This window comes from Giraffa tippelskirchi, chromosome 5 (genome assembly GCF_054371585.1).
Source record: "Giraffa tippelskirchi isolate mGirTip1 chromosome 5, T2T-mGirTip1v1.2.pri, whole genome shotgun sequence".
Lineage (NCBI taxonomy): Eukaryota > Metazoa > Chordata > Mammalia > Artiodactyla > Giraffidae > Giraffa > Giraffa tippelskirchi.
The window spans coordinates 8862866-8915723 of record NC_137279.1 but is presented as its reverse complement, the minus strand read 5'-3'; the positions used below and the strand labels follow the sequence as shown (position 1 = coordinate 8915723).

At 46.6% G+C, this 52858-nt stretch overlaps 1 protein-coding gene and 1 long non-coding RNA gene across 3 annotated transcripts; both read left to right on the top strand.

Moving 5' to 3' along the window:
• The first annotated feature begins 7540 nt into the window (after positions 1-7540).
• Positions 7541-11396, top strand: LOC145506066 (uncharacterized). The gene is made up of 3 exons (XR_014053524.1): positions 7541-7826; positions 8528-8558; positions 9768-11396. It is a non-coding gene; the product is annotated as an uncharacterized LOC145506066 (long non-coding RNA).
• A 5899-nt stretch (positions 11397-17295) lies between these two features.
• NEK2 (NIMA related kinase 2) lies at positions 17296-31280 on the top strand. Of its 2 annotated transcripts, none has more exons than XM_081489716.1 (8): positions 17296-17508; positions 18965-19182; positions 19464-19704; positions 23551-23633; positions 24360-24486; positions 25506-25725; positions 27204-27329; positions 30374-31280. In XM_081489716.1, the coding sequence occupies exons 1-8, from the start codon at positions 17413-17415 to the stop codon at positions 30598-30600; spliced, it is 1338 nt and encodes a 445-aa protein (XP_081345842.1). In that variant the 5' UTR covers positions 17296-17412; the 3' UTR covers positions 30601-31280. The 2 variants fall into 2 exon arrangements, with proteins under 2 accessions (XP_081345842.1, XP_081345843.1); XM_081489717.1 differs by lacking the exon at positions 30374-31280 and adding an exon at positions 27647-27687.
• Positions 31281-52858: the final 21578 nt, after the last annotated feature.

The window sequence follows — 52858 nt, the reverse complement described above, 5'->3', positions numbered from 1 at the left end:
CAGTGGCTAAAACTCCTTGCCTCCATGCAGGGGCATGGGTTTGATCCCTGATCGGGGAACTAGGATCCAAGACACCCATCAGTATGGCCAAAATTTTTTTTAAAAAGAAAAAGAAAGTAAAACCACGGGAAGACTTGCTGAGGAGGTGGGCTGAGGTGCTTGTCCCCGGGACAGTGGGCTTCAGACCACACTGGCAGAGCAGCTGCACCTGCTTCCTGAAGCTGGCAGATGGGTTGAGGGGCTGAGGGTGGGCCAGAATGTAGGCCCCATCCCCCAGGTGCTGCTGGGACCAGACCCAGCTCTCCTCCGGGAGGAGGCCTTCCTGAACCCAGCCCACTACCTTCCCAGCAAGAGCAAAAGTGACCAGAGGAACAAGAAGGCTCATGCTTACCTTGCAGACTTCCCTTTCTGGTGCTTCCAGTCCCAGATGCAAATTTCAACACTGCCACCTCTCTGCCGCCTCTTTTGTGTGGCACAGGAAGGACGGGAGGTTACTTTCGGGCGTGGATCCACCTGGGCCAGGCTGAGCTGCTGCAGTGCTGCCCCATGCTGCTGTTTCAGGGCCTTTCCTCCTGCCTTGCATTTTAGATTTCACATATCAGGGATATCATATATCTGTCTTTCTCTTTCTAACTTACTTCACTTAGTATGACAATCTCTAGTTGCATCTGTATAGCTGCAAATGGCATTGTTTCATCCTTTTTTATGGCTGAGTAGTATTCCATTGTATATATGTGCCACATCTTCTTTATCCATTCCTCTGTTGATGGACATTTAGGTTGTTTCCATGTTTTGGCTGTTGTGAATAGTGCTGCTATGAACATCAGGATGCATGTATTGCATTGAATTATAGTTTTGTCCAGGTATCTGTCCAGGAGTGGGATTGCTAGATCACATGGTAGTTTGATTTTTAGTTTTCTGAAGAACTTCCATACTGTTTTCCAGAGTGGCTACACCAGCTTATATTCCCACCAACAGTATAGGAGAGTTCCCTTTTCTCCTCACCCTCTCTAGCATCTATTTCAATAAACTAGATTTTCAGGCTTTGATCCATAGCTCCCAATGAAGACAGTAGCTAATAACTACATAAAACATTTTATTGGAAGACAACTTTCAATCTGAGGTTCAGTTCAGTTCAGTCACTCAGTCGTGTCCGACTCTTTGCGACCCCATGAATCACAGCACGCCAGGCCTCCCTGTCCATCACCAACTCCCGGAGTTTACTCAAACTCATGTCCATTGAGTCGGTGATGCCATCCAACCATCTCATCCTCTGCCATCCCCTTCTCCTCCTGCCCTCAATCTTTCCCAGCATTAGGGTCTTTTCAAAAGAGTCAGCTCTTCGCATGAGGTAGCCAGAGTATTGGAGTTTCAGCTTCAACATCAGTCCTTCCAATGAACACCCAGGACTGATGTCCTTTACGATGGACTGGTTGGATCTCCTTGCAGTCCAAGGGACTCTCAAGAGTCTTCTCCAACACCACAGTTCAAAAGCATCAATTCTTCACCTCTCAGCTTTCTTTACAGTCCCACTCTCACATCCATACATGATCACTGGAAAAACCATAGCCTTGACTAGACGGACCTTTGTTGACAAAGTAATGTCTCTGCTTTTTAATTTAATGACTGTAGGTGGTGCAGTGGTAAAGAATCCGCCTGCCATTGCAGGAGACACAAGAGGTATGGGTTAGATCCCTGGGTCGGGAATATCCCCTGGAGGAGGAAATGGCAACCTGCTCCAGTATTCTTACCTGGAAAATTCCATGGACAGAGAAGTCTGGTGGGCTACAGTCCATGCAGTCGCAAAGAGTCAGACACAACTGACAGACTGAGCACAGACACACACGCGCGCACACATATACAGGTAGAATTTAGCTGGTTTTGGATGTGTCAGAATGGGAGTTTGGCAAAATCACACATGCCACGTGTGTCTACCTGCCTGTGACCCTCAGCTAACCTTAGTCTGCCCTGCATGCTTCCCTCCACTCGACCCTCCTGGCCTCCTCATCCACACCCACATCTGTGGCTTCCATTACCATTTACCTGGGATGACCCCATATCTCTATCTCCTTCCCGGATTGTCTATCTGCCTTGTTTTGGAATCTCCAGTGGGAGGCCACAGACACTTCAGATCTCCAGGTCTGGGTCAGCCTGAGCTCCTCCCAGAGCTTCTCCTCTTTGTCTACAGGAATGTCTGTCACTCCTGGGTTGCACACCCTGGAGCCTGCATGTCTGCCTCAGCTTCTCCCACCTATGTCTCACCCATCTTGAGTCACCACATCCCAGTTGTTCTACTTTCTAACTGGGACTAGATGGTGTCCTCTTCGCCCCAATGCCTTGGCTAAGGCACCTTCAGGTGCCCAGGATCCCACAAGACGCTCTTGTCTGTGCCCTGTCTCTAGGCATAACAGCTACCTTTCTTCTTGACTCTGATGTGATTTTTGTAAATACACATGGCTATGCTCCTACCATCCCCTGCCAAGAGCCTATCAGTGGCTTCCTGTCACTGTCAGGCTAAAGCACATCCACCTTAGCAAAGATTTAACAACTTTTGACACCTGATTCAGCCTCTTGCTTCCCAGTAGCATCTTCATACACACCCAGAACTATCCCTTGTTCTCCATGTCTGACACTGGCCTCCATCCCAGCTCTTATCTCTCTGGCCAACTTCTACTTGACCTTTAAAACCCAACTCAAGGGTCACCTCCTGGGAAGCCTTTGGTGATATCCAAGGTGAGGTAGGTGATGCTCTAACACGGACCCTGAGCATATGGACTTACCTCTATCAAAGCACTCAACACACTATATGGCCATGATCAATTTTTTTTTTTCTTTTCTCAACGCAACCAGGCTCTAAGTCCTAGAGAACAGAACTGTGTCTTAGTCATCACGGGATCCCCAGCAGTTAGAACACAGCTCGGCACATCCGAAAGAGATGGCTTTGGTTGGTCAGTTACTCAGATTATACGATATAGAACCAGCACTTGATCCACAGTGAAGAGTGGTGATCACACACTCACCTCATCACTGAGATGGCCTGATGTGGTGGCACTAGCATGGGCTTTGAGATCAGCCAGGCTTGGGTCCAAATCTTGGCTTCAACATTCTGTGACTCTGGGCAAGTCTTTACCTCTCTGAGCTTCAGTTGCCTAATGTGTAAAAATGAGAATAAATGAGAGGGCCAGGTGTGGGGTGTGGGGTTTAGAATATATGTTAATGGTGCTCCACCAGTTTTAGTTAAAACCCTGTGCTGATTACACTTCGGAATTTTTGACAAAACAAAAAAAATCCTACACAATAACAACAACAAAAGACTTTAATGCTTGGCGCTTTAAGAGCCGAAGGATGACACAAGTGGCCCATTTCTAGTTAAACAGGGAAAACACCAAACATTACACAGTTCAGTGGACCTGGTACATTTGATGCAGTTTAAGCTCACACAAAAATTGCTTTTTATAAAACTAAGATAAAACAAAATGAGGATAATAATACTTCCTCACTGAGTTGTGGGGAGGGTTGAAAGAGATCCAAGTGCAAAGCAGGGACATAAAGGGCACTGGTGAGGATGTTGGTGGGCCATGAGGTGGCCTGTGTCTCCAGCTCTCCCGAACGTGCTCCTCAGAACTTACTTCATGAGAGTGTGTCTGCAGGAATGTGTCCTGCACATGTACTCTCTGGCCCATTTGGTGGACAGGGACCCACATCCATAAAAGTGCCATGGACTCATGGGAAAATCATGGACTCATGGGAAAATCATGGAATCATACAGAGCCGTGGACTCATGGGAAAATCATGGAATCATGGGAAAATCATGGACTCATACAAAGCTATGAAATCATGGCTTCATGAAGCTGGAGCAGAAGTCACAGACCCACATCATGGAGCCTTTAACGTCTTGTAGAGAGGACTGAGGCCCAGAGAGGAGAAGAGATGGCCAAGGCCATGCCACTCACAACCATCTGGACAAGTCAGGACCAGGAGGCAGGCTCCCCAATTGCCCGCCTCTGGCCCTTCTCATCCTCCCCCAGCTCCTGTGTCTGCATCCCCTCCCTATGCCTGGAGAATGGCTCTTCGGGTGCAGCCCTCTGCTTTGGCATCTGGTCTAAAGTCCCAGCCCTGTGAAGTTCACCTCCAAACAGGGATGCTGTGTCTGCATAGGTTTCCTGAGAAACATTCATGGCACAGAAGGAAAATGCCTGACAGCCAGGGACAGATTCTTCTCCAAGTCAAATCTGGGTGGGTAGGAGGAAAACTGGAAGTGAAGGGATAGGACGGCTCAGAGCAAACCACCCCCAGACCTGGTCAAGCACCTTCTGGAACATGTCTGTCCCTGAGAAGTGGCTGTTTGCTCTTCTTGTTTCTGAAATGGAGTTGATGTTTCTATATTTGCATGCTGTGCGGTCTCTAAGCCTCCCAACGGTTTTGAGTTCCCCTGGACTCCCCCTGGAGTCCCCTCTCTCTTGACCCACTCCCTGCCCCTCCTCCCAAAAGCCTGTGCCAGCCCAGCTAGGTGAGGGCTGATGCTCCTCCCACTTCAGAGCCCGGAGGGAAGGGCACCCCCCTCTGGTGGACAGAAGGGCCGCAGGCTCTCCTAGTGGTCCTGGTTCCTGGATGCCCCTCAGAACCACCCAGGGGACTTCCCCAAGTCACTGAAGCCTGGTCCTCACCAGAGACCCCGATGCAGGATGGCTGAATTGTGACCCTGACACTTTTTTCCCCTTTTTTAATAATTCAATCAATCACGATTCGAGTTATCTTTTATTTTACCATGCTACAGCTTGTGGGATCTTAGTTCTCTGTTGTTGTTGTTGTTCAGTCGCTAAGTCGTGTCCAACTCTTTGCAACCCCGTGGACTGTAGCACACCATGCTCCCCTGTCCTTCACTATCTCCTGGAGTTTGCTCAAACTCATGTCCATTGAGTCAGTGATGCCATCCAACCATCTCATCCTTTGTCATCCTCTTCTCCTCCCACCTTCAATCTTTCCCGGCATCAGGAAACTCATCTTTTCCAGTGAGTCGGCTCTTCATATCAGGTGGCCAAAGTATTGGAGCTTCAGCTTCAACATCAGTCCTTAGTTCCCCAACCAGGAATCAAACCCAAGCCCTAGGCAGTGAGAGCACAGAGTCCCAACCACTTGGACTCTCCAGGGTATTTTTACTTTTACCCCCTGGCACTTTTTACTTAAAAAAAAAAACAAGCCACGCAGGGCTTCTGACCTGCACCCAAGTTGAGAGCTGCAGGGTGTGGAGATCAGATATGCCAATTACTGTTAAGGTGCCAACATTCGACGTTTTGAAATACGTGAGTTAGAGGAGGTTTGAGGCTCGTCCTCTAAGTCTTCTCTGGCTCACACTCTCAAGGAGAAAAGGCTGATGGGGCAGCTTTGAGGGGTGAGCCTTCCCTGACAGCCTGCCGCTGACACCCACTCACATCCAGGATGCTCTGAACTTGGTCTAGTGCTTTATTGCCTCTCCAAACCTCGGGCTCACTGCCAATCTGAGACATCCAAGGAAGTGTGTCTTGAAAGCAGACATTGTCTATGCTGTCTTTCTCAGCGGAAAAAGGCTGGAAGTCAGCAGTCCCAAGCGGCCATTCTCGGCTTTTAGCCCCAGGGATCCCCTGGGGACTGTGTTCCAGAGCAGGCTCTGGTTCTGGGGGTCTGGGGTGCAGCCTGAGAGTTTGCAATTCTAACGAGCTCCCATGGGAGGCCATTGCTGCTGTCCAAGGACCACACTCAGGTTTACACCACTTACAAACAACACAGCTCTCGCTATGAATGGGTCTGGGTGCTTGCAAAGAGGACACACCACAGCCATGGCAACCAACCATCTTGGTTTGCTTGGGACTGAGGGAATCCCCAGGACCTGGGACTCTCAGTGCTAAAACCTAACACGGTCCAGGGAAGCCAGGATGCTTGGTCACCCACCTATAAGACCATGTCCCGGGACAGTTAGTTTAGTGAAGACCTGAAATAGACATGGCAGGGGTGGTGGTCAAGAACACTTATGAAGTAACAAACAAGATGTTATAAGTCGTTTTCCTGTAGAAAAGGGACTTCTTTTTTGTATTATGTGAACCCCAATTTTTATTCTCTGAAAATTTTGTTTGTGAAAGAATGTGCCAAGTCAGAAAATAAAACATTGTTTTACATGGGTCTCAATCTGAAATCCATAAATGCTGGTAAGTCAATTTTTAAATTTTTAAAATGTGTTTCCTAGTTAAATCCAAGACACGTCGACTCCATAGGAAAGCACTGGGGGGAGATGGATTAAACTCATGGTTCCCAAGAAGTGGGGTTGATCAGGGAAGGCTGAGCTCTGAGTTGTGATGGGACATGAAGAGGTTGGAGAGTGACCGGGTGAGGGGAAGGGTTCTCACTCCTACACAAGCCAGCTCTGGTGGATGTTGATTTTGCCTGATGCCATTCTGTCTCATTTGTCAGGAGCCACAAGACCATTAAAAATCATGTCCAAGCACGCTCTGATGTATTTGTATTGAAGGCCTCCATCTAATTCTTAATAGTCGCTTTCTTCCCCTGATGCCTACAGCAGGTGGCCTGCACAGAAGTTGCCCTGGCCTCCCAGCCCAGATGGCTTCCAGAGAATGTCACACAGTGCAGAGGTCTGAGGGCTGTAGCCCTGGCATGAGGGCCCTGAGGGGCTCCTGGAGACACAGGGCCTCACCAAAACTTGACAGACCTGGGAAAGCCTGGAGGCTGCTCTGGGAAGGCTCTCACACGAAGGCTACACACAGTGCTTTCAGCAACGCAGCCATACTCTGGCCTCTGGGTCCTGATTCCTAGAACTCAGAGTGTGTGGGTTTGGGATACACTGTACTCTGGGCTGGGGCACAGAAACGCTTCTTATAAAAAATATATTAAAATAAGTGCAGCTTTATTTCTTCAGCAGTGGTTAGGATATGAGCTTTGGAGTTGGGCAGGAATAAGGGCAAGGTCAGTTCTGGAGGTTTCTAGCGTTGTGACCTTGGCAAATTACTTAACCCCTGGACCCCTGGTTTCCTCATCTGTAAACAGGGAGTATTTTAGTATCTGGTCTTTGGGTTGTGGCGCCTGGTGCCTCGGTTGGCACACAGTCAGTACCCCAGAAGAGAAGCTACATTGTGGTCACTGATATTGTCACAGTTTCACAGAACCCTGGGGAAGGAGCCGGGCAGGACCCCTACTGGGCCTCCTTTAAGGAACCACTCGTCATTGGCACATCGTAACTGAAAGCTCCAAGATGCTGCCAAGTGGCTTGAAAAGATGTGTTAGAAATCCATGTCTGCATCAAAATTCTCAGTTCACAGAGCTTAGAGATCAGGCTGACTTATATTTTCAAATAAATGGTTTATTTCTGAAGAGTCCTTAACTTACAGAAAAGTTGTAAAGCTGCTACAGAGACTTCTCACACACCCCACACCCCGTGTCCCCACTGCTAACATCTTGGTGTGGCATGGCTGACACAAAGAACGGGGCCACACTGTGACCTCACAGACCAAAGTCCACTCTGGATTCTGATTTCCGTGGGTTTTTTTTTTCTAACCTAATGTCCCTTTTCTGTTCCAAGATGGCATCTAGGATGCCACATGACACCCAGTTGTCCTGGCCAGGGCTCCTTGAGGTTCTTCAGACCGGTGGTTTCTTAGACTCGGCTTGTTGCTGATGCCCTGACAGATCTGCATACTGTGGAGCTACCTTTCACAAAGGAGGAAATGCGGGCCTAGGAGACGGCAGAGCTGCTTGAGGGAATATAGAACTCTCTTCTCCACGGTCTTCTTGTCTGGGTGAGGTGTACAGCAAACCCTTCCGTCACCGCAAGCATGGAGGTCAGTTTCTGCCGGGCACTGGGACAGCCCAGGCTCTGTATTAACATGCCACTCCGGGGAGTCAGTGGGTCTTGCTGGACGCCCTCGACTCCTCAAGCCTCCTGGGTCCCCACGCCCTTCCCTGCCTGGCTGCTGTTCCTGTCAGCCCCCACAGCCGAGGCCGGGGCCCCTGCAGGCGCCTGCCAGGCCTCTCACATCACGGGGACGGGGGGAGGAGAGAGGAACCCACCTTCAGCCTGGGTCCCTGGGCAAACGGGCGGTGCTGAGCAGCCTCGAGCTGCGCCCCCACCCCGGGGCCCTCCTTGTCTCTCACGGAGCCCCGCACCAGCTCCCTGCTGCGCAGGGCTTGCTGTGGCCCAGCTGTTCGATTTTTGTTTGGCTTCCGTTTTCCTGTGGTGAGACTGCAGCCTTTTCATTTATAGAAACAACCCTCATCCCCACCTGCATCCTTGCCTGGGGAAATGCCTACCCGTGGCGTACAGCCATCCAGGGTGATGAGTCCGCTCGCCATGCCAGGCTCGTGGCAAACCCCGACTTGTCCCCCTGCAGGCGCTAGTTCCAACCAGAGTCCTTGCAGGAGTCATCTGTTATCTAGGTGGTCCAGGGTGCAGGGGTTGGGATGGGGGAGCTTCCTCAGAGATTCACGAGCCAGACCTCTAAGCATCTCTAGGGTGGTCACATTTCTGCTTTCTCTTTTTCAGATGAGAACCAGTATAGTGCTTGAGACTTTAAGTAAGTAAGTAAGTGTTAGTTGCTCAGTCATGTCTGACTCTTTGCAAGTCCTTGGACTGTAGCCCGCCAGGCTCCTCTGTCCATAAAGTTCTCCAGGCAAGAATACTGGAGTGGGTTGCCATTACCTTCTCCAGGAGATGTTCCTGACCCAGAGATCGAACCTGCATCTCTTAACACTTCCTGCATTGGCAGGTGGGTTCTTTACCACCAGCACCACCTGGGAAGCTCATAAATATATATACATACATACATATATATATATACATACATACATAGGTACATGTCTATACATATATATGTATACATAAATATACATACATACATACATATATATATGTATATATATATAAAATTTCTCATAAAACCCAACAGAAGAACAATTCTGAAAGAGTATGCATGAATATGCAAGAGTCTGAAGTTCACCACAGGCCATGTGATAGATCTCCCCAGGGGAGCTTCCAGATGTTTCCTGAACATGAAGAGGGGAAGAGTGAGGTCTCACATCATGTCTCAGACCTGAGTGAGGCCAGTTCTGGAACTGGAGGTTTGTGGGGGAGGGAATAAAGTCTGAAGGGCCAAGGCCTCTCCTCTCCTCAAATCCCCTCCTCTCTGCTACTTGAAGGTAGCCAAGGATGGGAAGAGAAGGGAACGGGAGAGAGAGACGAGGTAAGAGCAGCCAGAGGCGGCTGGCAGGCACCTGGGGGCCATTCGCACCTGCTCCTCCATGGGGAAGTGGATTTAAAACCACCCAGAAAACAGCCATGTCTCGGCCTTGCTGCCCTGGCCTTGTCTTGAGAGCTATGAACTCAAATGCCCTTTAATGCAGGCTTGAGAACCCACCCAAGGCAGGATGACATGTGTGGGCAGGCAGAACAGAAGCCAGGGGAATGGGCTGGGCCAGTGCGGGGAGGTGTCTGCCCTCAGCCACGGCGGCCGGGCTGGAGGGTGTGTAAAGTGCCAGTCAGGGAGCCTTGGCAGTGAGCAGAAAGTCTAGGTATTGTGCTGTCCTCCAGGGCTCCACCCAGTGAGAGAATTGTACGAAAGACCCTAAGAGCCATCATGGATGGCTTGGCCATCTGCCGCAGGGCAGACACTTCCTACATGATTTCATCCACCGCTCAGTGAAGCCCCAGGAGGTCGGCAGGACAAGCCTGAGGGTGGACTGGTCCAGAGGTGCTGATGCCTCATTTGTCATGCGGTGATTTACAGCCCTCTAGTGGCAGCAGCCGAGAGGAGCTACCCCACGTCCAAGGAGTGGCTACGCAAGCACAGGAGGGCCAAGAGGAGCTACTCCACGTTCAAGGTTAGGAGGGGCAGCTGTGAGGAGATACCCCTTGTCCAAGGTAAGGAGCAGCAGCTGCTCTTTGCTGGAGCAGCCGTGAAGAGATACCCCACATCCAAGGTAAGAGAAACCCAAGTAAGACAGTAGGTGTTGCGAGAGGGCATCAGAGGGCAGACACACTGAAACTATAATTACAGAAAACTAGCCAATCTGATCACAGGGACCACAGCCTTGTCTCTCAATGAAACTAAGCCATGCCATGTGGGGCCACCCAGGATGGATGGGTCATGGTGGAGAGGTCTGACAGAATGTGGTCCACTGGAGAAGGGCATGGCAAACCACTTCAGTATTCCTGCCTTGAGAACCCCATGAACAGTATGAAAAGGCGAAAAGATAGGACACTGAAAGATGAACTCCCCAGGTCGGTAGGTGCCCAATACGCTACTAGAGATCAGTGGAGAAATAACTCCAGAAAGAATGATGGGATGGAGCCAAAGCAAAAACAATACCCAGCTGTGGATGTGACTGGTGATAGAAGCAAGGTCCAATGCTGTAAAGAGCAGTATTGCATAGGAACCTGGAGTGTTAGGTCCATGTATCAAGGCAAATTGGAAGTGGCCAAACAGGAGATGGCAAGAGTGAACATCGACATTCTAGGAATCAGTGAACTAAGATGGACTGGAATGGGTGAATTTAACTCAGATGACCATTATATTTACTACTATGGGAAGGAATCCCTTAGAAGAAATGGAGTAGCCATCATAGTCAACAAAAGAGTCCGAAATGCAGTATTTGGATGCAATCTCAAAAATGACAGAATGATCTCTGTTCGTTTCCAAGGCAAACCATTCAATATCATGGTAATCCAAGTCTATGCCCCGACCAGTAATGCTGAAGAAGCTGAAGTTGAATGGTTCTATGAAGACCTACAAGATCTTTTAGAACTAACACCCAAAAAAGATGTCCTTTTCATTATAGGGGACTGGAATGCAAAAGTAGGAAGTCAAGAAACACCTGGAGTAACAGGCAAATTTGGCCTTGGAGTACAGAATGAAGCAGGACAAAGGCTAATAGAGTTTTGCCAAGAGAACGCACTGGTCATAGCAAACACCCTCTTCCAACAACACAAAAGAAGACTCTACACGTGGACATCACCAGATGGTCAACAGTGAAATCAGATTGATTATATTCTTTGCAGCCAAAGATGGAGAAGCTCTATACAGTCAGCAAAAACAAGACTGGGAGCGGACTGTGGCTCAGATCATGAATTCCTTATTGCCAAATTCAGACTTAAACTGAAGAAAGTAGGGAAAACCACTAGATCATTCAGGTATGACCTAAATCAAATCCCTTATGATTATACAGTGGAAGTGACAAATAGATTTAAGGGACTAGATCTGATAGACAGAGTGCCTGATGAACTATGGACAGAGGTTCGTGACATTGTACAGGAGACAGGGATTAAGACGATCCCCATGGAAAAGAAATGCAAAAAAGCAAAATGGCTGTCTGAGGAGGCCTTACAAATAGCTGGGAAAAAAGAAGAGAAGCGAAAAGCAAAGGAGAAAAGGAAAGATATTCCCATCTGAATGCAGAATTCCAAAGAATAGCAAGGAGAGATAAGAAAGCCTTCCTCAGTGATCAATGCAAAGAAATAGAGGAAAACAATAGAATGGGAAAGACTAGAGATCTCTTCAAGAAAATTAGAGATACCAAGGGAACACTTCATGCAAAGATGGGCACAATAAAGGACAGAAATGGTATGGACCTAACAGAAGCAGAAGATATTAAGAAGAGGTGGCAAAAATACACAGAAGAACTATACAAAAAAGATCTTCACGACCCAGATAATCACGATGGTGTGACCACTCACCTAGAGCCAGACATCCTGGAATGTGAAGTCAAGTGGGCTGTAGAAAGCATCACTACAAACAAAGCTAGTGGAGGTGATGGAATTCCAGTTGAGCTATTTCAAATCCTGAAAGATGATGCTGTGAAAGTGCTGCACTCAATATGCCAGCAAATTTGGAAAACTCAGCAGTGGTCACAGGACTGGAAAATGTCAGTTTTCATTCCAGTCCCAAAGAAAGGAAATGCCAAAGAATGCTGAAACTACCGCACAGGCTTCAGCAATACATGAAGTTCCAGATGTTCAAGCTGGTTTTAGAAAAGGCAGAGGAACCAAAGATCAAATTGCCAACATCTTCTGGATTATCGAAAAAGCAAGAGAGTTCCAGAAAAACATCTATTTCTGCTTTATTGACTATGCCAAAGCCTTTGACTGTGTGGATCACAACAAACTGTGGAAAATTCTTAAAGAGATGGGAATACCAGACCATCTGACGGGTCTCTTGAGAAACCTGTATGCAGGTCAGGAAGCAACAGTTAGAACTGGACGTGGAACAATAGACTGGTTCCAAATAGGAAAAGGAGTCCGTCAAGGTTGTATATTGTCACCCTGCTTATTTAACTTATATGCAGAGTACATCATGAGAAACGCGGGACTGGAAGAAGCACAAGCTGGAATCAAGATTGCTGGGAGAAATAGCAATAACCTCAGATATGCAGATGACACCACCCTTATGGCAGAAAGCGAAGAAGAACTAAAGAGCCTCTTGATGAAAGTGAAAGAGGAGAGTGAAAAAGTTGGCTTCAAGCTCAACATTCAGAAAACTAAGATCATGGCATCCGGTCCCATCACTTCACGGGAAATAGATGGGGAAACAGTGGAAACAGTGTCAGACTTTATTTTTTTGGGCTCCAAAATCACTGCAGATGGTGATTGCAGCCATGAAATTAAAAGATGCTTACTCCTTGGAAGGAAAGTTATGACCAACCTAGACAGCATATTAAAAAGCAGAGACATTAGTTTGCCAACAAAGGTCCGTCTAGTCAAGGCTATGGTTTTTCCAGTAGTCATGTATGGATGTGAGAGTTGGACTGTAAAGAAAGCTGAGCACCAAAGAATTGATGCTTTTGAACTGTGGTGTTGGAGAAGACTCTTGAGAGTCCCTTGGACTGCAAGGAGATCCAACCAGTCCATCCTAAAGGAGATGAGTCCTGGGTGTTCATTGGAAGGACTGATGTTGAAGCTGAAACTCCAACACTTTGGCCACCTCATGCGAAGAGTTGACTCATTGGAAAAGATCCTGATGCTGGGAAGGATTGGAGGCAGGAGTAGAAGGGGACAACAGAGGATGAGATGGCTGGATGGCATCACCGACTCTATGGACATGTGTTTGAGTAAACTCTGGGAGTTGGTGATGGACAGGGAGGCCTGGCGTGCTGCGATTCATGGGGTCGCAAAGAGTCGGACACGACTAAGCGACTGAACTGAATTGAACTGAGTGGGCCCTTATGTAACTTACAAAGGGAAGCCAAGAACAGTGGAGTATGATGGTTAATTTGTTTGTCCTTTCGCTAGTATTTTCTTTCAATGTAAAATGTCAATTCAGTGCTTACTACCGCACAGGCATATTTTGGGTGCTGGAGATACTGCAGTAAACAAAACAAACAACAACACAATCATATACATTAGTTACTTAAGACGAAGAAGACAGTAAGTAGAACAAATGTGGAGCAAAGCTCAAGAATTTGATTCTGGACACATTAGTCTTCCCAGTAGCTTCTTTTGGAAATTAGCTGGTGTCTCTGGAAACACCTGTAGGACACTTGTGAGCAGAACACACATAGTGTTAATAATCTTTATTTGAGATTTCACCAAATTTAAATTAAAACTAACAACCATGAGCATATTTAGCAAGAAAATTGTGAAGACAGTGAATCAGACAGACCCTGGGCGTAGGAGTCTGGTTATAGACAAGTTCAAGCCTTGACCCCACCCTCATGGAGCTGGTCGTCTCTTAGTTCTTTCAACATAATTTGCTCGGTTTATATGTTAGTTCCTTGTTTTCTTAATTTTTTTTGTTTTATTTATTTTAGGCTGAGTTGTGTAGAATGTGGGATTAGTTCCCCAACCAGGGATCAAACTTGTGCCCCCTGCATTGGGAGCATGGAATCTTAACCACTGGACTGCCAGGGAAGCCTCTGTTTTCTTAATTCTTAGCAGAATTTGGAATGGTTGAATTTCTCTGTCTACTTTGGTGTATCTAATTTCTCCACCTCCAGGATTGCATGTCAGTCCCACTCCCAGGGCACCTTTAGCACCTGGAGGGGCCTGATTTATATTTGTTGAAGGATAATTAGGTCAGATAATCATCAGATTAGGTAAGATAGATGTAAATGAGAAGCCTGTAATTCAGACTATTATATGACATATTCTAAATGAGTAAACAACAGTTAGTCGTTCTTTTAGGAGATCTCTGTGGGTTGAAGGCAGCCAGGGAAGTTTTAAGGGAAGAAACGGCTTGAGCTGAGTCTGAAAGAATGGATAGGATATGAAGGGAGGCGGGGGGAAGCGACAGAGGAAGAGGCATTTCCTTGAAAGTGTTCCTGATTGCCCTTTACATGCTCTTCAGCCACCAATGTCTCTTTCTACTCAGTATCTAGTGGTCTCTGCCCAAATGTTCTGCCTCTTACTCCCACCCAATGATATGGGTTAACCCTAGCTAGTTATTAGGGCTTGTCATGCCATACCTATATCACTCTTTATCATCTTTGTCTCTTTTTTAATGAACACCCAGCATATTAATGCCTATCATTATATCTGGCACATAGAAACATTAACATTTGTTAATATCAATAAACATTTGTTGAATGAACATATGTGCCTCAGAACCACTCTCCACACTCTTGGGATAGTTTTTCCCCCAGTATTTAGTTTCTGCCACAGGGCTGGAGGCTATTGAAACAAATTCTTACATGATTATTAATAAACTGCTTTCTTATATTGTCATTTAATAAAGATTTATTGCATGCTTCTTTTATTACAGGACTTATGCTATCTACAAGGAGCTTGGAGTTGAGCTACTGTGTGATCCATCTAAACAAATAATGAGAAATAAGAAGTTAAGGTGGATTTATGTACAAAGTGGTCTAAGAACACTATAAATGGAGGACTTGCTTGTTTCAGGATGCGAGGAAAAGAGTAAAGGGTACAGGAGAGAAAGGAGAGAAAACTGGTATTGAGTCTTGAAAGACAACTTGTGCCCCCTAGACAGACATCACCATGGGTAGGGGGGTGGATAAGGGAATGGGATGGACAGTATTCCAGACAAATGGAGAAGCAGGTGAAAAGGAGGTGGTAGGAGGGAACTGAGAAAATGTGCTGGGTTTGGGGAATTGGGGCAAAGCAGGAGGGCTTAACAATGGCCAGAGAGAAGGTACAGGAGTGAATGTGAGGCAGGCCAGCAAAAGAATTCCACGGATGCCAATCTTTGCTAGTGTTCATGCTCAGTCACTTCAGTCACGTCCAACTCTTTGCCACCCTATGGATTGTAGCCCGCCGGGCTCCTCTGTCCATGGGATTTTCCAGGCAAGAATACCGAAGTGGGTTGCCATGCCCTCCTCCAGCTGACCTTCCCAACCCAGGGATCAAACCTGTGTCTCCTGTATTGCAGGCAGATTCTTTACAGCTGAGCCAAGGAAGCCCATCAAATCTTTAAGAGTTACTAAAATTAAAAGGTATAAAGCCAATTAACTCAGCCACTTGTGGCGCCTTACATAATTTTTGTAATGGAATGGTTCCATTCCCTTGAGGTAAGACAATGCTCTTGAATATTACTTTAAAAAAATCTCCTGGCTGGCAATTCTGATTATGTAATATTCAGCGCATGTAATGAATTCCTCATTTTTAACATAAAGAGGATTATAATCCTTATTAATAGAAAATCAGTTTCCTTTTAATCCCATGCTGAACAGATATTTAAAGAAAATTGACCTATTTGTGCATTGCCAAATTATTAGCCTTCTTGTACAAATTCCTCCATCCACCCGGGATAGAGGGCTCCAGGTGCGCTCTCCCAGGTAAAAGTGGGACAATTTCAGCTGGCAGGGTGAGCTGAAAATGTTGGTTTCTGTGCACACTCAGCAGAGGCTGCATTCAATAAAGTGTTTCAATTAATGCTGCGTCTGGGCCCTCAGATAACCTATTCAGTAGTCTTTTCTAACAACAACGACAGCAACAAATTTTAACAGCCTTAAAGGTAAACCTGTCTCTGTCTTATGTTGTTGTTTAGTCACTAAGTTGTATCCAACTCCTTTGTGACCCCATGGACTATAGTCCACCAGGCTCCTCTGTCCATGAGATTTCCCAGGCAAGAATATTGGAGTGGGTCGCCAGTTCCTTCTCCGGGGGATCTTCTCCACCCAGGGACCAAACCTGCAGTCTCCTGCACTGGCAGGCATATTCTTTTACCACTGAGCTACCAGGTAAGCCCATCTCTGTCTTATAGAACCACCATATTCTTCTGGGTATTTCAAAACATCAAGGACTTCCATATTCCATTTTCCACCTTGAGATTTTACACACATCCTCTGCATGTCCAGTACTCTTGCCTGGAAAATCCCACGGACAGAGGAGCCTTGTGGGCTGCAGTCCATGGGGTCGCTAAGGGTCGGACACGACTGAGCGACTTCACTTTCACTTTTCACTTTCATGCATTGGAGAAGGAAATGGCAACCCACTCCAGGGTTCTTGCCTGGAGAATCCCAGGGATGGGGGAGCCTGGTGGGCTACCGTCTGTGGGGTCGCACAGAGTCAGACACGACTGAAGCGACTTAGCAACAGCAGCAGCTGCATGTTAAATAGGCCTAAGTTTGGTGTTCAAAAACATAGTCTCTCTATGATGGCTGCATCCTAAAAGTCATGTGAAAACTTTAAATCATTACTACGAATCTCCACTGTTTTAGCACTGAGTCTTCTCTTCCTCGCTTTCGGACCGAAAGCAAATACTATGGCCTTTCTACGCTTCTGTTTCTTCACGGGAAATAACACTAATTCCTGCATTACAAACCAGACAATACATGTAAAGTGCTTGGCACAATACCGCAGCACTGTCGGCCTCACTCCCGCACGCTTTAGAGAAGGCCAGTACTTTTCATCTCCGCACTCAGCTTTCGCCCAGGTTTTCGTATATGACCCCGCCCGGGTTCCGGGGGCGGGAACCTGAGAGCAGAGGGCGCGTACAGGAGAGTCGGGTAGTGTGAGAGGTCAGAGTGCAAAGGTCGGAAGGCAGTCGGTTGAGGCTGTGCGCCAAAAACTGTCTGAAGAAAGATCTCTGGACTTCGGTTGCCTCGGCAACCTCAGCCGGAGGAGGCACAAGGTGGCGGGGACGGCCCCTCTGCTGCCGCTGTCCGTCCCCAGCCCTCCCTTGGGCTTTAGCTCCGCCCCTTTCTCCCTAGAGATTGGGAGCGGAAGTCGACACCGACGCCGACGCGGTTGCCTAGCGACACCTTTTTCCCAAGATGCCCAGCGTGTTGTGTTCTTGTTAACCAATTAGAGAGGCGAAGCGGCCTTACCGCGGGCCAATAGGCTGCGAGGCCGAGGCCCGCGACGGTTAAACCGGGGCCGCAGATCAGGGCGGCCGGGCGCCGGGGCTCGAGGTCTGCGGATCGGTGGCTGCAGCTCCGAGGAGACGGTACGGCCTGCAGGCGTCCTGCGCGGGCCCCGCCATGCCGACTCGGGTGGAGGACTACGAGGTGCTGTACACCATTGGCACGGGCTCCTACGGCCGCTGCCAGAAGATCCGCAGGAAGAGCGACGGCAAGGTGAGCGCGGGCCCGGTCCCTGCCTCCGCCCCCCGGCCGCCCAGAGGAAGCAGGGAGCCTGGCGGTGTGCATCTGAAGCGCAGGGTGCTCAGAAGAGCCAGCCCTCCCCCAGATCTGTGTCTGTCCTGGGTCTCTCAAGGGATGGGAAGCCGCATCCTTTTTTTTTTTTTTTCAATTTTGTGAATCTGTCCCTTAATTCTTTGTTGTTGTTCAGTCGCTCAGTCGTGTCCGACTCTTTACAACCCCATGGACTGCAGCACGCCAGGCTTCCCTGTCTTTTACCAGCTCCCGGAATTTGCCCAAGTTCATGTCCATTGAGTCGGTGATGCCATCCAACCATCTCGTCCTCTGTCGTCCCCTTCTCCTCCTGCCTTCAGTCTTTCCCAGCATCAGGGTCTTTTCCAATGAGTCAGCTCTTCTCATCAGGTAGCCAAAGTAAAACAAATAAAATGTGCCAAGCAGAATGTGTGTGTGTGTGTGTGTGTGTGTGTGTATTTTTTCTTCTCCTGTCTTTTTTCCATTCTTTTCCATTTTCTTTCTTTATCCTGCTTTGACCTGCCATGGGCCTTCTGTTGGTGACTGGTAGCTGACTCCTGAGCTGTTTTTAGAGAAATGTAATTCTCTCTGTCATAACCATCAGAACCTAGAATTTTTGTGTCTTGTAGTCAGAATTCATTTAAGTTATCCATTATTTCAATGGTTAGATTCATATCTCCCACGGTGTGTGGGTAGCTGCTGCTGCTGCTGCTAAGTCATTTCAGTCGTGTCCGACTCTGTGCGACCCCATAGACGGCAGCCCACCAGGCTCCCCTGCCCCTGGGATTCTCCAGGCAAGAATACTGGAGTGGGTTGCCATTTCCTTTCCCAATGCATGAAATTGAAAAGTGAAAGTGAAGTCGCTCACTTTTCAGAAAATACATTTTCTGAAAGCTGAGAGTGTCCAACTCTTAGCGACCCCATGAACTGCAGCCTGCCTACCAGGAGCCTCTGTCCATGGGATTTTCCAGGCAAGAGTACTGGAGTGGGGTGCCATTGCCTTCTCCTTGTGTGGGTAGACCCACACAGAAAAAAAATAATGGAAAGGAAGCTGGCTTTGATGGAGGGGTCTTTACTAAGTTCTCTTACCTTGGAAATGTTGACTAGTTGGAATGGTTGGGGACTTGAACCACCTCTGCTCCAGCTTTGACCAGAGTACCTTTCGCCAACCTCCCACTAAGCAATGAGGGTAGGGGGTTAGGGGCGGCCTAACTTACCTCATCACCCTCTGTTGCGTCGTTTACTGCTTAAAAATTAGGGGAAGGTTATGGAAATAAACTCAGGGGTCCTCAGTTCATTAAACTAAATTAGATGATAGTGACTGTATGATCTATTTACTAGAGAAGTAACCTTTTTTTTTTAATTTTAAAGTTTTTGGGTTATAATGAGTTCATTTATACCTTGGAAATTTTTATTTCAGATATTAGTTTGGAAAGAACTTGACTATGGCTCCATGACAGAAACTGAGAAACAAATGCTTGTTTCTGAAGTGAATTTGCTCCGTGAGCTGAAACATCCAAACATTGTCCGCTACTATGATAGAATTATTGACCGGACCAACACGACACTGTACATTGTAATGGAGTGTTGCGAAGGAGGAGACCTAGCTAGTGTAATTTCAAAGGGAACCCAGGAAAGGTAAGGTAGATTCATCTCTTAAATGGGCCCAGTGTTGTGTCTGTAAGTGCCCTATATTAGGATTGGGGACAAAGTACTTAGTAATGGGGAAGAGTCTTCTTGTGTTTGCTGGGTGGGTCCACAGTACTTTAGAAAATCCCTGGTAAGTCAACACTTGAATTTCATATCCAAATAATTTGTTTCCCTATGTGTATACTTAGAAAACTAGATAATTCACATCCTTTCATCTCTGTAATGGTTTTGTTAAGCAGATCCATGCTACATAACTGCTTTGATTTCAGACAATACTTGGATGAAGAGTTTGTTCTTCGTGTGATGGCTCAGTTGACTCTGGCCCTAAAGGAATGTCACAGACGAAGTGATGGTGGCCACACTGTGCTCCATCGGGATCTGAAACCAGCCAATGTTTTCCTGGATGGCAAGCAGAACGTTAAGCTTGGAGACTTTGGGCTAGCTAGAATATTAAACCACGATACGAGCTTTGCAAAAACATTTGTTGGCACACCTTATTACATGTCTCCTGTAAGTATTTCAAAATTTATATACTTTTGAAACATCTTAACGCTAAGCATTCAAGCAAGGAAATTGAGCTTTTCGTTTATTTCTTTGTTTAGTAATATCTAATAGCCAAGAATTAACAATACTGTTTATTTTAAATTGATATTTTTTCAGATGGACCACCAGACAATTAAAAGATTTTTTTTTTTTTTTTTAATGTGGACCATTTTTAAAGTCTTTATTGAGTGTGTTACAATATTGCTTCTGTTGTTTATGTTCTGGTTGTTTGGCCACAAGACATGCGGGATCTTCACTCCCCAACCAGGGAGCAGACCTGCACCCCTGCATTGGAAGGCGAAGTCCTAACCACTGGCCCCCAGGGAAGTCCCACCACCGGACCACTAAACTGCATCAGCAACCAAGTCAGACTTTCACTGGGTGGCTGCCAGGTGCAAAGCTCTGGGATCATAGAGATGAAATGGGTTTTGTCTCTGCTCTTAAGAGCAGTACTTCCCAAAGTGCATAGGTCCTGGACACGAGCTTGTTCTCAACTGGAGTGATAGTTTAAAATGCAGAGTCCTGGGCTCCAATCCAGGGATTTAGGACCTCTGGATGGGTCTTTGCACTCAACTTTTTGTCTTTTTGTCCCCCACCTTTTTATTTTGGACTCTGTATTTTAACAAACTCCCTAGATGATTCTCGTGTGTGGAGATTCAGGACCCAGGAGACTCACTCACTTCTCACAGCATATTTTGCACTGTTAACCTTTAGTATTTGTTCTTTTTTGTTGTTGTTGCCTTTTCCTACTGTGGAGGTACTGTTTCTACCCACTTACTGGTTTCTTCTATTGCTGGATATTTTGTTTCCAAAATGTCTCATCATTCTAAGGAGGACTGCTATGTATATCTTTGTAGGAATTATTCTTTCTTCCTCTTTGGTTATTTCCTTGGTGTATAGCTCTCAAAATCAAATTGCTGGGTCAAAGAGGATGAACTATTTATGGCTCTCTAGTGACTTGGGAAATTCTGAAAGAGATGGGAATACCAGACCATCTGACCTGTCTCTTGAGAAACCTGTATGCAGGTCAGGAAGCAACAGTTAGAACTGGACATGGAACAACAGACTGGTTCCAAACAGGAAAAGGAGTACGTCAAGGCTGTATATTGTCACCCTGCTTATTTAACTTATATGCAGAGTACCTCATGAGAAACGCTGGGCTGGAAGAAACACAAGCTGGAATCAAGATTGCCGGGAGAAATATCAATAACCTCAGATATGCGGATGACACCACCCTTATGGCAGAAAGGGAAGAGGAACTAAAGAGCCTCTTGATGAAAGTGAAAGAGGAGAGTGAAAAAGTTGGCTTCAAGCTCAACATTCAGAAAACTAAGATCATGGCATCTGGTCCCATCACTTCACGGGAAATAGATGGGGAAACAGTGGAAACAGTGTCAGACTTTATTTTTTTGGGCTCCAAAATCACTGCAGATGGTGATTGCAGCCATGAAATTAAAAGACGCTTACTCCTTGGAAGGAAGGTTATGGCCAACCTAGATAGCATATTTAAAAGCAGAGACATTACTTTGCCAACAAAGGTCTGTCTAGTCAAGGCTATGGTTTTTCCAGTGGTTATGTATGGATGTGAGAGTTGGACGGTGAAGAGAGCTGAGCGCCACAGAATTGATGCTTTTGAACTGTGGTGTTGGAGAAGACTCTTGAGAGTCCCTTGGACTGCAAGGAGATCCAATCAATCCATCCTAAAGGAGATTAATCCTGGGTGGTCATTGGAGGGACTGATGTTGAAGCTGAAGCTCCAATACTTTGGCCACCTCATGCGAGAATTTGACTCATTGGAAAAGACCCTAATGCTGGGTAGGATTGGGGGCAGGAGGAGAAGGGGACGACAGAGGATGAGATGGTTGGATGGCATCACCGACTCGATGGACATGGGCTTGGGTAGACTCCGGGAGTTGGTGATGGACAGAGAGGCCTGGCGTGCTGCAATTCATGGGGTCACAAAGAGTCGGACATGACTGAGCGACTGAACTGAACTGAACTGAGTGACTTGGGACTTCCCTGGTAGCTCAGTTGGTAAAGAATCCACCTGCAATGCAGGAAACCCTGGTTCGATTCCTGGGTTGGGAAGTTCCCATGGAGAAGGGATAGGTTACCCACTCTAATATTCTTGGGCTTCCCTGGTGACTCAGACGATAAACAATCTGCCTGCAATGCAGGAGACATGAGTTCGATCCCTAGGTTAAGAAGATCACCCTGGAGGAGGGCATGGCAACCCACTCCAGTATTCTTGCCTGGAGAATTGCCATGGACAGAGGAGGGCTTGGCAACCCACTCCAGTATTCTTGCCTGGAGAATCTCCATGGACAGAGGAGGGCATGGCAACCTGCTCAAGTATTCTTGCCTGAAGAATCTCCATGGACAGAGGAGCCTGGTGCGCTACAATCCATTGGATCACAAAGAGTTGGACACAACTAAGTGACTAAGCATAGCACAGTGACTTTTGAAAAGCTTGAATCAATAAGTGATTGCACCAATCAATGTGTTGAATACAAAAGATGAGCAGAATAAAGATGGAGACAGATTTATTTTTTTAGCGGTTCACAAACACGTCTAGATTTTCTAAATCTTTTTGTTAACAAATCTGACTACAGTATAAAATTTTATAAATTAATTATTTTGTTTTTGACTAAGATCAGATATGGCCAGAACAGTGTCATTTTCTCACTGGATTAGATTCCAAATAGAAGCCAAGGAAAATTATCCAGGGGTGGTGGTTGGAAAATTTGAAACCTGTGCAGTTCTTTTGTTCCTGTTCCCTCCTGTCCCTGTAAGTAGATCAGTTGAGCCTTCCCTATGGGATTGATTGTCAGGAAGTAGTGCCAGACTCACCTGTTGGACTTTAGAATACTCAGAAGCCTGAAGGTTTCAGTACAGTGCTCGCCTCTGCCCTCTGTTGAAAATAAGAGCCATGGTGGACTGTTGTTAAGAAAGGCAGATAATTAAAATAGGAAATGAGATTATTAGTTAGTACTGTGGCATATACAGTGGACTAAGGGAAAAATACATAAATGGGTGATTCAATTAACCATTAATGTCTATATCCATTTAAATGTGAGCTAGATGTTATCCTAGACTTTTCTCTGGTTCTTTAAAATAGTTTCTAGATTATGAATGTCTTGGGGTCGAGATGTCTCATGTTCATCTTTGAGTTGCCAGTGCCTTGCCTGTAGTAACACAATAAATGTTTGTGAATGAAAAATAGGTGAATGAATTATATATGACAAAGTGTATTAGGATAAGATCATTGCCTTTTTTCCATTATCAATTTAAAGATAAAGTACCATCTTACAATGTAAGACCTAATGTAAGAGAAATCAGCCTTTTGTATTTGAAACTTTTGTTATATAAAAATTTTTCCCTTTTTTTTTTTTTTTGAGTGGCTATTATCAAACTTTAAGGTTTCATTTTTGTCCTAGGAGTAATTTTATAAGTTTTAAAACAAACCTTTTTAAAAAATGATTTTATTGAAGTATAATTGACTTATGTGTTAATTTCTGCTATGCAACAAGGTGATTCAGTTTTATATATATATATACACACACACACATACTCTTTTCTATATTCTTTTCCATTATGGTTCGTTACAGGTTCTTGACTGTAGATCCCTGTGCTGTAGAGTAGGACCTTGCTTTTGTCCATCCCATGTGTAATAGTTCGCAGCTGCTAATGCCAAACTCCCAGCCCTCCCTTCCCCTGCGTCCCTTCTGGCAATTACAAATATGTTCTCTGTGTCTGTGAGTCTGTTTTAAAACAAAGTAAACTTTAAACTCCTCCTTTCTTTCCCCACTAAAGGAACAAATGAATCGCATGTCCTACAACGAGAAATCGGACATCTGGTCACTGGGTTGTTTGCTGTATGAATTGTGTGCGTTGACGTAAGTATGGTGAAGACAGGTTTCTAGTCTGAGGTCTATACTTAGGTCTGTCACCTTTCACTGGGTTCAGCTTTTTGGAGCATCCATGCACATTCAAGTCTGAAAGAATCATACCTTGGATTAAAATTATGGTAGATGGGCAGATTAAAAAATGAGTTACAAATTAATAATATAACCCCTGAGGCTGAATCTAGACTTCTCAAGCTTGTAACCTGGTTACGTGCCTCCCTGTCGGACTGAGTTTAGCTCGCAGGGCGAGCACATAGGTCAAGCCTGTGGAAGATCCGGACAAGCGGTCTGGGGATTTGGACAGGATGGAACCCTGCTCCTTTTTCTTTTTTCTTTTCATTGTTTTTCCATTCTAAACATTTCTGTAGAGCAGGGGTTCTCAAGCAGGGAAGGGGAATTTTACCCCCTCAGTTTTGCTTCCCATGGGATATTTGACAATGTCTGGAGACGTTTTAGTTGTCACAACTAGGGATAGCTACTGAATCTAAGGGACAGGGGTCAGCAGTGCTGCGAGCCATAGTAAGGCTGAGCAGGACAGCACCCGTGACAGAACTGTGCGGCTCCAAATGTCAGTAGTGCCAAGAATGGGGACGTTAGCTACAGAAGAAGGTCCCAGAGGTAGAAACATAAAAGCAAACTGGACCTTAAACTCTGCTTTTGATTTGCTTCTTATTATATATTTTCATTTTTACGTTAAAAAATTTTTTTTCTCTTCAGGCCACCATTTACAGCTTTCAACCAGAAGGAACTAGCTGGGAAGATCAGAGAAGGCAAATTCAGGCGAATTCCATATCGTTACTCTGACGAATTAAACGACATTATTACGAGGATGTTAAATTTAAAGGTAAAGTTGATAAGATGACACATGTTTCCATGCCTCAGTTAAATTTTGCAGTGTGTGCTGCCGTGGAGCAATGAGCCTGAAGAAACGTTAAATAGATTTCCTTAGCTGATAAATCTGCTCTGTTCACACAAGTGAGAACATGGATCCTTGGCACAGTGCTGGCTGCCTGTCTCTGCTCCCTTTACGTCTCCTCCCACACTCTGCCCTGCTCACGGGTGGCTGGTAGCAGTAAGGATTCAGAGCCTCAGTCCCCTTGTCCTTGCCTGCCTCAGCGCAGCAGATGGTGCAGGAAGGGGCCAGAAATAATAAGATCTTAATACTCGGCTCTGACTCAGAGAGATTAGAGACCGTAGGAGACGGGAATGGTGGGGCGGGGAGGGCTAAAAGAGAAGAGGGGAAATGTGGAACAGACTGGCGGTGGGGTGGGGAGGGATCGGGCTGGTGTAAGGATAGAGGTACATGCTGTGGGCGTTCAAAGAGAAGGATGCAAGTGAAGTAACAGGATAGGAGGTCAGGGAGAGAGTGTCCTGCTTAATATGGTTTAGAGACGCAAGGGTAATGGGTGCCCTCAAACGGACCCTGGCAGTGCTACCCAGCCTAGCACAGGGGCCGAGCCTTCTTAGGTTAAAAGGGGAGCAAAGGTAATTAAAATCTGCATCGCTTTGTGGACATAGAACCTCCTAAGTTAAAGCCACCAGTGAACTTACTTTTCAGGTGTTTAAGACCCATACATGACTGAGTGACTGAACTGAACTGATGTGGGGAGGGGGCAGTGGGCAAAATGGGTGAAGTTGCATGGTGATGGATGGTAGCTGGAATTGTGTCAGGGATCTCTCTGTATTGTCCACAGATGTTGAATTGTAACACTGCCTACCTGATTAAAAAAAAAAATGCCACCTGTAAAGGAGTCTTTTCTTTTGCTTTGGAATATATGATGTTTTAAATGTCACTGCTTTTTCAGGATAAGTAGTCCGTCCATTATAAAGTCTGCCCATAACACTGAGTTTTTTTCCCCCCAGGATTACCATCGACCTTCTGTTGAAGAAATTCTTGAGAATCCTTTGATAGCAGACTTGGTTGCCGAAGAGCAAAGGAGAAATCCTGAGAGAAGAGGGCGGCGGTCAGGAGAACCAGAAAAGCTGCAGGACTCCAGCCCTGTGTTGAGTGAGCTGAAACTGAAGGAAATACAGTTACAGGAGCGGGAGCGAGCCCTCAAGGCCAGGGAAGAAAGCTTGGAGCGTAAGTCTGGGGGGGTGGGGGGCGAAGCCCTGCGCTCCCGGAGGCTGATCCTAGTGTGTGTGAACGTCTACCTGAACAGAGCGTCTCAGGTCTGTTCTTGTAGGGCGTTTTTATAAACACTTGCACAGCCAAAATACCTCCATCAGGCTTGCCGCACCTTCGTGCCGAGCCTCTTTCTCCGAGATCAGCCGCTGTCATCGCGTTGTCGGGCCCTGACTGACAGCCCGGCACAGGAGCCGTCACCCCGCGCTCTAGAGTCACTGTTTTCTTTTCTGCCTGAACATACGGGCCCTAAGCTTTCCCGCCGTGAAGAATCTCTTAGAATTCGCCGCTTTGCAGAATCAAAGCCGTCGCTTCTCCCTTCTGACACGCTGCTGCAGCGCGGCCCGGCTCTGAAATCGCACAGTGTGTAAGACGATGCGTGTTCAGGTCATTCTGTAGAGGCTGCGGATACAAGATGTTTAAATACTCTGATGAGTGTTGACGGACTCGGGAGTTTTTGATGTTGAAAGTCTGTTGATGCCTCTGAAGTGAGAGCTGCTGGCCAGGTGTGGGGGTTCCACAGGGTGGCCGCAAGGGTAGGGCTCTGCCTTTTGACACGGTGGGAAGAGAGACCGTGACCGTCTCTTCTGCAGCCGCTGTCATCATGCTGTCATGCACATTCCCTTCACGCCAATGCACATTCCCTTATGAATGCACTTCTATTTAATTTTAAATGTACTTATAAAGTACTCTATTTAAATGTACTTATAAAGCATCCAAAGGCGTTAGTTAATGTTTTACTTACTAATGATAATCATCAAGGACTGAGATACATTCTCTGTAGGAGGAACAGCTTGTGCTTGCCTGAAAATCTTAGTCTCTTCTGTTAAGGGCATTCTTTTAAAAAAAGAACCCACAAAAAACAAGCAAAAACTTTTTTTTTTAACTTTCCTCAGTGTTCAGTAATTTCATGTAGCAGCTGAAATCTGAACTCTCTAAATGCTGGGCGATGAAAAAATAATAGCCTTTGTTACTGATCGAAAGAAGTAACACCTCGCTGTGTTTTTTTTCCCTCCTCTTTGGGTGCTGTCTTTCACTCTTACGGAGGGGGTTTGGGCCGGGTAATGCCCGGAGAGTGAACTGTCGGCTCTTCCCAGGGGCGAGCAGGATGGCGGGAGCTCTTTGCTCCCCCCATGAGTTATTCCCACACATCACGACCGAAAGTTGCAGCTGGCTTTTTCCTTGTACCTAAGCTGGTCCTTAGGAGGGAACCTAAGACAACACACAACATGCTAACACACTGGTTATGACGCGGGGACCGTCCAGTTGACTGGAGTGCATGGTAAGAAACCCGTCACTGAACATGACTCCTCGGCGGTCAGCCTGCCAGCCTCGCGATAAGGAAAAGCAGTGAGATAACCAAACGTGAATTGTTTATGTCCAGAGCCACTTGTTCATGTCTGTCTGTTTTGTTCCGTTCCGTTCCCTTTTTAAAGAGAAAGAACGCGAGCTTTGTGTCCGTGAGAGACTGGCAGAGAACAAGCTGGCCAGAGCGGAAGGCCTGCTGAAGAACTACAGCCTGCTGAAGGAGCAGAAGTTCCTGTCTCTGGCGGGCGGCCCAGGTATGAGAGCCAGCTCTGAACAGGAGCTGCTGTCCGCTTCTAACTTTCCAGAGTCCTGAGCTGTGCGGCGGACTCGGGTGAGCGGGTGTGGCTCAGTGCGGGTAAGAGCTCTGCTCTCGCCATGGCTGACTCTCTGGGGTCAGAGATGTGAGGATGTGCATGGGGATGAGTTCGTCTCCAGTTTTGTTCACTTTGTCAAACTACATGTGCAGTATTTGACATTTATTTTAAAAAATTAGGTTGTAAAAAATTGCTGTGCCTTTCGGATTTTTCTCCAGTCATATTATCAGAATTCTACATTTCTCTCCCTTTTCAAGTGAAAATCCCAGCATTTTACTATTGCCGCATGACCAACTAACACTTGCCACATCCTTCACAGAAACTGTGGCTTAAAAGGTGTGACAAACCAACTGTAGAGTAGGCCATCACTTTTGGATCTTTGCTAAGACCCATTCCAGTTGCATGTATATGTCAAAATGTGATGGTTTAATATCTACATATGCTCTGTAATAAGCAATAGAAATAAATGAAACTAGTGATGGAAGTATCTTTTTTCTCAATATGACTATCTGCCATTTCAGTATTTTTGTAATATTTATTTCAACTTTTCTTAGATTCTACACTGCCATCCATAAAGACAAACTGGACTTAGATAACGATAGAATGAGGAATAGTTTTTATCTGAGTGAGTTTCAGGCCCATTGCTGAGAATCATTGAAGGCCCTGTTGGGGACGGCTCTTCCAGTTAAAGAGTTTATTTCCGTCTTGCCTTGAGACTCTTTTTGAGTAGAGGGCGAGAGGTCCCAGAGAGGAACACTGGATTTCACTTTGTAGGATATGTAGGTAGAAGAATTCACTTGTATGCAAATCATGGCAAAGACTTAAAATGAGCTGTGAGGATGGAGTGTCCAGTGTGGGTCGGAGATATTTTGAAGAACTGAACTTGTCAGAACCTAAGAAAAGCATTGACTCAGTGGACGTGAGTTTGAGCAAGCTCCAGGAGGTGGTGAAGGACAGGGAATCCTGGCGGGCTGCAGTCCATGGGATCACAAAGAGGTAGACATGACTGAACGACTGAACACCAACAAGAAAAGCAGCAAAGCAGTGGGGAGAGGGTGCCCTGGTGAACCCAGGACGTTGGCAATGCCCCCTCCTCATCCTCGGGCTCTAGAATTCAGCTGTGAGAAAAATAAGTTGAGATCATCACAGTTAGCACCAGCATCTTTTGAAAGCGCTCCTTAGTCTATTTAATAAATGCTAATTCTCTTTCTTCTATTTAATGAAATACTAATTCATTTTCTAAAGACTTTTCTTTCTTCTAAAACTATTTCATTAGTAGGATTTATAATTTACACTGCTGTTCTTCAAATGGGTAGCTATTTGTGGTAATAAAGGTGGACCTATTTGAAACCATGGAGTTGAGGCCTAAAAGCAATCTCCTAAAATGCTTTGTGGAGAAAGAGTGTGTGGAAATAGGAAGTTGGGACCGTCAAAGCGTGGCGTTTCTCTGTGCAGCTTGCCTCTCTCTCAGGACCTCTCCATGTCTGTGGTCTGGAATGTTCTCCAGATAGTCGCGTGGCTTCTTTGCTCCTCACTGTCCTCAGGTCTCTGCTCAGAAGTCACCTTATTATGAGGCTTCATTGCTGCAAATACCCTCAGAACCTCTGCCTCCCTTTCCCCGCCACAGCACATATCACCCTCAAATATTCCTCATATGGACTTGTTTATCTGTTTATGCTCTGTCTCCTCCTGCCACAAGAGGGCCTTTGTTTGGTCCACAATGGCCCATACAGTAAGCTCAGTAAATATTTGAACATATTTCCTTTAAATGAACACAAAGGAGAAACAAGTTTCTGGAGTTCAAACCTGCCAGTCCCCAACCCCCAAATAATCCTGTTAGTTCCTAATAGTGTAACCACTTTAAGTAAATTATTTTTCTTCCCATTGAAAGTACAATTCACATTTTTCACTCTCTGTTCACTTGATTTACTTTTATTGTGCTGAATTTGCTTAGGTTCTTTTTGAAACAAGTTTCTGGTGAGTTAAGCATTTTTAAAACGTGTTCTTAAGCATTTAGCCAAAACTGTAGGTGCTTGCTATAAAAAAAGAGCTTCTGCTTCCATACTTACCTGGAAGTAATGTGTTCCAGGTACAGTGGCACTTGTTTTGAAGAATAGAGATAAATAACATTGATTTCCAGAAGTTTTATATTGTGGCCCATAATCTTCAGTGCATTTAACCTTAAGAGGAAAATTGATAAGAAAGTGAAGCATACGTTCCTTGATTTTTGGCTACAGATTAGAAGGCTGATTGACCTCTGCCAGCCACAGCCCCTGACCTATTAAAAAAGGAGACAGCAGGTCCAAAACAGAGTCGCCTGCTCTGTCATGTCCAGCTCTTTGCAACCCCGTGGCCTGTAGCCCACCAGGCTCCTCTGTCCATGAAATTTTTTTTCGAGGCAAGAATCCTGGAGTCACTGTTTCCTCTTCTGACCCAGCGATTGAACCCACATCTCCTGTGTCTCCTGCAGGCACCCCATCCAAAATGGAGTCACTTGTCACCAACCATCATCAAATCAAGACTTAATGCTTAATTTCATCACAGTTTCAGCCTCTCCCAGGAATGGAATCTTAAACTAGTCAATCTGGAATTACCTGGTCAGCACAAGTGAGGTCCTCTGCCTAATAGATCCCTGCTGTCCCCTAAAGGAAAGTGACCTTGCCACAGACAGTCCCCTCTCCACTGGTATCACTTCCTCATCCCTCCCCCTCCTGTCTGTAAAAGGCTTTCATTTTGTACAGCTCCTTGGAGCGCCTTTCTATCTGCTGGATGCGATGCCTTCCAATCATGAGTCATTGAATAAAGCCAGTAAGATCTTACTCAGTTGGATGCTGTTTAGCATTCCTGTCCCAGAGAAAATGACAGGTGCCCAGGTTTCACATGCGAACTGAGAGAGGAAATATGTTCAGTAAGTTTGGTAAGTGTGGAGGAGCCGAATGCCTGTTCACGTAACTCAAACCCTTTTTTCTTTTTTCTTTCTAAAGAACTGTTTGATCTCCCATTGTCAATCGTGAAGAAGAAGGTTCACTTCAGTGGGGAGAGTAAAGAGAACGTCATGCGGGGTGAGAATTCTGAGAGTCAGCTCACCTCCAAGTCCAAGTGCAAGGACCTGAAAAAAAGGCTTCACGCCGCTCAGCTTCGCGCTCAAGCCCTGTCGGACATTGAGAAGACTTACCAGCTGAAAAGCAGGCAGATCCTGGGCATGCGCTAGCTGGGCCAGAGACACAGACCTGTGCAAAGTACTTCACGTTGCTGGCCCATTCTAGATGAAAAATCGACTGCTGTAACCTGTTTCTGTGGTTCCGAGAGCCGCACCTTTTCTAGAGTCGGCAGGATATGTGGGTATTAATCCTGCAATCCTCCAGCACCGGTTGTACCAAAGTCCACACCTTTCATTTTTCTTCCTTTTGTAAAGAACACTTCACAGAAAGAAAAACACTTTCTTGGCCGGTTGGGCTTTTAATCCTGTGTGTGATTACTACTGGAACATGAAAGTTATATTCTAAATGTAGGGGGATGGGGAATAATATTAGGAAAAGATATTAACTCAGGAGCAGTGCTTACGGAGACAGTTTAAGGGACTGAATGGTGTGCTTACAGCTGTTGTGTCTAGAGGTTTTAAATGTTTTAGAAATTTTAATAAAAGTCTGAGGTTTTAAATGTTCTTAGCTTAGAGAAAACCTAACTGGATATAGATTGGTCACTAATATCTTGACATCTCGCTTATAAATACCCACTGCTCTGTGGGAGGGTAGGGAAGAGAATGTGATGTTCCCAAGAGCCATACAGTGGTGTCTTTTTTTTTTTCTTTTTATCTTTTTTAGCAGTATGTGAGCTTTCATTTGTCCACCTCTTTCTCACTAAATAAAAGAATTCTTTGGTTTTCCTATATCCAGTGTCTCTTGTGTAGGTTGATCGTCGTTGGAGAGAATCTAATATGGCCTGTAGGCATGGGAGGCGAGGGAAGAGAATATGATGGTCCCAAGGGCTGTGTGGTCACTTTACTGCCCGATTGTCCGTGCGAGCGGGTGGTTCTCACCAGGGGCAGGGTTAGGCCTGGAGGTGTTTTCAGCTGTCACGGTTGGAGGGAGGGTGCTGCTTCCGTGCAGTGGGCAGAGGCCAGGGGTGATGCTGAACACCCTGCGTCCCCACAGCTCAATGTCAGAGTGCCGCTCCCGAGATATTGGACCTCAGCGAACACTTGTTGGAATATACCCCACCAAAACTTACTTTGGTCTTGATGGATTTTCTGTTTTTTTTAAAGCTCTGACTTATAATATGAATTAGCAGTCCTTGCTGTGCCCATTGCATTTTTCATGTGATGTTTTCCTGGCAACACTAATCCTTTTAGCTTAATGAGCTAAGACCAAGTTATGAAGAGTTATAATAAATAGGAAAAACAACTCCTTTATTAGCTATTTTCGTTGTTCTGTTGCTTAGTCATGTCCGGCTATTTGCGACCCCATGGACTGCAGCATACCAGGCTTCCCTGTCCTTCACTGTCTCCCAGAGTTTGCTCAAATTCACGTCCATTGAGTCGGTGATGCCATCCAACCATCTCATCCTCTGTCATCCCCTTCTCCTCCTGCCGTCAATCTTTGCCAGCATCAGGGTCTTTTCTAATGAGTCGACTCCTCACATCAGGTGGCCAAAGTATTGGAGCTTCAGCATCAGCATCAGTCCTTCCAAAGAATATTCAGGGTTGAATCCTTTTAGGATTGACTGGTTTGATCTCTTTGCTGTTGGCTCTTTTATTACAGGTTTATTACACAGTTGATAGTGTAGTTCCACCAAAGATAAAATATTATTGCAATACAATCAAACTGATTACAGTGCTTTCATGGTATACCCACAGATTAATCCTAACAGGGCCACTTTGATGTCATTGTTGAGTATAATTTGCAGGGCCCAGGGCAAAATAAAAATGTGGGGCTCCTTGTTCAAAAAGCAGGAAATAAGTACCATTAAAGGTACATAGAAAGCCTCGTTCTTTTTTCCAAAACCTCTCTGCTTATTGTGGTGTTATTTGCTGTTTAATTCCTTAAGAAAAATAGAAGTTTTAAATTATTAGCATGAATGTTGCTATTCATCTTTTATATTGGGTGATGCCAGTTTTAAGTGCAGATAGCAGCACATTTAGCTCATTGGCGAAATCACTGAGATTATATAACTCACATTTGGTGACTCATCCGGGAGGGTGCCTCAGGCTGGCCAGACACACATGCCTGTGACAGGCGTCCGGGGGCCCATGGCTCTGAACAAGCACGACACGCTGTCAGGCTGGAGGAGTCGAGCCCGCAGCCCCAGCTGCAGCAGGTAGGTCACCCCCAAGTCAGGACTTTCTGTGTACCTCAAGTGGGGTGTTTGGATCACCCCTGCCAAGAGAAGGTGTCTAGCTGGCTGCCCATCCACTATGCGATGGGGCTGCCAGCCCGGGAAGGGAGCGGGCGTTGGGAGGCAACTGCTGCCATCCTCTGTCCTGAGAGGCTTCTGGGCATCCTCCCCCGCCCGTGCCCAGGACCCCTCTGGGAGCAGAGAGTGGGAGGCCGGGTGGGGCCTGGTGCATCAGGGGTGGGGGACTTGGCGGCAGACCCACACCTAAGCTGAGGCCTTAAGCCAATATCTGCGCCATGGTCCTGCTGGACTTGACTTACGAAACACAAATTCAACAGCACTATGACTTTCAAGATTACAAACACAGAGAATCAGACTCCGGGTAGTAGTCGTACTATAGGTCGCTCAGTTGTGTTCGAATCTGCGAGCCCATGGACCATAGCCCACCAGGCTCCTCTGTCCATGGAATTCTCCAGGCAAGAATACTGGAGTGGGTTGCCATTTCCTCCTCCAGGGATCAAACCTGGGTCTCCCACATTGCAGGTAGATTCTTTACCCTCTGAGCCACCAGGGAAGCCCTTTCTAAATGCCAGGCCCTTCCACAGTGCGGAGCCTGTGTGACTCCACTGGCCCCATGCTTGTGAAACCTACCCTTTCTTTAGGAAACTCCTTTCCTACCTTAGTAAATAAGTTTTCTTTCCTATTTTTAATCCTGTGGCACACTGAGAGCGTCTCTAGTTTCCCCCATCTTAGACTCCATCTTCGTTTTCATTCCTTCCTTTAGTCAATCAGCAAGTTATTGAGCACCTACTACAGCCAAGCACTGTTGAAGGTGCTGAAGGTACTGCATGGAAGACTGAAATCCCTGCCCTCAGGGAGGTGTTATTCAAATGGGACAAGAAATGCGTGGGGAAGTTAGTGCTGAGTGCTATGGAGAGGAATTGAGTCAGGAGAGGGGTGGAGGAAGTGGGGGTAATTAGTGCTGCAGAAGTTGGGGTTGAAGTGGGGTGGAGGGCGAAATCAGAAAGGTTTGAGTCGGGTGTGGGGTCGGGGAAGAGACGCCAGTAGAGGAGAGGGAAGTTTAACGTGGCTGGGAGGTGAGATCGGGCAGGACTTGAAGGCAGGCGGAGGCTTGGGAACTGAGATGTCTTTATTTGCTTATGCATCCCCACCCCTAAAGCTGGGGACATCTAGGGTATTTGGGCAATGATAATGTACTAATCTAAGAAGAGGATCTCTTTGGTGGTGGAGAGGGCAAGAGTCCTCCCAAATGAAGTTTCTCCAGCATGTAGGGGCTTCTCTGAAGACTCAAACGGTAAAGAATCTGCCCCCAATGCAAGAGACCCAGGTTCAATGCTTGGGTCGGGAAGATCCGCTAGAGGAGGGCATGGCAACCCACTCCAGTATTCTTGCCTGGAAAATCCCATGGACAGAGGAGCCTGGAAGATTACAGTCCGTGGGGTGGCAAAGAGTCAGACACGACTGAGCAAATGACACTTGTCACTTTCTTTTTTGATAACGGAGAGGGCAGAGTCCTCCCAAATGATGTTTCTCCAGCATCACTTTCTAAAATCTTTCTGGGGTGCTTTGCATGACATCAACACAGTACTTACCATTACAGACTTTGCATGTTTAAACAATGATGAGTTTCACCAAGCACAACCTGCTTCTAGTCATTTGAAAAGGAGTCACTGGTTTTGAGAAAGACCAACCTACTGCTCTGAGAGACACCTACCACAAGGTGGCGCCATGGAGCTGTTATACCAGCAGCACACCCTTTCCATGCGGCCCCGCGCAATTGGTTTGTTACTGAGAAATCACATGTGGGCCTTGGTTAAATGCCTTGTTCTCATTATTACATTCAGTCCTCGCAACCCCCCCTGAGAAGTTCACATCATTAGTGTCACATGTTACACGGGGGAACTGAAGCGCAGGGATCACAGCTGGGAAGAAGCACAGCTGGTTTCTGAAATGATGTTTTTAACTCCAAAGTGGTTCTCTTGACTACAACCCTCTACTGCTTGCCTCCACAAGAGGTTAGCTTTGGTCCCAAACCATCTAGTTTCCCCTAATGATGAGATAAGGGTGATAATCCATAACCTTACTCAAGACATTGGAATGATTAAAGAAGGGTGGACCCAGAGCCAGCATGGTTCTGGTCCAGGGGCCTTCCAGAACTGTGGGCTGGGAAAGACAGGTTACTGATGGGTGGGTGGGGAGGAACCACCAGCGGTTTTCAAGTGACCCCAGGAGGACCCCAGGCCTCCCCCCTTTCCTCAGCAACTTCTCCAGGGCCGCCTTATTCAGGCCTGTCCTCCTTGGAGATATTTTGTTTCCAATCGACCTTCCTTGCAAAATAAAGCCCATTTTCCTCAAAGACCCCAGGAGGGCTGCCCTCTCAGAATGAGCTGAGGATGAAAGCCAAAGATAGTTCAAGGCAGCCCATGAGGAAAGAATAGAGAGAACGTCTTGATTCCAACAGGAAGGATTATCGTTCACTGGACTTGGCGGCTGGGAAAATAGGGATCTGTAGTGGATGGACGGATTGCACAGCGAGGAGAGTGATGAAAGCTGATGGAATCCATGGGTGTGTGAGGGCCCGCCTTCCCGTAACCTCGGCTCACCCCACCTTGGAAGGGCAGAGGTCAGTGGCCTGGGAAGCTCCCACGTCTGCAATGCTGGATTCAACACGATATTAGGAGGGGCCGGTAGGGGCACCCTTGCTTACTCGACCAAGGCTTCTCTCCTAACGTTTCTGACACCACAGCGACGGCGAGGGCCCCAGGGCCCCTCTGGGGCTACTGAGATTCTAGGCATCTCAGTCTGCCCATCACTGCCTACCTGCCTGCAGCCACCCAGCCAGGAAGCAAACCTGCCTCCTCACCTGCCCTGACTTTCTCTGGAGACAACACGCTGACCCTCTGGATGCAACTGGATGCCCTGTAATCTTAGTCCCACGTTCACAGGAAGTGTTCACAGTGGCTGATTTTATTCAAAACATTTTTTTTAAGTCCTTAAATTATGAAGTGATAGCATCAACGTAAAAACTCCAAACAAAATTGCATTTTGTTCAGCGATTGTGACCAGATTTTAGAAGGTGGATTTTAGAACATGGTTTTTCTTTAAGCTTTGTTTGTGACCCATGAAATGTTCTGTGAATTACAGAAGAAAATAAATCTATGTTCTTTTGCAAGGCATGATGTAGTTTTTTTCTGGAGAACCCTGATTGATATTAATGTATATATTTTGTATTTAACTGTGTACTTGCTTATTACTTACCTGTTAATTTGTTAAAAGCTCAAAATGTGTCGAAATCTTTTGCTACTATTGTCTTTCTGATTCTCCTGTTTCCAACACCTTCCCCTTCAATACTCTGTGCTTGTGCTGTGCTTAGTTACTTAATAATTTTGTCCGACTCTTTGCGACTTAGTTACTTAGTCCTGTCTGACTCTTTGAGGCCCTGTGAACGGTAGCCTGCCAGTCTGCTCTGTCCATGGGATTCTCCAGACAAGAATACTGGCGTGGGTTGCCATTTCTTCCTTCAGGGGATCTTCCTGACCCAGGGATTGAACCCAAGTCTCTGGTGGCTCCTGCACTGCAGGCACTGTGCCATCAGGGAAGCCCCTCAATACAGTGATATAGTAATTTGTCAGTTAAAGGTTTGTGAGAGTTTCAGCTTTGTGAATTATGTCTTTGTTAATAGAATGGTTCTGTTTGTGTAAAAAACAAGCTTTGTCTGATCTTGATGTTGTTCACAGTCAACACACTGTCAACAACTGATTCTAATATTATTTCCTGTTAGTTGCACTGCCATAAAATACTTTGGTTATATTTGCTTATAAAGTTTATTGCAATTTTGCTTTAAATAAGTCTCTTATAAACAGCATATATTAGGTGGTTTTTTTTTTCCCTTAACTCAGTTTAAAAGTTTTTGTCCTTTAATGGAGGAATTGTGTTTAAAAGTCTCTCCTTTAATGGAGGAATTCATCTAATTTAGGTTTCTTTTTGTAAATTGTGAATTTGGTCTTTGTTCTTTCATGGTATCCTAATCCTTTAAAAAATGTGTTTTTTTTTTTTTTTTGGTTATTTCTCTTTTCAGCCCTTTGATAAACTGCATTTTCTCTGCATTTAAGACTTATTTGGAGCATATAAGCAGTTCTTAATTATATGAGTAGTTTCTAGTTTAATTATATCATTGGTTTCCAACAAATTTTTTGAAAGCATACTGTTAACTTGTGTTTCTTTAAAGTGGAGGCTTCAACAGTAAAAAAAAAAAAAAATGATTCTAACAATATGGAAATACATACAGTAAAAATTGAAAAGCAAAGTTTCCTCATCCATGATCTCACCCTCTGTCTCTTTCCAGAAGCAGTGTAAACGGTTTGATGTTTGCTGTTTCTTCCAAACCTCCTGTGTGATCTCTGATCTGTGGTGTGGATGTCTACATGTAGGTATCTGAGTATGTGTACTTACAGCACACTCACATAAAGGATCTTAACACATGCACTGCTCTTTTATTTGCTTTTTTCAATTAACAATAATCCTTCCTTTTCGGTGCATATGGATTCTCTCCCTTCTTTGCTAAATAGCTCTTTCATGCCATCTTTTGCATTTATCTCAAATGTCTCGGAAGATGGCCTTATCTTTAAGGAAAACAGCTTGCCTGGAGTACCTTGTGGGCAAGGCGGGCACACACCTTTGAAATACTCCCACAAAGCAGTTCACCTGTTCCAGTCACAGGTGAATCAGTGGCCCCAGTGAGAACATTTACCGTCAGTTAATTGTGGAAATGGTGGACATCGCATAAGGAAGCCTCTCAAGCAGGCCTGGCGGCCCCAGAGCATGCTGGGCAAATGTTCCCATGATGCTTGATGGAGAGTCCCAAGGCTCAGAGCAAATCTGATGCAAATCTCCCCTCTGCTCCTTCTCAGCACAGTGTCGGTCCACCTGCCAAGAGAGCCACGCCCGAGTGCTTCCTGTGTGTGCGTGCAAGCTCAGTCACTTCAGTCGTGTCTGACTCTTTGCAACCCTACGGACTGTAGCCCACCAGGCTCCTCTGTCCATGGGATTCCCCAGGCAAGAATACTGGAGCGGGTAGCCACGCCCTCCTCCAGGGGATCTTCTGGACCCAGGTATTGAACCCTGGGTCTTCTGCATTACAGACAGATTCTTTACCTGCTGAGCTGTTGGGGAAGCCCCCCGGTGCTTCCGACTGGGGGCCAACTCTGCTTGCAGAGAGCTGAGAGCCTCACTTAAGACACTCAGCAAGGGCCCTGCCTTTGGCTTGTTGGTTTAATCTCTGAGCTTCAGTTTCTTAATCTGGAAAAAAGATTAAATAGGACAAACTGTATTCAGGGATCTAGAAGAGTACCTGCCCATGAATTTATCCCCCCGACTTCAGGAAAGATTTTAAAGTGGCTTACAAAAAAATAAAATGCAAACATTAAAATTAAGGAGGAAGAGTGGTGCAAAGAATGAGTTCAGTGTGAGGACTGTACATAATTGTACGTTTACCATGGCTGAGACACAAAGTTGACTCTATAAACAGCTTAGCAGCCAAAGCAAAAGGGGAATCGGCCTACAAAATAAAGGCAGTCTGCTTGCTCAAGAAACGTGGAGCCATCTGAGTGCTAAGGTGAGTGCGTCCCCCCTTTGCATTCTTGTGAAAAAAGGACCCTCCACCCCCTAAGTGGGATGCTGGCATCATCCAAGCTTGAGTCAAAAGCTGTGGTAACTGAAAGAGCAGTTTTTGAAACAATGTGTCTTTCTCTCTCACAGTGGTAGCTTCTCCTCTTTCCTCACCCCTATTTTCAAGAAGCATGCCTTGGGGAGGATCAAGACTAACAGTCAAGAGGAAGAGAGAAAGAAACTGTGTCTGTCAGCTTGTGACTTCTAAGACACCAAGGCAAGACTTTTGAGTCTGCAGCAACCAGAAGTTGGGTTTTGGCAAGAAGGATAAGGATTTCACAAACTTACTGAACTCCCATTAATATTATCAAGTACTGGGCCAGGAGGGCCAGGTGATGGAATCTGACATCAGACAAGACAGAAAGCACCCAGGATGTGTGAGCAGCTCCGCTCCTCAAACCGTCATGTGTACACGAATCACCTGGCCTTGTTAAAGTGCAAACTCAGTTCAGAAGGTCTGGGGTGGGGCCCGAGAATCTTCATTTCTACCAGCGTCCCAGGTGATACCGATGCTGCTTGTCCATGGACCACACTGGCGGCAAGGATGTGAGGGATTGCAAGGTGAAAAGTGAAGCAAGAAGAGCCCTCTCCTCCTGGCCCAGGGAATTGTGGGAAGAAGATGGACCGAGGTCGGGGATGTGCCGTCCTGCCTCCTCCAGGCGGAGGTCCCAGAGTGAGGAGGGAAGCGGAGTAGACTGAGGGGAAAGGCGAAAGCAGAGGGTCTTTGGGCCCGTATCCTCATCTAGAGCTCAGGTAGTGGGAGGGGTTGGGAGGTAAAACAAGCCCTGTGCTGGGGACTGCAGCAATACGGGGGTGAAAGAGGGCCCGGTTTGACCTTCCTAAAGCCCTGGGCACCGCGTGATGTAGAAGGGACTGGGGGAGCCCCAGCTGGCTGCCCCAGAGCTCGTGTGAGTCTGTCTGGGGCCACAGGGCTACACAAGGGTCTTGGGCTGATTGGGAATTACAACCATGCTTCTAGGGTCAGCAGAACTTTCAGGAACATGGGTGAGGGTGGCTAATGGGTTGTCCATGCCGAGAGAGCAGGCCAAGGGTTACACCTGCCATGGATGCCAGCAACAAATGTCCCTGGTACTGCAGGGACAGACTAGCCATCCCAGCTCATGGACAAGTCCAGACGGTCACCCAGAGCAGAGAGCCACGAGGGGGCCAGTCAGCCAGGGATCCACCCCCACCAGCAGCCTGAGCAGCACAAGAATCCTAGTCCTCATTACCAAATGGCTCCTTAGAGTTGAATTTTGAACTCCTGTGTATTTACCCCCCAAACCCCAAGCCACTCAATTAAAGTCAATTAAATAGCCTACTGAATGTTTCTCTCATTACCCTACCAGGTAGAGACTGTGACAATAGTTATTAGATTCATTACAGAACACAAGCCATAACTTTGCTCTTCTGGGCCAAGTGTAGGCATTTTTTTTTTTTTTTTTTTTAAGCAAGCATAACAAAGATAATCCATAATGCTGATGGAGAGAGTCCTTGTGCTGTGTAAGAGAGCGCACACACAGGCAGCTTCTCTGTGGGATCAGCAGAGACAGGGACACAGGACTGGGGCCACCTGCCTGGGGAGGGGTGATAGCTCAGGGGTGTTCAATTGCAGCAGAAATCAGGAGAGGAGGCACTCGGATTGTCATAGAGGGAGCAGAGGAAGGATAGGAGATTTCAGTAAAGCATGGGAGAGGCCTCCTTCATTTGTCTCCGAGTCCTTTATTAAGCTCCTGTTGTATGCCAGTCACTGAGCCAGGAACTCAAAGTTCAGAGTGCCATCCCATGCTGTGTGGGGCTCACTCACCAAAGAGAGGCTGGAAGATGGACAGCGCTTCCCTGCTGCCCTCCAGATGGGAGCCCTTGCAGGGGGGACACATTTGAGAGTGGGGTGTTCAAAATACTCATGAAAATCCCCTTGATGTCCTGCCCTCTGACCTCTGCTCTGGAGAGGCTGGGGCTGAGGAGGTGGGTGGATGGAAGACACACTTGGCATATCCGCTTCCCCCTCGAGAATTATCCTGGGAAGGTGGCAGCAGCCATTTGTATTTAGAGAGAGGTTCCTAGTGATCTGTTTTTTGCCCTCCCCCCTTACCCCATGCCCACCCCACTCCCACCAGGCACACATACACACACACACCGTGCACACATAGGCTGATGTGTCTGGAGCCCGAAGGTCAAGCTGGGCCATGCGGTCAGGTGGCATCAGCTGCTGGGAGCAGGAAAGCAACTTGGAAGTCCTTTCAAGTCCCTCATAAGGCACAATCATAAATGTATTAATATATTTTGCAGAAGTTTCCAGCTGCAAATTCACTTTCATGCAGTACAGCCCCTTATTTCACAGTGGGGCCCCTTAGGGGCCAGAGAGGCAGGCTGGCCTGTGGCCAGGCAGGCCAAGGCCTTGCCAGGCACCTGGCATCTGGTCCTGCTCCCCAGTGACCCTGTGCAAGGCCCCTTGAAGTCTCCTGGCTGCTCCCCTCCAGCACACAGGAAAGGATTAATTATTAATTTTTATAACAACCCAGAAACTGATACCTGTGAACCGCGAGTCCTGACACTTCTCCTCCAACATCCAGCTACTCCATCATGGTTTTTAGCTGGGTCAGCATAACAGTCCCATAACCTCAGAAGCAGGGAGCCATGAAGGCCTTCATCAGCCATTCCTGGGGACAAAGGCCAAGTTCGCAGGGGCCAGTCGTGGCACGGGAGCTGATAACTCTGAGAAACCCAGATGTCTTCAGCGCACAGCAGAGCTGGGCCTCATCGTGCTCCCATTCCTGGCATTTATCGTCTCTTACCTTTCTCTAATTTAGCTGCAATCTTCACAGCGCTTTTACAAACCCAAGCTCAGTTGACTCCCAAAGACTTCTGCTACTGGACGGGCAGCTAATTGTTCTCCAGGAGAAAATAAAGATTCAGCGAGGGAAGTGACTCTCCAAGGTCACACGGGCTCAATTGAGCACTCTGTCCTCAGCACCACCTACCTGGAAGAATTCACAGCTGTGTTGCAAGAAGGGGGACCCCTTCCAGGGCCCGAGATGGGGCTCTTGTCTAACACCGGGAAATGAATTGTCTGAGGAGACACACGTGCTGAAAAAGCAAGAGACTTTATTGGGAAGGGGCCCCTCGGGTGGAGAGCGGGAGGGTGAGGGAAACCAGGAGAACTGCTCTGCCATGAGGCTTGCAGTCTCGGGTTTTATGGTGATGGGGTTAGTTTCCAGGTTGTCTCTGGGCAATCCTGCTGACTCAGGGTCCTTCCTGGTGGTGCACGCATTGCTCAGCCAAGATGGATACCAGTGTGGAGGATTCTGGGAGATGGAAGGACCCTGGTGTCTCCTTTTGACCTTTCCCAAACTCTTTCAGTTGGTGGTGTCTTGTTAGTTCCGTGTTCCTTACCGGGACCTTCTGTCATAAAATAACTCACGCAAATGGTTACTACAGTGCCTGGCCAGGGTGGGCAGTTTCAGTCAGTGTGCTTCCTCTGACGGCTGGACCAGCCTTCTAGTGCAAGATGTTAATTACGGTCCTCAGATGTATCCAGGGTTGGTTGTCCATGAATCCTCAGAGAGCCTGGGCAGCATTTGGTCATCTTTCTGAGATGAAGTCCACAGTCTTCACAGGACTCTCTCTGACCCCAGACAGTGAGCACCACTGCTTTAAAAATGAGCAGCTGAAACCCCTCTGCCTCTGCCTGCAGCAGTGCCCACCAGATGAAGCCCCCTCTTGCTAGGTTCTGGGGTTCGCTGGGCAGTTGTGTGCAGGAGCAGGGCCAGGCCAGTACCATGGCTGTCCCTAGGGGGTGAGCTGCCCTTGAATCAGGACTGTCCGGGCAGCAAACACCAGACTGGCAGTCTTGAAATGCAACAGGTCCCATTTACAGCAGCAATGCCAAGGAGTAAAGCTCTCAGGAAATGCATAATATTCATCGCGGAAACAGGAGAAGGAAATGGCTACCCACTCCAGTATTCTTGCCTGGAGAATCCCATGGACAGAGGAGCCTGGCGGGCTACTGTCCATGGGGTCGCAAAGAGTCGGACACGACTGAGAGACTAAACAAACAACAGCATCGCGAAAAATCTGCTGAACTACACAGAGGGACATTAAATAAGTGGTAAAACACACCATGTTGAGAACTCCTAATACTGTAAAATGCCATTTGCTCAAATTTACGTTTTAGGTAATTCTAGTAAAGTATCTAAGGTTTTTTTTGTTTTTGTTTTTTAAATCTGATGTAATGAACATACATGGAACAACTCACCTGGAAAAATAAACATGTAAATGGAGTCAAGAAATTTGGGAAAAGAAAAAAACAATGTGGGTCTACATTCCCAGCTGTTAAAAGACATGAGAAAGCCTCAGAGATGAATACAGAGAAGAATGGAGGATGGGCAGACAGCTCAGTGGAAAAGAAGAGAAAGCCCAGGAACAGACCGTATGAATCAGAGAAAATTAGTAGTTTATGATGAGTGTGATATTCAGATCTGTAAACTATGTACAAATAATGTGGGGAAATAAAGCTAAATTCCTACCTCATCCCTTATATCAGGTTAAAATCAAGATCTGTTTCTTTATAGTAAGAAGGGATATAGCTCCTTCCTTGCAGTGTAATTATAGCAGGATGTGAGCTAATGCACGTTAAGTTCTTAGTTTAGAACACATCTGATAAATATTACCTACTATTATTAGTGTTATTAGTCCAGACGGATTATAATCCAAACATATAATGACAAATTCATCACATTACTGAGATCTCAAGGTGGGAGTGGTTTTCATAGTAGCAAAGGAAGAAACCAGCAAAGGCAGGATATGCCTCGAGCCTTAAAAGGTTCTTACCCTGTGACTCAACAATTCCACTGCTAGGATATTAATCCTAAGTATGTTCTCAAATCAACATGCAAAGATGGCTAATAAACATTTTTAAAATAAGAGCAAGGCTCTTGGAGAAGACTCTTGAAATTCCCTCGGACAGCAAGGAGATCAAACCAGTCAATCCTAAAAGAAATTGAACATTCCTGAATATTCATTGGAAGGACTGATGCTGAAGCTGAAGCTCTAATCTTTTGGCTATCTGATGCAAAGAGCTGACTCACAGGAAAAGACCCTGATGCTGAGAAAGACTGAAGGCAGGAGGAGAAGGGGATGACAGAGGATGAGATGGTTGGATGGCATCACCGACTCAGTGGACATGAGTTTGAGCAAATTCCAGAAGATGGTTAAGGACAGGGAAACCTGGCATGCTGTAGTCCATGGGGTTGAAAAGAGTTGGACATGACTAAGCGAATGAACAACTACAAAAGTAAGAGCAAAATGTAGATATCTACAACCTAAATATCAAAAAGGGAACGGTTTTAAAAAAAAGTTGATTCAACCACATGCTGGACTACTATGCAACTGTTAAAATTTTTTAAATTACCTCAGTGAACATTAAAAGATTGATTTGGGGAAATGCTTAGGTTACAATGCTAACCATGACCCAAAGTAGTATATATAGTATCATAGCTTCAACCTAGCAAAACAGACACAGAAACAGCTATCTCTGTGAAGGGAATAACTTGAGGTTTTTTTCCTTTATTCTCTGCAAATTTACTATGTTAAACCTATTTCTTTCATGATTCTACCACATTTTTTATAATATAGTTTTATATTGGAGTATAGTTGGTTAACAGTGTTGTGCCAGTTTTTCAGGTGTACAGTGATTCAGTTGTATATATTCGTATATTGATACTCTTTTTCAAAATCTTTTCCCATTTCAGTTGTTACATAGTATCAGGCAGAGTTCTCTGCCTTGTACCGTAGGCCCTTGTTGATTATTCATTTGAAACTAACACTGTGTACATGTGATCCCAAACCCCTAACTCTCTCTCTCCCCAACCTTTCCTTCCTTGTAGCCATAAGTTAATTCTTGGAGTGTGTGACTCTATTTCTGTTTTGTAAATAAGTTCACGTGTAGCATTTTTTAGTTTTAGATTCCCCTTTTAAGTGACATGGTACCATATTTGTCTTTCTCTGTCTGACCTACTCCACTCAGTGTGACAATCTCTAGGTCCATCCATGTTGCTGCAAATGGCAATATTTCCCTCTTTTTAAAAGCTGAGTGAAATTCCATTGTCTATATGCCACATCTTCTTTCCCCATTCCTCTATCAGTGGACATTTAGGTTGCTTTCATGTCTTGGCTATTGTAAACAGCACTGCTATGAACACTGGGTCACAGGTGTCCTTTGGGCCATGTTTTTCTCCAGATACATGCCCAGTGGTGGGATTGCAGGATGATGTGTGATTCTACCACATTTAATAGGGGGTGTTAATATCAATTTTACATTTTTTTTTTTAAATGGACCATGCCAGGCAATCTGTGCTTTTAAAAATTATTTATCAAGTAGAGATTTTATAAACAGTACTTCCTCACCCCTGCATCTCAACTGGGGTGAGTTTGGGGTTTCTGCTAATCGCTCATCACAGGAACATGTCCATAATTTACTCAAATAATTTTCCTCTAGATGTTCCTTTTATAGCAAAACAAATCCAAACAAACAATGGGAAGAATACAAAATGCTTATCATTTCTCTTTTCAGAAAGAGACCCACGCCACCCTGGGCCCCAGATGAAGCTGCCTCAGGCCGGTCCCATCGATGAGCTCTGTGTTGGGAGGGCCCACTGTCCTCTATCCAGGGTCTGTCCTGGAGACGCGTGCCAGGAGCCTGCTGCCAGGCCTCAGCCCTGAGGTCAAGCGAGTCCACACTCCCTGGGCTTGAGGTGGCCGATTGTGAGCTGGACTTTCTCGAGAATTCAAAGTCTCAGCCCTCACAAGTCCCCAGGTCAAAGATCCCCCTCAGGTGGGGACTGGCTTCCCAGAAGCCTCCAAAACAAATAGTGATAAGCAAATGAGACATAGGAAGCTGGCTGGTAGCCAGCGTGGGGCTGGATGCCAAGCTTGGGGTGGCAAGGGACCAGAAAAGACTGAGGGCTTCCACCACACCAGCCTGTCGGGGCAGCTCCAAGCCAAGCATCTCCCCCTCCCGCAGCAGCCATCACCTCTGGGCAGGATGAGATGCAGGAGTGGGAACCCAGCCTGCCCACGTGAAACCTGCCTGGGACCCGGGGCAGGGCAGGCTGGCAGGAGCGCTGTGAGGCTGGCAAATTCCATGCAGGAGGGAAGCTTGGCCTCACGTCATCTGCTTGCCTGGCGCCAAGGCCCAGGGCGATGATGCTGGTGGGGAGGGGTGACTCAGGGCTGCTCGAGGTGCCAGGCAACAGACAATGCCAAGCCTCAGCATTGCCCATGCTTCCTGGGCCACCAAGTCTCCAAACATCAGCCCACGACAAGGAGAGTAGGGTCAATGGCATGTGGGGTGATGAGCGTCCCACAAACCCGACTCTGCTCTCGCTGTGGGCCGCAGCCTTCGGAAGGGGGGGCGTGGGGGTGGGGGGACAGGACAGCTAGCAGTTTTACTGAGCTTTTCCTCTCTGCCAGACTCTACTGGCTACAGCATGTAGTATTTCACATTTCTCAGCACAACTCCGCGGTTATGCCCATTTTACCGCTGGGGAAACTGAGGCTTAGACATGATGGGTGGTGGAGGGGGTGCCCACGGGGGAAGACCACACAGCTGGAGAGGGACTCACCTGCGGGTCCAGATGTCTGAGTCAGGCTGTTCCCGCTGCCCTTGACTCCACGTCATCACGGAACCCGCTCTCCAGGCCCCCAGCCCTGGCCGTGGACCTGCCACTGCATTGCTCCAGCCCCCTTCTTAGGCCCACAACCCCCCCCCACCTCGTGATCAAGTCCCCAGGACCCTGCCGAGTGTCCTGTCTCTCCAGGAAGGCGGTCACCCCCCTGTCTGGAGAAAGACAGAGCTGGGAGTGGAATGTTGACTTCTCTCTCTACCTCTTTCCCTGGGCTGGTTTTCCTCTGGGAAATCAGGTAAGCCATCATCAAAATAGTAAGCATGCAGGTACAGAGGGGCTAGAACCCAACTGAGCTCTCATACCCCCGGCCCCACTCCCACCCTGATTGGTAGTCCCTGACTTCCTCTGAGAAGGGAATTGAAAACTCAGCTAGACTGGCTTTATTAGGCCCCCAGCCCCATCCTGCCTCTGCGCTTTCCTCGTCCTTCCGCTGGTCTCCTCTGTCACCGGAGGTGATGAGGGCAGGAGGGTGGACTGTTTGTTTCTCTGTGATTTTCTATTCTGTCTCCTCCACCCCCACTCGGGCGCCAAGGCTAACTTGCAACTTGCAGAAAATGCAGGTCAGTTTAGGTGTTTTGCATTCCATTTCCCAGGCAGTCACAGCAGGATGCCTTACCAGGGACTGATTCAAAGGCCCTGGGCTTCTGGGAGGGGCTGGCACTCAGGCAGGGGGCCTGCAAATGTTGTGAACTTTTGGAGGCTTAAGCTCACCTCTGTCTCATCAGAAAGGAAGGGAGTGAAGACCCACAGACACAATTGTAGCACCGCAAAGCAGCAGGCTGTTACCTGAAGGAGCCGTCTTGGGGTCCCCATCATCTAGTCACATGGCCTCCCCATGGAGATTGACTTCTTATACCTGGTATTCCGAAGGCAGGGCTGACACCTGGGCTGCTCTGCTTCACAGTCTGTTAAGTTAGTGTAATGATATCACTCTCACAGAGAAAGCAAAGAGGAAATAAAGAGTCTCTTGGTGATGGTGAAAGAGGAGAGTGAAAAAAACTGGCTTAAAACTCAGCATTCAAAAACTAAGATCACGACATCTGGTCCCATCACTTCATGGCAAACAGAAGGGGACAAAGATTTTATTTTCTTGGGCTCCAAAATCATTGCAGATGGTGACTGCAGTCATGAAATTAAAAGACACTTGCTCCTTGGAAGGAAAGCTATGACAAACCTAGTCAATGTATTAAAAAGCAGAGGCATCACTTTGCCAACAAAGGTCCATATAGTCAAAGCTGTGGTTTTTCCAGTAGTCATGTATGGATGTGAGAGTTGGACTATAAAGAAGCCTGGGCGCCTTGAAGAACTGATGCTTTCAAACTGCGGTGTTGGAGAAGACTCTTGAGAGTTCCTTGGACACCAAGGAGATCAAACCAGTCCATCCTAAAGGAAATCAACCCTGAATATTCATGGGAAGGACTGATGCTGAAGCTAAAGCTTCTGTACTTTGACCACCTGATGCAAAGGGCTGCCTCACTGGAAAAGACCCTGGAAAGATTGAAGGCAAGAGGAGAAGAGGGCAGCAGAGGATAAGATGGTTAGATAGCATCACCAACTCAATAACAGGAATCTGAGCAAACTCAGGGAGATAGTGAAGGACAGGAAGCCTGGTGTGCTGCAGTTCATGGGGTTGCAAAGAGTCAGACATGACTTAGCTGACTAAATAACAACAAATGTTAGTGTAAACAACCGCTGACCCTCCTTGACCTGAGAGGTCGGGCCTGATTCAGGATCTATCTGCACAACCTTACCTTGAAAACACAGAACCTCAGAGGTTGCTGTGTTCATTTTCTAAGCCTAACCAAGGATCTGAAATAGTATCTGTGTCTCCAGCCAGCATGGGTAGCGCAAGGCTGGTTAGCCGAGTGGCGAACTGCAGGTGAAGGGACACTGAGCCACACAGACCTCACCACCAGCTGTGTGAGTCAAGCAGGGCCAGAGCTAGGAGCTTCAACTTCCTCGTCTGTGCAAGCGGGGTGTGAACCTCTATTTCACAGAGTCTCTGGATAAACAGATAGCACTTCCATCACTCCCGGAACACGGACAGCACTGAATTTATGTTAGCTGTGATTATACTTTAGAGTCACAAAGCGCTGGGAGCTGCACTCATTCACTGAACAATAGTCATGAATATTCATAGCTATCGTTCAGAAGATCTGAGGACCAGGCGGTGGTGGAGAGACCTCACTCAGCCAGCGCAGTGGGAAGACAGACAATAGACAAAGAACCGTGTGTGTGGTAGGCACTCAGCAAATATTTGTTGAACAAATTGCAAAAGGCGATGAGTTTATGACAGGAGCATGCAAGGTGCCATGTGGGCAGGTGCAGGGGCCCCCTGCCCAGACCTCCCTGCAGAAGTGATGCTGAAGCCAAGCATCAAGGATGAAGAAGGTTTGGCTGGGTTTTTCTCAGCAGCCTTACATGGGCATTTTCCAAGCGGTTAGGTGGGCTGGAGTGTCACTCTTGGTTAGGAGGGTAAACCGTTTCAACAGTCCAAGGTTTGAGGGCAGGTCAGGCCCAGAGATGACTTTTTCAAGCCTGATGAACGTCCATTCTCTACCCAGTCACTTTTAGAGAAAGGAGGCTGCTGGGCAGTCCTCTTCGTCTCTTCCCGCTCTGCACCTTGGCCCCGTGCTGTCCTGCACACTGGGGGAACAATCGAGAACTCTCATACTGTCAGAAACCTCGGGCATTTTCTCCTGGCAGCCTTACTTCTCACAAAGACCGCCTTCCTGGCACTTGCGCATCCAAACTACTTCATCTAGTCTTTAAAGCCCGTGGTGATCAGGAGTTTAAAAGTCTGGAGCCAATTCGTTAAGCAAAATCTCCTGTCAAGTTCCGAACAGCTCAGTGACAGAGGTGCTATAGTTATCAGCCTGATTGGAAGCACACAACAGTTAAGTAGCTTGTCTAAGATCACTTCATTAGCCAGAAGCCAGGCTGAGATTCATATCCACAAGTCAGGCTCCCCAGAGCTTCGGCTCCACTCTTGGCTAAAGTTAGCCTAAGGAATTTGCCTTCCTCACCTCTGAGCCTAAATCAGCTAGACCCTCCAGATCATCAGCACTACCAGGACATTTCCCTCCAGAGATGACTTCAAGACTCACAGAGTCTCACACTTACTGATGGGTCAGAACTGTCCCTAAAGGAAAATGTAAAGAACCTTGTCTTGTGAGAATACCCAGGACCAGCAGGAGTCTCTGCTGGCTCCAGGGCCCTGGTGAGCTATCGCTGGGGTGGGGCAGGCAGAAACTAGCCTGAGAAAAGCACCCAAAACAATGTCTGTGGGCATATTAAGGGGTGGGTCAGATGGGAGGCTTCCTGGGGTGCTGAGTTCAGTTCAGTTTAGTCGCTCAGTCGTGTCCGACTCTTTGCGACCCCGTGAACCACAGCACTCCAGGCCTCCCTGTCCATCACCAACTCCAGGAGTCCACCCAAACCCATGTCCATCGAGTCGATGATGCCATCCAGCCATCTCATCCTCTGTCATCCCCTTCTCATCCTGCCCTCAATCTTTCCCAGCATCAGGGTTTTTTCAAATGAGTCAGCTCTTCACATCAGGTGGCCAAAGTATTGGAGTTTCAGCTTCAACATCAGTCCTTCCAGTGAACCCAGGACTGATCTCCTTTAGGATGGACTGGTTGGATCTCCTTGCAGTCCAAGGGAATCTTGAGAGTCTTCTCCAACACCACAGTTCAAAAGCATCAATTCTTCGGCACTCAGCTTTCTTTATAGTCCAACTCTCACATCCATACATGACCACTGGAGAAACCATAGCCTTGACTAGACGGACCTTTGTTGGCAAAGTAATGTCTCTGCTTTTTAATATATCTAGGTTGGTCATAACTTTCCTTCCAAGGAGTAAACGTCTTTTAATTTCATGGCTGCAGTCACCATCTTCAGTGATTTTGGAGCCCAGACAAATAAAGTCAGCCACTGTTTCCACTGTTTGCCCATCTATTTGCCATGAAGTGATGGGACCGGATGCCATGATCTTAGTTTTCTGAATGTTGAGTATCACTGAAATAAATGAGGGACTGGTTTCTGTCTCTGCTCAGAGCTGTGACATGGAAGTTGATCCAGCTTCTGCCAAAGAAAACAAGCCACTCAGTTCAGTTCAGCTTAGTCACTCAGTCATGTCTGACTCTTTGCGACCCCATGGACTGCAGCACGCCAGGCCTCCCTGTCCATCACCATCTCCTGGAGTTTACTCAAACTCATGTTCATTGAGTTGGTGATGCCATCCCACTATCTCATCTTCTGCCATCTCCTTCTCCTCCTGCCTTCAATCTTTCCCAGCATCACGGTCTTTTCCAGTGAGTCAGTTCTTCGCATCAGGTGGCCAAAGTAACAAGCCACTAAGTAGGAATAAGATATGTATTTACCTCTATTAAATGTTTTCCGCAGGCTGTCTTGTGCAGTGTTGCTGGATCAGCAACCCTAAGGTTGACAGTCACCTGAAATGAGTAGTACCATAGGGCAGGGACAGGTGCTATTTACTGAGAGTTAGTTATTCATCTTTAGAATTTAAAGCATGTTAATTTATCTCCTGTAGTGAGCAGTGTTGGTTGTACTGCATTAGCCAAGGGCGGGTTAGACTGTAACAAAGACATCCCATAAAGATATAGGGCAGTGATCCTGGATCAGCAAACTTTTTCTATAAAGGGCCGGAGAGTAAACATTTTTAAGTCATACAGACTCTGTTGCAGCTACTTAACTCTGGCGCTGTAGCATGAAAACAGCCATCAGACAATATGAATGAGTATGGATGTGTTCCAATAAAACTTTATTTATAAAAATTGGCAGTAGGCCACAGTTTGCCCACCCATACATAACAGCAAGGGAGGCTGGGAAATGTAGTCTGGCTCTGTGCCCAGGAAGAAGGGAGATGTTGGAGGATAGCCAGCAGTCTCTGCCACACCCACCCAGCCTCCCTTTTACTGTCCCCTCTTCTTGCTTCCTCTTCCGATGTTGCTCATGTCTACCTTTTCCACTACTCTACTCTTCCCCTCCCTCCACCACCCCTGCCCAAAAAGGTTCTGGGAGCTGACTCTGCCCCTACCTTGGAGGTTGGCCTGACTTTCAGTTCAGTTGATCAGTCGTGTCTGACTCTTTGCAACCCCATGAACTGCAGCACGCCAGCCTTCCCTGCCCATCACCAACTCCCAGAGCTTGCTCAAACTCATGTCCATCGAGCCAGTGATGCCATCCAACCATCTCATCCTCTGCGGTCCCCTTCTCCTGCCTTCAATCTTTCTCAGCATCAGGGTCTTTTCCAATGAGTCCAAGGATAATTCCAAACCTTTCCTCACTGTGACTGAGTCAGGGACCTGACTTTAACCAATCAGTGCAGAGCATTTTTCCTGGCCACAGAGATGATTTAGGAGAGAGAAACCATAATGAGAGGCTTGATTTATTAGAGGCATCTGGAAAAGAAGCCTTCTTATCCTTAAAAGAGATTTCTTCACTTCAAAATGGTGTGAATCCTGAGGTCACTATAGCAGTTTTTTTCTTTAAATTGTGATAAAATATACATAATATAAAATCTATCCTTTCATTCATTTTTAAATGTACAGCTCAGTGACATCAGCAAACATCACCACCATCCATCTCCAGAACTTTTTGCATCTTCCAAATGAAAACTCTACACCCTTTGAACAATAACTTCTCAATCCCCCTCTCTCTTCAGCTGCTGGAAACCATCATTCTACTTTCTGTCTTTATGAATTTGACTGCTCTGTAGATAACTTACATAAGCGGAATGGTGCTGTGTTTGTCCTTTTGTGACTGGCTTATTTCACTCAGCATATCTTCCAGGTTCATCCCTGTCACAGCAGGTGTGAGAATTTCCTTCTTCATAAGGTGACTAGTATTCCATTGTATATATAGACCACACTTGCTTGTCCATTCATCTGCGAGTGGACACTTGAGTTGTTTCCACATTTTGGTCATTCACTCAGCCCTTTTGCTCCTAGGACATGAGCCAGCTTGTGCGTGAAGCTAAGGCTTGGATTGGAAGAAAGCACAGATAAAGGAATTCCTGGGTAACTGGCCCGAGCTGATCCCAAGGGCTGCCCTACCTCTGGATTGTGAGCTCCGTGTAATGATTAATGTCTTCTGAGTGAACTGATTGAATCCCAGGACTTGTGGGATCCAATTTCTAGACCGGGGACTGAACCTGTGCTCCCTTCAGCAGTGAAAACCAAGAGTTTCAACCACTGGACCACCAACCAGGGAATTCACAAATTTTAGGTTTCTTTTAGCTATAAACCATGTAACTGATGCATCTCTCAAAAAGTTGCCTAGTTTCACATCTGAAAAAAAAAAGAAAAGAAGCAGAACCACAGACAAGTGGGAAATGTTTTGTTGACAAGAATACTGGGGAAAAGCATTCAAGCACATTTAAGGAAGATTTTGTAACTATGTCTATGCTAGTTACTTCTCTCCTGATGAGTGGGAATGACTAATGCTATGAGTGATGGAAAAACTGAAAAGACAAATTTGATTAGGTTAAAATGTTTGGTTATATCCAGTATATGTCACCAGTCCCATATTTTGACATTTAAAGAAAGACTTTTTTAAAAAAACAAATTTACCAATCTTTTAAAAATTATTTTCTTATTTATTCGGCTGCACTGGGCCTTAGGTGCGGCATGCGGACTCTTGCATTATAGCGTGTGAACTCTCTAGCTGTGTGTGGCATGCGGGTTTAGCTGCTTTGTGGCCGTGGGATTTCAGTTCCCTGCCCAGGGATCAAAC

Bases quoted from the DNA above. Each gene is read 5' to 3' on its own strand.
- NEK2 (XM_081489716.1), top strand. From the start codon at position 17,413: ATGCCGACTCGGGTGGAGGACTACGAGGTGCTGTACACCATTGGCACG. The intron at 24,487-25,505 runs GTAAAGTTGATA...TTTTCCCCCCAG, and splicing joins CGAGGATGTTAAATTTAAAG to GATTACCATCGACCTTCTGT. The intron at 27,330-30,373 runs GTATGAGAGCCA...TTCTTTCTAAAG, and splicing joins GTCTCTGGCGGGCGGCCCAG to AACTGTTTGATCTCCCATTG.